This window comes from Haliotis rubra, unplaced genomic scaffold (genome assembly GCF_003918875.1).
Source record: "Haliotis rubra isolate DU_JTF1 unplaced genomic scaffold, ASM391887v1 Scf1979, whole genome shotgun sequence".
NCBI lineage: Eukaryota > Metazoa > Mollusca > Gastropoda > Lepetellida > Haliotidae > Haliotis > Haliotis rubra.
In genome coordinates this window covers 1,795-73,883 of record NW_025765979.1, presented here as the reverse complement: position 1 = coordinate 73,883, position 72,089 = coordinate 1,795, and the positions used below count along the sequence as shown (strand labels likewise).

The 72,089-nt window shown below is 40.3% G+C and overlaps 6 protein-coding genes and 1 long non-coding RNA gene across 7 annotated transcripts; 5 read left to right on the top strand and 2 right to left on the bottom strand.

The window, feature by feature from the left end:
- Positions 1–16,019: 16,019 nt before the first annotated feature.
- LOC124275051 lies at positions 16,020–20,258 on the top strand. The gene is made up of 3 exons (XM_046710525.1): positions 16,020–16,592; positions 16,793–17,038; positions 18,036–20,258. The coding sequence occupies exons 1-3, from the start codon at positions 16,020–16,022 to the stop codon at positions 20,256–20,258; spliced, it is 3,042 nt and encodes a 1,013-aa protein (XP_046566481.1).
- Positions 20,259–35,416: 15,158 nt separating this feature from the next.
- Positions 35,417–39,949, top strand: LOC124275050 (heparanase-like). The gene is made up of 5 exons (XM_046710524.1): positions 35,417–35,652; positions 37,536–37,666; positions 38,072–38,123; positions 39,180–39,230; positions 39,748–39,949. Exons 1-5 carry the CDS (start codon positions 35,468–35,470, stop codon positions 39,947–39,949), a joined length of 621 nt encoding a protein of 206 aa, XP_046566480.1. The 5' UTR covers positions 35,417–35,467.
- A 1,269-nt stretch (positions 39,950–41,218) lies between these two features.
- Positions 41,219–42,561, top strand: LOC124275046. The gene is made up of 3 exons (XR_006898196.1): positions 41,219–41,229; positions 41,742–41,885; positions 42,345–42,561. It is a non-coding gene; the product is annotated as an uncharacterized LOC124275046 (long non-coding RNA).
- A 2,286-nt stretch (positions 42,562–44,847) lies between these two features.
- Positions 44,848–50,446, top strand: LOC124275049 (heparanase-like). The gene is made up of 10 exons (XM_046710523.1): positions 44,848–44,912; positions 45,389–45,519; positions 45,925–46,098; positions 46,406–46,607; positions 46,768–46,818; positions 47,018–47,215; positions 47,544–47,655; positions 47,906–48,015; positions 49,743–49,886; positions 50,215–50,446. The coding sequence occupies exons 1-10, from the start codon at positions 44,848–44,850 to the stop codon at positions 50,393–50,395; spliced, it is 1,368 nt and encodes a 455-aa protein (XP_046566479.1). The 3' UTR covers positions 50,396–50,446.
- A 5,383-nt stretch (positions 50,447–55,829) lies between these two features.
- Positions 55,830–56,732, bottom strand: LOC124275048 (toll-like receptor 4; the record flags this gene model as incomplete). The annotated part of the gene is made up of 1 exon (XM_046710522.1): positions 55,830–56,732. A coding segment is annotated over one exon (561 nt), but the record flags the coding sequence as incomplete, so codon positions are not given.
- A 17-nt stretch (positions 56,733–56,749) lies between these two features.
- On the bottom strand, positions 56,750–60,993 carry LOC124275047 (slit homolog 3 protein-like; the record flags this gene model as incomplete). The annotated part of the gene is given in 4 exon segments (XM_046710521.1): positions 56,750–57,706; positions 57,988–58,408; positions 58,411–58,810; positions 60,919–60,993. Coding segments are annotated over 3 exon segments (1,773 nt in total), but the record flags the coding sequence as incomplete, so codon positions are not given.
- A 5,123-nt stretch (positions 60,994–66,116) lies between these two features.
- LOC124275045 lies at positions 66,117–66,995 on the top strand. Its single transcript, XM_046710520.1, has 2 exons — positions 66,117–66,198; positions 66,403–66,995. Exon 2 carries the CDS (start codon positions 66,570–66,572, stop codon positions 66,993–66,995), a length of 426 nt encoding a protein of 141 aa, XP_046566476.1. The 5' UTR covers positions 66,117–66,198; positions 66,403–66,569.
- Positions 66,996–72,089: the final 5,094 nt, after the last annotated feature.

Sequence of the window (72,089 nt, the reverse complement as noted above, 5' to 3'; positions counted from 1 at the left end):
GCGAATTTGAACTTTCAATAAAGTTCGTTGAAGCCGGCTCAACTTCAGTTAGAGCCCGTGCCAATACAGCCATCATTGAAGGCATCCAACCAAACCGACCACCTTCCCATCCATACCAACAGCCGGAAAGCCGATGCAAATTTCGATGGGGAGTTGAATCTTTCACGATCCGGTGAATTCCAGCCCATAGCCCCGTGTCAACAGAATATCAGTCAGTTCAGTTATCGCCTTCTAGTCCCCGAGTAACGACGATTTGGTTAGCAGAGCTAGAAGTCTTCGCTCGTGATACGATGTATCTTCCTCCTTCCTCATTGTTCGGCGACAAGTAAAATCTTCTTCAGCTCTTCATCAATAGCCTACCTGGCACCTGAATACCGGTATAAAGCCTGCATGTATATCCAATATCTGGGTAATGGGTACGTACCGCTCTTTCAACAATCATTCTGAGTTAAGAAGCTTCAGCACTCTTCCTTCGACCGTCTCGATTCTTCGGTCATCTGTAGATCATTAATTCGCGTCATCAGGGAATATGGTGAACTACGCTTCGTTTCGTCAGCCTTCAGAAATTGGCAGGCATAGACAGAACCATAAAACATCGGGTCGAGCATTACCTTCAATAGCGATGCCATCAGGTTCGAAATAATTGAGAACGATAATAACGTATAACGCATTTCAGCACTATTACATGAAACAACATTTGTAATGAACTACAGCAATGCTCAATACATGACACTGCCCATGCACGACGCCAGTTCACGAAACTTAAAGTCGTTAAATACAGATATGGGCCCATTAATTAACATCGACATGCCGATTCTAAAACTGCCACCCCGACAGTAACATTATAATCCACCATAGCAGAATACTGGTGGCAGCTTCCAGTTCTTTCAGCAACATTATTGAGTTCGAACAATAAACCATGAAGTTTGTAGTTACAGCTATTATGGTTAACATCTGATGCCGAGTAGCGTCTTCGCGTCAAGATTATCTGACACGTAGTCAATTCTGACATAAAACATGCCTTTTGCGTCGTCAGATTTAGCCTCGTTCACATTGTATACAAGGCAAACATTCAAAAATGGCTATAACCGAACATACGTTTCAAACAAGTTCGGTCGGTGGTTATAGAAATGTCAAAATACACGGAAGCTGATGGAATGGTTGAATAAAATATGTTGAAACAATTAGTTATATCAGAAATGAAAAATAAACAGTTTTAGTTGATTACATTAATGCATATATTGAAATAAGAATCGGCCATAAATATAACCACTCGATCATTTATAAATAATATTGAATATTCATCAACCAATAGCGCAATGTCGATATTAACCGTTGAAAAATGTTGTTAGATTTGAAGATCGATTTAGTTCGCAAAATAAAGTGTCGTCTGCAGCATGGAAGTTCGTTTATCACCGTGCTTTCTGCACCCGGCACCAATAAAGGATAATGAAAGCTCTGATGCATGTAGCTCACTGGCGGATGAAATCGTCGGCAGTTTCGATATTCGTCCGGCAAATGAGCGTGGAAATATTTCCCGAACTGGTACTAACGATCAGAATGCCGCGAACAGAGGATTATTTATCCGTTGAATTTCCGTCAAAGCCGTCTCAGCCTTCTTTCAGTTCACGACGGTCATTTCCAGACATGCCATTGTCGTTGCCTCTAAACAAATTTATCGATCGTCATCTTTGACGGTCCCGTTGACAAGTTAACGGAGGTCAGCAGAATCACTCTTCAGGAAACCGTGACGCCTCTGAGATAGTCTCCTTCAAAAGATATCGTCATCTGGGCGTTAGCGAACATCAAAGAAATTGGTTTTCAGTGTGATATTGGTTTCGTCCTTCATAAATGCTGGCGATTTTGTTAAAGAAAAACAGCGGAACTCGCCTCGTCATCAACCGTCCGTTTGCCGTAGGCAACCATTGTTCGAAATGTCCCGTTATTCAAACCGTCGTCAGTAGTTTGGTGCAACTGTAGTCGCCCGCACCGTATTGCCAGCGAGCATACCTTTCCTCAAACCTTAAGCGTAGTTCGTGAACACGCACGAGCCGTGGGAACCGAAAACAAACGCGAAATTTATAGGCATGAAAGTTGCATTTTTCCTGAAATAGCTGCCACCGACATATTTTGCTGCAGTCCAACATATCGCCGATAATTTAGAAAGGCGATATTGTTCAGTCAATATGACATATCCAGATACCAACTCTTCATCGCGTTCGTAGATCCAATATCGGAGTAGGGAATTGCTCAGCTTCGTTCCCGCTGGTCTGAGCTTCAGATGCGGAAAGTGATAGTCATGATGTAACCAAAACAAGTTCGGTGAAAGATCTCTGTTTTGTCACTGGCACGGCCGAAATAAGACCGACCTTCAGAGTCGTTAGAATGGCTCGTTAAATATAACCAGACTCAGTTGGTCACGAAACTGCCGGCTGGCAATTAAAGATGTATGACTACTTGAAGAACGAAGCCATGTAAACAACCGTTTCGTCGAGTCATGCCCTCAGTCACCATTTCAGCCCGATGGAACAGTTCACTCTGCGAAGTACAAACCCGGTTTTCTCCACGTCGCCAGAGGCAGTGTTTTTCCTCGCCGTTCGTCAGCAAAGCCGGAACGAATGTTTTCCGAGGTTGCCGCGCAACATGATCACCAGACGCACACCGCAATACGTTAAAGTTCGCCCAAATGAATCGTTCATGTTCTGATTGGGGAAAGTTAATACCGTCATAGATCCTTCATGAACGGTATCGCGAAAGCTCTTTCGAGCATTGCGTTTTCGGCGTCGCAAGATCGAACTTTTCGCCGTGTATCACGATCAACGTCATCAAAGTTCGAGATGCGAAAGATAAGGTAACAGAAAGCACCTTCGCACGATTATTGCCGTCACAAAACATCAGAGGTTTGTTACTGGCAAGTTGTCGTCGCCATGCGGAGAAATCCCGCGAAGGTGACTTCGCTACCCAAAGAAGCATGCAGTCAACAGTATGCCAGATCACATGTCAAGTCGGGAAAACATTTCGACAGTTTCGGCGTCTTTAACGACGATATCAGACTACGCCCATCATCTGCTAACTTCCAGCACGCAATTCCAGTGGTATAACACGCCTGTCCCAAATAGGAGCACAACACAGTAACGCGCAGTATTAAATATTGCGTGAGTGTGGAGAGATGACGATGACGATTGCCATGTGGAGACATGCGTCTGTCACTTCACGTTTGTTTATATCTTCGCATAAACATATGTCAAAATTGATGACACCAATATCAATTCTCCTTAGCCTGCGACGGTTCAACCTTCAGTAATCACGTAAGAGGTTATCAGGTCAGGTTGCCGATAACGTCCATTTGCGCATGCCGTTGATCATTGACAGATTAGATCGTCGCCGAAGTAAGCCGAAGACATGCGCGTAAAACAACCGCGAATCACTCCCCAGAACAAAATGGCATCCTCCACAATCATCATGAACGTGGTTGCACGAAAGCACTTTAGATCGTTTGACCAGATTCTGGATCGCATTTATCGCAATATTATGAATACGAGCAACAACACGTAACCTTTACGTCACCGTCATCGTTTTCCGCGATAATCACCAACCTAACCATCCTCTAAATCTGAATTACGATTACGCATGCACGAATATTAAGCGTAATATTTTTTATTAAGATAGAGCGTCGTAATTCTGGCGTATGAAAAGTCGGTTATTATCTTCGTGATATCGAAGTCAACATAGTAGTTGGCGAATGATCAACGTCAGCCGGCGTATGCACTTCGTTCGTTCGACCCTCGAAACTGATATGTTTTACGAACGAGCGAGTGCTCGAGGTACGTCATTAAAAATTTCGTCTTCTTTCGAGGGGAGTTTGAAGTCAGGAAAGCCGAATATGTTCCGTGTTGACAAACCGACGTTCGATAAGAAGATACGATCACCTTCCCGCAAGCACTGAAAGTCATCGTAATTTCGGTAACGCAAATATGATGTGCCGCGGGACGCCGATTTATGAACTGATGACTTCCAGTATCTGAAAATAAAGTCCTCTTCATGCGCATAAAGAAACAGTTTCAGCAAAGAACGCATCGCGCAAAATGGCGTTTCACTGGAATACCATTCAAACGTGACTCCACGAAGAACACGCACCAACTTCACTAACCTTCGACTTCATTTAATGGAGCGGAAAGCAGTTGAATATTTTCCTTCGACGCGTTATTCGTCTATTAAGCCCGTCGCCAGTTGTAAGATATATCGATATAATCAATGCAAACCGTGAACACCTCATTCTAAATAATGCAATAGATAGAAAAAGACAGCGCAGCACATTGGTCACAGGAGGTTCATTTTCAGTGCCAACTCGTCATCAATGTTTCTGATAAGGTAAGAAAAATCGCCTATCATATTTATACACAAAGATTCGGTATTATTATGGTATTCATTCGAATTGTTAGAAATAATCACCGTTTGTTCATTTATTAATATGCCCGTGTCAATGCACTAAACGCATCAACTCAAATCAGTAACATCTCGAATCATCAGTTGTTCATTTACACCGTTAATAATCGAACAAAACGGATTGAAGTTAAACGTTGAATACGGTTAACACGATCTTCATCATTGACAAACAAACACAATGGCATCATTGATAAAGAAAAATGCGCAATCACGATTACAGCACCAAGTTCATTAATTTTAGCCTTCGTACCACCAACAGTAGTTGCCCGTTGGTCATTCAGTTCTTTGAATTCGTCCCAATGAGCGCAGGTTGGTGAATTTGATTATTGGTGTTCGTAGGACGAAAGCGCCGGAACAAACCAAAAGTGGTCTTTGTTAACACCGACGATTCGAAGTTACCGAAATACCGTACCAGACCGCGACACTAGTTCTTCAACACACCACCTTAAGTTTCATCATAACATCGTCATCGACGAACATCGGCTTCATGAAAGCCGGTTTCCATCGCGATAACGCCGATGCCGCCAGTTCATCGAAATATTTCCGGACGGTAGCGGTGAACGTCGTCGGTCGGCATTCGGTATTCACCAGAATTTCGTTGACGTACCTACGTATCAGCCGATCTGCGCATGAAGTTCCGTCTAAAGATCGTCGTCCAGCTGTCGACGGTAAGTCGCCCATTGGTCGTTAATCAGATTCAGCATATGTAGGCAGGTGGAGTTCGCTGATACCGCCCACGAATTTACGTCCGCCAGTTCGCGGAAAGGCGTTGACGATCGATTCTGGCGTTCGCATGGGATTCATCCCAACAAAGTATTAATGTGTATTTACTTAGTGCGCAACTCAACAATAAGGCCAGGAGATCCGTTTTGATTTTCATTTCAGAAATCAACATTACGACGTAGAATGTTGATTGAAGTTATAAGCGACATACGCGTTCAATAAACCAAATCATAAGATTTCTTTATTCATTCATCACGATGGCGGTTACATCAAGATGAACACATGTCGCATGATATTCACGCCAGTCGGCCGGCCGACACCAGAATTCGCCGCATAGACTATAAAGATTTCACTTCTGGCTTCTGAGCGTATATATTTGATAATAGAAGACAGTGAGCGAAATTTCACGTTTATCAATCAATTGTTCTTCATTAAAACAGCGTTAGAATACCAACGACAAAACTGCACATTAAAGCTTTTGAGCAGTGATTCAGTGAGAAAACAGGTCATTAAATACATCATCGCTTTGTCATTATCATAAAGCACCGACTAGTACAGGGCCAGTTTTACGATAAATAATTGCTCAAACAACGATTGCCGTGATCATCAGTGGTAGCAGCCGATCATAGTTGAAATTTCTGCAGACTGTCGATATGATTAGATAAAGCACAACAAAGCTGATGATTTATGTTAACAGTATCGAAGCGCTCGAACGATGATTGCATGATGTGCTAATGAAGATAATATAGCACTAACCAAAACCTCGAATAGAATAGGTGCGAACAAGTTCTCACTATCATATTGACCACTCATAAAGGAGTTAAAGTCGACGAGATGATCGGGAAAACCGTTCGGCTAACTACAATGGTGCCGAATCTTTAGATGTTCTCCGACGCATTAGGGATCACATTACGATAAGTCGATGGTGCCGTCATTTGGCGAAACGCCGCATCGAAAGGAATTCATATTTCGAATTATTTATTCTTAATATTGAACGAATATTGACGAATTCATTACATTTAAGAATTATTATTTGTGTGAATGATGATGTTAATATTATGAGTGGGTGATAGTTATGTCGCTTTTAGCACGGTGGGGATCGTCATCAGTCGCCGATGGGGATCGGTGACGACGAAGCTAACACTGAATTTCAATCGCCTGTTACGCAGATATCGATCAAAATGAATATCGAATACTCATCAAAGTTGATCATTGAACAAATGGTGGTAGATGACATTTTCATTTGATCATGCGACGGAGTCAAAGTTAGGTAATTGTTGACTTCACCATCAGCTCGGTGTTGAATGATCGATTACTGTACGGTTGCTTTTCGATGGAACGAACATGGAATTCACCGGCGCACCGATTTGTTCGAGGTTTGTGCCGATGTCGGTCAACAAAGGGCCAATTCAGTTGTTGTAAACACTGGTTCGACAGTTCAGTGATCAACAAAGGAAAGTTGAATGATCATATTTAACATGACACTGTCAGTGAAGCCCGACCGTCTCGATCCCGTTAACGTCTCACGAAAGCTACGAGCTGACAGCAATTCATTTATAAACTAAACTGTTCCCACTCATGAAAGCCCTTTACTGAATGCCTCAATGAACCTCTACCAAATAGATCCGTGAAGATTCGGGCTGAGGTGATCTTCAGCAACTCATGCTTTTCGTAAGAGGCGATTAACGGGATCGGGTGGTCAGGCTCACTGACTTAGTTGACACATGTCATGGTATCCCAAATGCGTAGATCAGTGCTCATACTGTTGATCACTGGACTGTCTGGTCCAGACTCAATTGTTTACAAACAGCTGCAATGAAGCTGGATTGGTATATTTATTGCAGCCAACATCGACCAAATAGACAAATAGTCAGAACCGACGCTGCCGTTCCATTGACCGTTTCAACTAAGTCATCAAACAATACGCAATCAAATCAGTCGATTCGTGTGACAAGCGCAGGCTGATGGGTATGAAGTCTAAGCGGAACACCTGTAACTGACATGTCGTCTTCAAACGGCCCTTAGAGTTTTGTCAAAATAGATGAAAATGTCATCTGCACGAAGTTACCATTTTGTTCAATGATCAACACTTTGTTGTAGGTGGTGAATTTGTTAATATGTTTGTCGGTACATCATAAACATATTGGGGCGGTGGGGTAGCCTAGTGGTTAAAGCGTTCGCTCGTCACGCCTAAGACCGGGTTTGATTCCCCACATGTGAAGCTCATTTGTGGTGTCCCCGCCGTGATATTGCTGGAATATTGCTAAAGCGGCGTAAACCATACTCACTCACCCGCACTCATAAATATTAACACTCATATTCACACAAAATAAATGATTTCTTTAATGAAATATATGGATTCGTCAATACAACTGCGCCAATGGCTCGTTTGAGTTTGTCATGTAGAATAAATAATTCAAATTATGGAATTCAAACTACATTCTCACCTGCAGCGTTTCTACCCGAGTCAACAGCGGGCATACTCATGTGTCGTTAGGATGGCGAGAGCACTGCATCTACTGGAGACTTATCGTAATGTGACTCCTATTAGGGGGATACGTCAGAGGACATCCACATCCGTTCACGGAACACAGGTCTTGAGGGTCATTCACATTTGAAGCATTGTAGTTGAAACTGAGAACTGGGTTTCCCAGTCATCTCGTCTGAGCTTTTCTCCTTTGTAAATTTGCTAAGCGAGTGAAGATTAATGATGAGTAGGAACAGACAGAAATCACCTCCTATTATATTCAGGTTTTGGCGTCTAGTTTAGTATATATTATCTGTGCACATCACTTGATTGCCACGAATGTGTTCAGGCATATGATACTGTTAACACATGCATCATCAGCTGTTTCATTGTAATCTATCCTCGGTGCTTTATCTAATCATATATCAGACTTGAGTCTACACAGAGAATCCAACGGTAGATGCTATGATCAACATCATCGGGTTACACTACCACAATCATAAATATCATCAATCCGCAGCAATCAGTTTGAACACAGAATAGTATTTATCATCCAAACTGGCTCTCACAGTACTAAAGATATCGCTTGTGTGTGAGATCAGTGCTATGATGTAATAAAGCTGATGATGTAACAATATTATGACCTCACTGAGATCACTGCTCAAAAAGCCTAATGGCAGTTTTGTGTTCAGATAAATTCATTCTTTTACTGATAACTAATGAAGAATGAATTGGGATGATAAACAGAATTTCACTCACGTGTCTTCTGATATCAAATATATACACTCGTAAATTAAATTAAATCTATAAAGTCCTATAGGCTGTTGAGGTTGGATACTTGGCAGATGTGTCCTGGGGTGTATCATTTGGTAACCGGTTTATGCGTAGATATCATACGACATAATGTTATCTGATATAACCACCACCACCGTGATAAATAAATAAGAAATCTTATGAATTTGGATTTATTAGACGCATTACAGTATCCTTATATTCATCTTATTCTACATCACATGAAAGTGTTGATTTTCTGTAAGTGATTCCTCGGTATAACTTATGTCAGAAATGTAAAACGAAATACCAACGAATCGGGTCTCATAACATATGTTATATTTGGGATTGCACTTTCGCCCAGTAAGGTACACATTGTGAGTACTTTTGTTGGGTTGAATCCCATGCGAGATTCGAACCCACCCTCAGTGCCAGGCACCTAATCGCCAGCATACAAAGTCAGTCGTCCAACGCAGCCACCGCGGCTTCCGCGAGATCGGGTCTTGTCCGGGACGTAGTAAATTCAATAAGACGAGTATGTAGAGACTCCACCTCATATACATGTATATAGTCTGGTCTTATTGAATATGATATACTACGACCTAGATCTCGAGCGAAACTGGACGTACATAGATCTTTAGGCAGACTTCATGCACAGATCATACGTCAACTATTCACAGTTCTTGAGCCAACTGTAGGTACACACATCTTGAGCCAGAGGAACCAAGTCTTGGGACGGGGCTCACAACAGACCCATCAGTGCCGATACAGTGCGTAGACGTTTGTCACAGATCATATCGTTGTCGTGTCCTCATCGCTCATACCGTCAAAACCGACTTCAATGGGCAACTCAGCATCGAAATTGGCGTTATTGTGTATTGTGTTTCGACTGTCGATGACAGAGTGTGAGTATGATGAAGGCGTGGGAAACCGTTTTCCAGTGAGTGTATTGTTGAAAGAGACTCGTGGTGTAGTCCAAGCATCATAGTCTGGGGGGCAGTCGGTCTGAACCAGATAACTGGCACCGAGTTGTTCCAGAATCTCGGTCCAGGATGATGAAGTGACGTGACAGCTGCTCGCTATAAGACCCCACTTTGTGCCACAGTTTGGACGTTCCAGCAAGACAACGCTCGTGCCCACACTGCCAGAGTAACCTTGGACTTCCCAAGACACCATGGCATCCAAACCCTCCAATAGCCTGCACTCAGTCCGGATTTGAGCCCAGTAGAACACCATTGGGACGAGATTCAAAGAAGACTGAATGACCTCCACCCAAGGCCGACAACTGCTGCTGGACTCGAGCAGGCATTTCACAGAGTATGGACCCAAGTGCCTATTGCTTTCATCAATCAGCTAATTCACTACCCTTTAATCGTTGCCCATACTGGCCACACATAATACTGAATTTGGGGTATCTTAATGGTACCATTTTTGGTGATTGTGTTTGTGTGAACTCTAAATGTGATTCCCGAAAGTGTGTTAACCCGTAATTTGTCACGTTTGAACTCAATCCTCCGTTTTGATTGTTAATTAGACTGAATTAAAAGTGTGTGTTTTTGAGGAACCGCCATCGGTGCGACATTTCCTTTGTGGTTCAGTATATTTCCCAAAGTGTTGCCACTGTTTGGAGTTGTCTGCATTTTAGTGCATTATTTTGACATAATATGTCGTCTGCAGCCCTAATTATGTACTCATGGACAAACGGTTAGTTAGAGCAACCTATGAATTCAGAATGGAATACCATATGGAATACCAGATCTTTTTTGTATATAAGAAATATATTCAAAATAGTTTTCTTACCTTATTATAGAAACATTATTGGTAGAGTTAGCAAATGTATTTATCTCCTGTGATGTTAATGTACTGCGCTGATAGCTTTATATCTATGTACATTATTTAGAATGAGATTGACAAATATGTAACACTCTGGACACGTGACCCATATGTTATATCTTACAACTGTACCATGGGTCATGTGGCCAGAATTACGAAGTAAACTTAATAGATTGAATAAAACACACGTCGAGAGCGTGAATATTTCTTCTTTCCGGCTACATTAAATAAAGTGAAGAGTTAAAGTAAAGTTGTTACATGTTATTCTTCATTTATGACGTCTAGGTTACATTTTGGGGTAAGCCATTTAGACAAGAAGCCACCCCATTTTGCACCAGTTGAACTCACGTTCTTGCGAAACTGTTTCTTTATGCACATGAAGAAGGATACTTGTGGAAAACACTTCCAAGGTCACAAATTATCGTTCATAAAATCAACGTCAAATACCCACGCGCATCATGAGCATGTGTTTATGAATCATTGCAGAAATTACGATGACACCGAGTGCTTGCGGAGAGTTGTCCGTATCTTTCTTTATCCGTTTGTCAGTTTGTCAAAACCCTAAAGAACTGCTACTCTTCAACTGAGTCAAACATAGTATATTTGGTTCCTACGTTTCCCTGGACCCAAAACTCCCCATCAGAAAGAAGACAAATTTTTGTATAACACGTATTCCTCAAGCCTCGCAACTTCGTTTCGTAAGCATGTTCATGTCAATTTCAGGGTCAGATACAGACAGAGACATACACCAGCTGACATTACCATGCAGTGATCCATTTCCGCCAACTACCTACTACTATGGTGACAGCTTCGATGCTGCTCAAGCATATTTTCCACAAGGTATAGAATAACCGACTCCTTACGCAAATTCACCGACGCTCTATCTCTAATGCAAAAATAATACACTTAAATGATTCATGCATGCATAATCAGTAATTCCAAGATTTAGAAGGGATAGTTTAGGTTGAACCAGTTAAAAGTCGCAGAGAAACTGACACATGACAATTCAGGCTAACAAAGGGACCCCGATGATGACAAAGGCTATCGCTTTGGATGACGTAATGTTGTACATGTCTACATAATGTACCGAAATCGTCACAGTCCAGAAGTCTAAGAATTCAACAGTCTAAAAGTTCTTTATCGCGCCGTGCACAGCCACATCCTTGTTCATGATGATTGTAAGGAGAGGTCACCCATTTTGTTCTAGGGAGTGAGTGCGTGAGTTTAGTTTTTACGCCGCACTTAGCAATATTCCAGCTATATGGCAGCGGTCTATATATAATCGATTCTGGACCAGACAATCCAGTGATCAACAGCATGAGCAACGCACTGCGCAAATGGGACCGATTACATGTGTCAACGAGCCTGACCACCCGATCCCGTTAGTCGCCTCTTACGACAAGCATTGGTTACTGAAGGTTCATTTTAACCCGAACCGTCACGGGTATTGTTCTAGGGAGGGGTGTGTGGTGGGGTGTCATCAATTTTGTACATGACATGCAGGGGGTCTCTTTAAACATAAACTTTAGGGTGGTGGGAGTGGTGGGGTCATTTACATTGTACATGTCTCTCCATAACAATCATCATCATCATCCTCTCCCACACTCCACACCCAGGCCATAAATTATGAACGACCCCTAATGCCACCTTTAGTTCGCGTTATAATTGTTGTCATGCTCTATAACCCCAGGACAAACGTGTTGCAATACCTACACTAGGGTAGTTTATAGAATGACCGTGCTGGAGTTATAGATGATGGAGCGTCGATAGTCTAATCCATATCGACAAATTTAAAGACTCTGTATGGAAACTGTCAAAACAGTATAGCACCTGATAATACTTGACTGACATGTATGTGTCTAATACTGGTAACTGCATACTTCTTTAGGTACTAAAGAAGATCCCGCAATACTACCACTGAAGTTTGTTGGGACTCTCGAGAAGGAACATCCGCATATGGCGACAACCTTAAACTTGCCAAGTAGCAAACCTCCTGATATTTTGCACTGTGACGTAATAATCATTACACGAAGGTGCCTTCCTATTTTTATATCTTTCGCATCTGAGGCATTTGATGGCATTGATCAGTATAATGCTGAAGTGGCTCGCCGCATGAGGGTAATTCTTGGAAAATACACAGCAGAAAAGTTCAATCTTATCTTTTTGGCCACCGAGGAAAAACTATATCTCAAAAAGAAAAACTTTCACAATACCGTTCATAAGAGAAAGTCTATGGTAATTGAATCGTGCTTTCCTAATCAAAAGAACATGAACGATTCGAAATTTGAAAGACTGAAGACTGCTTTAACAGCCGCAGTTGCAAGAACAAGGATCCCAATGTCATCTAAAAAATGGTGAAGTCGGAGCGTTCTGGGTTTTGAAGAAAGAACAGTTGTCAATGTTACTTGACAATATTGATCTGCAATCACAACCTGGGAAAACAGTGTTCATGTTCGAAGCTGCCCAACGACTGGAACGCAGCGGAAAAACACTACTTATCTGTGACAGCATGGAGGAAAAGACTAAAAGAAAGTAGGTTTGTATACTAGAGGTAATTTGCTCCATCAGAGCAAATGAATTATTGTAAAGGGCATGACATATTGAGCTGGTTGTTTTACATATAGCTTCGTTCTTCAAGAATGGGTTGACTGGGGCTAAGCGATCATACATGCTAGGTACTTTGTATATTCAGCAGGTTTATTGACTTAGCCTAGTGTTGGGTCTTATGGCTAACGAACATTCTAACACGCAATCTCTGTGTGATGGGATGGTCAGAGATAAGGAGTGTGAATATGCCTATTTTCAGCCATGCCCACGATGAAGTGACAATCGAGACTATAGAATCTTTCCACCAGTCTCGTCAGGACTTGACACAGTTTAAGCACATCATGGTATCCGCCACACATCACAAACTCGAGACCAATCAGGACAAGCTGAAGGCAATTCCTACTCCGATATTGAGGATCTACGAACGCGATGAAGGTTAGTATCACAGATTATGTCATACCTGTGAAAACAATTGTATCATAACGCGTTTTCTAAATTATCGGCTGATGCCTTTTTCATTTCAGTGTTGTGAGTTTATAGCTAAAATATTATCAATTGCATGTTGCCTTCTTCAAAGGCAAAATGCAGCTCGCTGATGACTACTCACTGTAATAAATGTTCGCATTTGTGTTTCAGTTCCCAAAGAAACCGTGCGTGTTGTGCTCCTGGGCTACGCTAAGACAGGGAAAAGTCTCCTTGCCAATACAATTGCAGGCGAGAACCTGGATTACTTAAACCTACAACAGTATGTCAAGAGAGACGGGCAAGCGTGGATAACAGGACATTTCAGATAATGGACACACCAGGTTTTTCCTTGCACAACAGCCAGAACATTAAGACTACAGTTGAGGAGTTGGTGAGCAGGGCAAGTTCCACTGATGCTTTCTTGCTTGTTGTACAGGCATCGCCAATGACATATGAAGAGGAACTGCTCTTCAAACATGCCAGCGCAATTGCTAGGAAGCCAATATCACACAAAATAGTGCTTGTGTTCATAACACTAGATGACGATATCACTTTGAAGGGATATCTCAAGAACATTCCCAGTTTCCTGAAAGAATTTCTCCAGTTCTGCTACAACCTCCCGTGCTTGTCAACATTGGGACACAATCAAAGATGGCGAATGATCAAATACAAGACCTGTTTAGGGCAACAGCCAAGATACAAAGTACGCATGTGCATGAGCAACAGATGAGCAGAATACCTCACAAACTGACTGCAGCCATCCGTGAACTAGAGAAACGTTACAGGGACAACTTGACACGGCAAATTCAACAGATGCAAATAATCCTCTGATCGCGTTGTGGGCATGAATATACAGTCGTTAGACACCAAGTTCCGGGAAATGAAACTTTACACTCATTTAGGGGACGCACACTTTTCCGGACCCAGGATATCCGGAAACCTCGCCTATTCGACGATTTCTACTTGAAGTGAAATACATACTACATAGAATGCTTCATTTATCAGAAAATTTAGTGAATTGTAATTGCCAAGGTTGCCAAATACACTGTGTCGTGACCCATATACGAGACATCGACTATGCTTGTTTTGCAATTCATCAATCTGCATCTAGCAACATTTTTTCTTTTATGAAAACAGTTCTTCGTATATCTCGACTTTTGTTCTTAACATATTGTATTAGTTTAATTGAAATATTCAATATTGTTTACATAAATGGTCACGTGAACATAATTACATTATGGCCATTCTTATTTCAAATATATACAGTAAATAATCCAACTAAAATAACATTTTCATTTCTGATATAATAATTGTTTCTTTTATATATTATTCCAACCATTCCATCAGCTTTCCGTGTGTAATATTATTTAGTATTTCTATAACCAATTCACCGGTAAACTGAACGAAAACATATGGGCAGTTTATAGCCATTTTCGTTTTTGTTTGCGAGATGACACGCGGTAATCTTAGTCCTTGTATATACAGAAATCCCAGGTAGGACAGGAAATGCAACTAAATCTGATATGACTAAAACTGATGTTTTGTGTCAAGTTGTACATTATTAAGGACCGAGGTCGTTGTCAGCCCGTCGTTCACCTGACTTCGCAGAAGGGACGCTACTCTGAGCATCAGATATTGGCACCATAAGCGTATATGGCCTAGAAAGCCATGAAGACTATTGTTTGGAATAATATTACATATTTTTTTAAGGCTAGGTTGCACCTGAATTATTCTGCTATGGTTAGTTTTATTTGTGTGTCAGTATAAAGAGCTTGTCATTTTTATCATGTACATTGGTATTATGAAATACCATGCAGACAGTCTTATTATGTTGTAACTGTTTTGGTTTTAGAGACTAATAGTGTATATTTAGTGTATTTGTTTGGTTTTCCCTGATGTAATCATAATATTTTGCAGAATTGTTTCTAGTCAGGAAATGTGCAGCAGTATTTTGCATTTTGTGTACTCGTTTGGAATAATATCTTTATTTGACCAGTAGTTAAGTTCTCTGACTGTAGATACATCGTAGTAGTGGCTTAAGTCGTTGACATTTGATACAATAGATGCTCCCTGGCTGTTAAAAGTTTACTGCGAGCGAGCGCATGAGTGACCCGCGATGGTCAAAAAGGAGTTTGTTGAGAGCAAATATAGATTGAATGTTGAAGTTTCAGAGACGGTCGAGATGCACTCTTCAGGTACAAATGTCACTCTTATAATATATCCATGTTGTGGCGGTGTATTATACTATTTTCAGAGTATTTTTGCAATTACAGGAATGTTCAATTATTTGGTCACGTGCAAAACTGTATCCTATTTTCGTGGTAATGGTGCGCTCTGATACATTGTGTTTTGTAACTATATAGCAGATTTCTGTTATAATGTCAGGATTTTAGAGTCAGTTTGTAGTTTTAGAATCAATATTAAGTCAACATGTTCAGTGTTAATTCATGGAATTTACTATCTGTAGTTTTGCTAGACTTTTTCAAAGTTTCGTGAAACTTGGGAGCAGTCATTGCATGACAGTGTCATGTATTGTGAACTTATTGCTGTAGTTTCATTATAATGGGATATTCACAAATGTTGTTTCATGATAATAAGTGCTAAATATAAGTTGCTACATTGTATCATTCTGTTATTTCAGAACCTGGAAGTAAACATCCTTGTTAGAGGAATATCTCGACCAGTGTTTTATGGTTCTGTCTATATGATTCCTGCCAATTTTCTGAAGAGTAAAGTACTGTGTTCAGCTTGGTAGGTAGAGAGAATCATGAGTTCACCATCACCTGATGATACTGGCACGGGTGATGATCTACATACCCAAGATATTGAAGGGAGAATCAAGTTGGTGAAGAATAAGAGAAAGAGTATCCGAGGAAAAATAACTAGAACTATCCACAGAGTGCAAGAAGCTATTGCTCAAGAGAATGTGAGTCGACGAAGACTGTTGAAAGAACTTGAGGAGTTACGTACAGACTATACTAAGGTCTGTGAGATACATGCAGAACTTTATACCTGTGTTGATGAAACTCAGGTTGCCAGGTTAGACCAGTGGGAGGCTGATGTAATAAATGACATCTACACCTTTGAGGAAGAGGCTGAAGATTACTTACTGTCACTTAGTGAAAATGGAGAGGAAGATCTATCACACAGTAAATCACAGAAACAGAAGACTACAAAGTCTAATCATGCTAATAAGTCTCATCATTCTACTCCATCGGGTTCAGGGAGCAATGCTGAACAGAATTCATCAGCTGATGGTCATTCTGGTGACACAGGGCAAATCAACAAAATCTTACAGACACATCCACAGATTCACCGGATCAGTCACAATCTAACACCAGTGAGAAAGATGATATCCCATCAAGTTTGCCCAGTGGCAAAAGCTCACATACTGGACAACAGTCATCGGCAGTTGAGAAGCCAGACCTTTTACAACAGAACCAGCCATTTGATACATGGATAGGAGGTCTAGTTGAGTTTACAGAGACAGAGTTGCCTTCAAATTTGAATAATATGTCTATTGCTGAGGCTCTATTTAAGTTGGAAGCCAGCAAAGACATTCCAACTGTTACCTTAGGGAAGTTTGATGGAAACCCTCTGGAGTATGTGAACTTTATTGAGAAGTTCAAAATTCATATTCATAATAAACCTCATCTGTCAGATGATAGGATGATGCAGCTGAGAATGCATGTATCAGGTGATGCAGAGAGGGCTATATCTGGACTTGGTTCAAGTGGAACAATGTGTGCCACAGCCGTGAAGATTCTACAAGATCAGTTTGGTCAGGCAAGCATTATTGCACGTGCACTTATTAACAAGCTGACAAAGGGGCCAAAGATTCCTGGAAATAATAGAGAAGCCTTGCGTGACTTTTCACTGGACCTAATTAACTGCATTGCAACCCTCCAACGCATAAATTACTATGCAGATGTGAATGCCAATGATAATCTACGGAAGATTGTGACCCGGCTGCCATCACACCTCATAGAGAAGTGGAAATTTATTGCTACAGATCTTAGAGAGAAGGGTGAAGTACCTTCAGTGACTCATATTAGTGCCTTGTGAGAAAAAGGGTCAAAGTTGAGTTTGATCCTGATTTTGGTGACATTGAAAAGGGCAAGACAGATTGGAAAGCAAATTTTCCAAACCCTAGGGATAGGAAAAGGGGTGTATATTCACAGCAGCAAATAAAGAGAACACCAAAGTGTTACATGTGTGAAGAGGAACACCGAGTTTCTGAGTGTCCCACACTTGTTGATTCATCTGTATCAGAACGTGTGCAGAAGGTCAAGGATCTCAGACTATGTTTCAGTTGTCTGGTGAGAGGACACTTAGCTAGAGAGTGCAAGTCAAGGAAACAGTGTGCTACAAATGGCTGCAAAAGGACTCACCATAAACTGCTCCACATGGATCCACCAATAGCAAGCTCAGTCACGACACCTCTGGATTGTGATAGCATATTGCCAGTAGTGAGAGTACTGTTCAAAGCTCAGAATGGCAGAACACGGGAAGGGAATGTCTTAGTGGATGGTGGTGCAGGGACCACAGTCATAAGAAAGGATTTTGCAAAGGCTCTTGGACTCCAAGGCAAACAAGAGAGACTTCATTTGTCATTAGTAGGATGTGAAAGGTTGGAAAATATCAATAGCCGACGAGTAAAGTTTTGGGGTTCAATCTAGAGAGCGGGGAAGAATCCCAGATAGATGCCTATGAGATTGACAAGACAGTCTTGAGTATGGAGCCCTTGGATAGGCCATGATTACATTCATTTCCTCACTTGCAGGATATTGACTTCCCACACAAAGCTGGACCGATTGACCTGATATTGGGAGTACACTACAGTCACCTGCATGCGGAAGAAGAGGTACGCCAAGGACTGCCATTTGAACCAATTGGGAAGCGGACGAAACTAGGATGGTATGCGATGGGACCAGACAAAACACAACGTCTATCATCCATCTGTTCAGTTAACTTTGTTGACAAAGTTAATCTTGAGAAGTTTTATGACTTTGAGACCCTTGGGATTCAGGCTCCCAATTGTGACTGCCCAACTGAAGTTATGTCAGGCGAAGATCGTAAGGCACTTGAATTGATGCAATCATCTTGTGTCAAGCAGGGAGATAGATATGAGATTGGTCTTCCATGGGAAAGGGATCCATCATCATTGCCAAACAACTACTTTCTTGCCGAGAAGCGCCTCTGTTCTCTGGAACGCAGTCTCCAGAAAGACGACGCAAAGGCGAAGATGTACAATGACGCCATTCATGAATATGAACAGAATGCCTGGGCTGAGAAAGTTGATATGAGTAAATCACATTGTGATCAGGGACCAGTGTATTATCTTCCTCATCACGGAGTCTACCGGCCTGATAAACCAAGCACACCCCTTCGTGTGGTGCTTGACCCAGCGTGTCAGTACCAAGGTGTGTCACTGAACTCCTACTTGTACAAAGGTCCAGGGTTGATAGGAAAGCTACTTGGCGTTCTTCTTAGGTTTCGTGAAGAACCTGTAGCCATAGTTGGAGACATTTCCAAGATGTATTTACAGATAAAACTCAAAGATAGTGATACACATGTTCATAGATTCCTCTGGAGAGACATAGAAACAGCCACATGCCCTACTGTTTACAGACTTCTCCGAGTCACATTTGGTGACAAACCATCACCTGACATGGCGAGTTATGTTGTCCTCCTTATGGCAGATCAACATAAGGAAGATTATCCTGATGCATCAAATGTGTTGAAAAGAGACAGATACATGGATGACTTAATACATTCTTGTGAAACTTCTGATGAAGCTTTAAAGAGAATGCATGATCTTGACAGAATCCTAGCCACAGGACAGTTCCAGATAAAGGAATGGTATTGTTCACTGGAGGAGGTTCGCAAACAGCTTGCACTGGAGAAGCGCGGAAAGCTGAATGAAACAGATATTAGTCTTGATGGTGAGGAGGTCAAAACCTTAGGTTTAGGATGGAATCCTGTGATGGATACTATGAGCTTTGTTGTCAGAGATGTGAGCACAGAGAAGTATACCAAGAGGATAGTGCTGTCAAAGATGTCAATGTTATATGACCCCCTAGGTCTGGCAGCAGCAGTCACTATAAAAGCCAAGATGGCAATGCAAGATGTCTGGAGACACAAGTCCTTGGACTGGGATGACCCCCTACCTGACGAGATGTGTGAACTATGGCAAGGATTATTTGCAGAGATGAAAAGGCTTGAACATGTTGAATTTGTAAGATGCCTGAAGCCATGTGACTCTGTCGGTTCTTCCGAGCTACATGTGTTTGGTGATGCAAGTATGGGAGCCTATGGAGCGGCAGCATACCTACTGTGGCCAACTGTGAGAGGTACAGAAGTACAATTGGTGTTTGCCAAGGCAAGAGTGGCTCCACTGCATCAAACAACCATACCAAGGTGGGAACTTATGGCTGCCTTAGTTGCCACAAGGCTTGCCAAGACAATCTGTATTGAATTTAAAGAGAAGCCATCAGATGTAACATTGTGGACTGACTCTCGGATTGTACTCCACTGGATACACTCTGATTCAATATCATTCAAGGCCTTTGTAGGTGTTCGTATTGCGGAGATTCAATCTGTTTGGGATGCAAGTCACTGGAAGTATGTACCAACAGCCTTGAACCCAGCTGATGACTTGAGTCGTGGCATATCTGTCGAGGAGATAAATGGAAGATGGGTTCATGGTCCATCTTTCCTGAAACTGCCAACTGAGCAATGGCCTATACAACCAACAGATGAAGTAGTTGTTAAAGACAGTTCAGAGATGAGGAAATCTAAACTTGTTGCTTCATGTATCCCAGTGTTACCAGTCATTGAAGCAGAGAATGTGTCAAGCTGGCAGCATCTTTTTGAGGGTTACAGCCCTTACTGTCTTCGATTCATCCAAAGACTTCGAGACAAAGTAAGAAAGAGTAACAGCAGACTGAGTTTGAAATATCTCTGCAGTGTCATGAAGCATCTGCAGCTGAATTGTTCTGGGTGAAATATGTACAAGCAGGGATGCTTGACTGGGAAACGGATTTCATTGACCTTGTTCCATTTGTTGCGAATGGTGTCATCCGAGTGGGAGGCAGATTGCGGCATTCCCTTTGCAGTATGATCAGATCCATCCTATATTGTTACCTGCAGGTCACCACATTTGCAGACTGATAATGCAGGATGTACATGTGAAAATGGGTCATGCAGGACCAGAGAGACATTATGCGAATGTCGGAGAACATACTGGATTGTTCGAGGAAGGAGTCTTGCAAAGGCTGTAGTGAGAAATTGTGTTATTTGTCGAAAGCTTCGACAACCTGGTCATACAACCTTGATGTCAGACCTCCCCCAGAAAGACTGATGCCATTTTCCCTCCATTCACTGTAACGGGTGTTGATCTGTTTGGACCGTTTTGTTGAAATATGGAAGGAACAAGACAACAAAGGCTTGGGGCTCAATATTTGCATGTGCAAATGTGAGAACAATTCACTTAGAAATTGTTGATGGACTGTCAACACAAGCATTTCTCCAAGTTCTTCGGCGCTTTGCTGCAAATCATGGATGGCCACAGAAAATTATCTCTGATAATGGTACCTCATTTGTAGGGGCAGAGAGAGACTCAGGGCATTGGTTGAGGAAGGGAAAAAAGCAAATCCAGGATTTTGCAGTGCTTCATAGAGTCAAGTGGCAGTTTATAACTCCTTTAAGCCCACATCAAGGAGGACTGTATGAGAGTTTAATTAAACAAGTAAAGCAAGCCTTGAAAGTTGCCATTGGACATCAGGTACTTACCTGGAATGAAATGTCAACAGCATTTGCTGAAGTTAAATGTTTGATCAACAGCAGACCACTGGGTTATTCAAGGTGTGACCCAAATGACCTTCAACCTCTCACCCCAAATCATTTTCTTCTTGGAAGAGCTTCAGCTGAGGTCCCTCAGGGTCCATTTCAGGAAACTAGGAACCTTCATAAGAGATTTGAATATGTTCAAATGCTTGTTCAGCAAGTGTGGAAGCGTTCCTGAGAGAATACCTACCGACATTAATGAGGAGAAGTAAGTGGCAAGTAAAAGGCCGACAGTTACAAGAAGGAGACATTGTGTTACTTGTTGACTATGGTGCACCCAGAGGTAAATGGGACCTTGCTCCTATTACTGATGTGTATCCGGGTAAGGATGGAATCATCAGAAATGTCAAAGTTCGCACCAAGAATGGGGTATACAAGCGTTCTGTGCAGAGATGTTATCTTATCTTGGAAGCATAAGACCAGTTTGTTATCATGCTCATTTTGTTGCCCCCCGAGGATTGTTTGGAATAATATTACATGTTGTTTTAAGGCTAGGTTGCACCTGAATTATTCTGCTATGGTTAGTTTTATTTGTGTGTCAGTATAAAGAGCTTGTCATTTTATCATGTACATTGGTATTATGAAATACCATGCAGACAGTCTTATTATGTTGTAACTGTTTTGGTTTTAGAGACTAATAGTGTATATTTAGTGTGGTCATGACTACAATTTGTTTGGTTTTCCCTGATGTAATCATAATATTTTGCAGAATTGTTTCTAGTCAGGAAATGTGCAGCAGTATTTTGCATTTTGTGTACTCGTTTGGAATAATATCTTTATTTGACCAGTAGTTAAGTTCTCTGACTGTAGATACATCGTAGTAGTGGCTTAAGTCGTTGACATTTGATACAATAGATGCTCCCTGGCTGTTAAAAGTTTACTGCGAGCGAGCGCATGAGTGACCCGCGATGGTCAAAAAGGAGTTTGTTGAGAGCAAATATAGATTGAATGTTGAAGTTTCAGAGACGGTCGAGATGCACTCTTCAGGTACAAATGTCACTCTTATAATATATCCATGTTTTGTGGCTTTGTATTATACTATTTTCAGAGTATTTTTAAATTACAGGAATGTTCAATTATTTGGTAACGTGCAAAACTGTATCCTATTTTCGTGGTAATGGTGCGATCTGATACATTGTGTTTTGTAACTATATAGCAGATTTCTGTTATAATGTCAGGATTTTAGAGTCAGTTTGTAGTTTTAGAATCAATATTAAGTCAACATGTTCAGTGTTAATTCATAGAATTTACTATCTGTAGTTTTGCTAGACTTTTTCAAAGTTTCGTGAAACTTGGGAGCAGTCATTGCATGACAGTGTCATGTATTGTGAACTTATTGCTGTAGTTTCATTATAATGGGATATTCACAAATGTTGTTTCATGATAATAAGTGCTAAATATAAGTTGCTACATTGTATCATTCTGTTATTTCAGAACCTGGAAGTAAACATCCTTGTTAGAGGAATATCTCGACCAGTGTTTTATGGTTCTGTCTATATGATTCCTACCAACTATCTTATTGAGGTTTGGGAAAGGGGCGAGTGGTGACGATTGCAACGACCAGTGTTAAATGTTTCTATTTTGTTCACTTTGTCACATCAGTATTATTGTGCCTCGACGATGCAATAATCTGGAGTTTATGACCGCTTCATGATACGACTCATACGATCAATATTGAAGTTCACCCGTTTTTTACAATCGTGCATGGCTGAATAAATGAAACGATAAAGTCACTTATGTCGAACGATTAATAGTTCACTATATATTAGCCTTGTTTCTGTTACGTTTAATGAGATTAACACGCTTGTATTGAGCTTCCATGAAAAATGATATTGTTGAAAGAGGTATATTTGGGCACAACCATTCGTCACCATTCGCCCTTTCCGTAAACTCCAGGAATACTCGTGCCCTCTTGATGCTGTGTTGTGTGCGAAAATATGACAAACCAATCAGAACGCGATGATGATTGCATGTACTTTGATATAAGTAATCTCAAGTACTTAAATCGTTTTTGGCATTGTATGATTGTTTAAAAATCTATCAAAAATTATGTATTGTCATGTTTAAAGTACACAGGATATACCTAACAGAAATTGTCTTGCCTCATGTGGTTACTTTTATTTATAAGGATAATGCTGTGGACGGTGAGGTATACAAAAACACGCACGTGCGTTTGTTTACATAACGGCTTTCTAATTGTGTGTATTTCTTGACGATCTTGCGGGTATGTTTTGAAGATTTTACGTGCGCTTTTCAAACATTTTTTTAGAAAATAATAATTATAATTCACTTCAAGTTTCAAAGCAATAATATTACATCTGTTAATAACAAATCAACTTTAATCTTTATCATTGGGCTCTAACGTCCATGGTCCCCAGTACGATGATCTACCTTCAGTTGGTGGCGATCTATAGCCAGTGTTTTCATACTGTATTGTCAAAAAAATGCTATTTGTTTTAGCTTAACATGCTAGTTTTTATTTACCTGTGATTGTTTAGGTGTTTTATTGTACTTTGGCGACATGTTTTATCATATACACATATTCTTTATCAATGTCAAAATTGTTTCTTCACGATATGGATGAAACTCTGCCGATGTGACATTAAATCTTAATTCCCTCACTCTTGTTTAACGTAGTTCTGATGTTCATGTGCCAGTATGAAGTCCTTCCAGAGGGGCACGCGTCGATATTCGGCTTGTGCCGGAATAATACGAGTTGGTCACGGTTTGGGCACAACTAAGGTTTTGGCTGAAGGCTGATATATGTACACGTCGAGTTTCACCCACAGAGTTCATTCTACTTAAATAAAGAAATATGCATTGATACCATATCTGTGATGCTTTAAAGAGTGGGATGTTTCTGGATTGGGAATAAATTGTCACTACAGTTATACTTGGACCACAGAACAAGGAAGAGAAAAAGGAATCAGCCATGTATTGTCTAGCATTAATGTAGTAAAGTTGCTTTAACTGACACCAGGTAATGGAAAATCTCGTGAGCGGTTGTACGTGTACAAAGAAGACAATGATCACCATCGTTTCATCAGCAAAATACCGTGAAGATCCGGGTTAGAATTGATCTTCAGCAAGATCCGGGTTAGAATTGATCTTCAGCAACAATGTTGATTAGTTTCAAGACGTGTAAAAGGTGACCCAGTCATCTCAGGAACTACAAGTTCCTGTACAGAGTTGTTTCCCTTAGGTTTGTATGTTTGATGTTTGATATTCAAACTATGTGTCTCTAGTCTGTAAACAGACGATCTAGTGATCGACACCCGTGAATGTCCGGGTTAGAATGAACCTTCAGTAACCTATGCTGGTCGTAAGAGGCGACTAACGGGGTCGGGTGGTCAGACTCGCTGACTTGGTTAACACATGTCATCGGTTCCCAATTGCGCAGATCGGTGCTCATGCTGTTGATCACTGGATTGTCTGGTCCAGACTCGATTATTTACAGACCACCCCCATATCGCTGGAATAGTGCTGAGTGCGGCGTAAAACTAAACTCACTCACTCACTCCAGTGATCGACATCATGAGCATCGATCTAAAAATAATTGGAAACGATGACGTGTCAAGAAAGACGATGACCAATCAATCTCATGACACGTATGAGTGGCTAAAGACCAATTCTAACCCGGATCTTCAAGGGTGTTATGATCAGGCGTGCGAAAACTATTATCGTTGGTTCGAGTCCCGGTTGTCCTGACCCCTGGGTTTCACTGTAAAGACCTGCATTATCTGCTATCTCCTCCCACGTCAAGCTGACACGGCGTAATACAACTGGACAAATATTTTAAAAGGTTTTAAAAGATAAAAGACAGGCAGACATGAGTCTGATAAACAGTCGTTTTGGCGGTCCTCATACGTCATTATTATTTGTATTACTAATACAAACACTGACCTCAAATGAGCATTGTATTTCAATATCAGCATACAGCGACGTACAAATTAACATGGGGAACGGCGATTAAGTTTTATTCGTAGCTATTATGGCAGCTATTAATCACTGAAAACAGACCAAATATGTGGAGTGGAGAGACTGGCACACATATACGGTACACTGGTAGTATACACAAAGGGTTATTTTCCTGTGACAAATATTAGATTTGTGCTCACATTGATCATAACTGTAATAATGTAAACTTTTGAACTTACGTTGTCAGTTCACTTAAGATAGTGTGTAATGCGTGGGGCTCTGGGTTCCGATCTACAAAGCGTTCGTAGCGTTAATTATTAATTATTTCATTCAAGCCAACCACCTACTGCAGTACAATGGAAATAAACATACTGTGCATTCAGTTTCTCTTTGGAGCCGATGGCGACCAGTTGTATGGTTAAGGAAGGATAACAATGTATGGATGTTCAACTTCTTTAATACAGCGACTTTTCTGTTCTAACGCCGTTATCAAGCAAGTGATGATCAGAATAAGGATGGAAAGGCATATGTACAAGTGTTAAGCATCAACTCATCAACATTCAGTCTCAATCCATTGTCTATACTACAGGCTTCACGGATTATAATCTGATCTTAAACATAGTGTAGTTAACTCAGCTTCTCCACGCTATTGTAGCCCTAGTTCCCACTGTAACATGACTCCCTCACTCTATGTACGACGTATATATTGTTGTCCTTCGTTAGTGCTGCAGCTTCTTAAAGCCTTTGTTCTCTGGCTGGAAGCAGCTTCCCTTGAAAACAAATCCGTCTGGAATCTCTTCTCCTCAACAGTTCACACAACCAATTCAACAATCGGCCAAATCCAAAACAAAGCTAGGGGAATTCTGCAATATCAACAAGAACAGGCCATCAAACACATTTCTGTAAATATGTTTACTGTATTTTAGTGAGTATTAATTGATCATATGAAGAATGTTGGTATTATTTGATGCCCTGTCTGATGTCCCTGTATTTATGACATTAGGATGAAAACAGCTCATACAGAATTAGTATGATGTTTTTGATTACGATAATATTCTTACAGTAAGGAATGGCACCTAATACTAAAACTACGAAACCGGGAAGAATGTGCATACACATATACGCACACCGCTGTATGAAATCAGGATGAACGTGCATACACGTATACACACACCTCTGTATGAAACCAATATGAATGTGCATGCACGTATGACACACGCTCCTGTATGAAACCAATATGAATGTGGATGCACATGACACACACTCCTGTATGAAACCAGGATGAATGTGAATGCACGTATACACACACCGCTGTATGAAACCAGGAAGAATGTGCATGAGTGTACGTTCACCGCTGTATGAAATCAAATATGAATGTGCATGCAAGTATATACACACCGCTGTATGAAACCAATATAAATGTGCATGCACGTATACACACACTACTGTATGAAACCAATATGAATGTGCATGCACGTATACACACACACTACTATGTACGAAACCATTATGAATGTGCATTCACGTATACACACACCTGCATGAAACCAATATGAATGTGCATGCACGTATATACACACACTCCTGTATGAAACCAGGATGAATGTGCATGCATTCACATATATGAAACCACAGACTCCTGTATGAAACCACAATGAATGTGCATGCACATATACACACACTCCTGTATGAACCAGGATGAATGTGCATGCACGTATACACAAACTTCTGTATGAAACCAAGGATGAATGTGCATGCACATATACACACACTCCTGTATGAAACCAATATGAATGTGCATGCACATATACGCACACCTTGCATGAAACCAGGATGAATGTGCATGCACGTATACACACACATCTTGTATGAAACCAATATAAATGTGCATGCATGCATACACACCCCTGTATGAAACCAGGATGAATGTGCATGCACATATACACACACTACTGTATGAAACCAATATGAATGTGCATGCACGAAAACACACACTCCTGTATGAAACCAGGATGAATGTGCATGCACGTATACACACACTCCTGTATGAAACCAATATGAATGTGCATGCACGTATACACACACCTCCTGTATGAAACCAGGATGAATGTGCATGCACGTATACACACACACTCCTGTATGAAATAAATATGAATGTGCATGCACGTATACACACACTCATGTATGAAACCAGGATGAATGTGCATGCACATATACACACACAGCTGTATGAAATCCATGAATGTGCATGCACTTATACACACACACCTGTATGAAACCAGGATGAATGTGCATGCACGTATACACACACTCCTGTATGAAACCAATATGAATGTGCATGCACGTATACACACACATCTCTGTATATGAAACCAATATGAATGTGCATGCACGTATACACACACCTGTATGAAACCAGGATGAATGTGCATGCACGTATACACACACCTATGTATGAAACCAATATGAATGTGCATGCACCTATACTCACACATCCGTATGAAACCAGGATGAATGTGCATGCACGTATACACACATATAAGAACACATATTCACATATACACATACTGGTGTGTACGAAACCAGGATGAATGTGCATGCATATGAATACATATACTCACCCCTGTATGAAACCAGGATGAATGTGCATGCACGCATACACACACTGCTGTATGAAACAAGGATGAATGTGCATGCACGTATACACACACACCCTGCATGAAACCAATATGAATGTGCATGCACGTATACACACACCGCTGTATGAAACCAGGATGAATGTGCATGCATCGTATACACACACATCCGTCTGAAACTAGGGATGAAGTGAGGTGAGGTGAAATTGGGATTAACGTCGTGCACGTAAAAATATGCCGCTCATATGACGATGTGCATGCATGTGTGTGTGTGAAACCAGGATGAATGTGGCTGCTTGTACTAGTCCAGACTTAAACTGGTTTTGTATAGTGCACGTATACTCACTGTAGATACCATGCCGCAGTGAAGCACGAATACACAACTCCTGTAGACACATTATAGTGACTCCGAGCCGACTTTCAGTCCTTTGTTGTACCCATTAATGCCGAGCGCCAGGCAGGACCAACAAGTACCATATTTTAACAGCTTTTGAATGACGCATACACATATACACACACCGCCAGGATGAATGATGAACGTGAAAACCAGGAGGAATGAATGTGCATGAGGAATGTGCATGCATCGGATACACACAAACCAGGAGGTATGAAACCAGGATGAATGTGCATGCACGTATACGCACCACCCTTTATGAAACCAGGATGAATGTGCATGCACGTATACGTGCACGTATACGTGCACCCCTTTATGAAACCAGGATATGAAACCAGGAGGAATGTGCATGCACGTATACACACACACACTTGTGTATGAAACCAGGATGAATGTGCATGCACATACACAGAACCCTGTATGAAACCAGGATGAATGTGCATGCACGTATATACACACTCCTGTATGAACTCCAGGATACACACTTGCAATGAATGTGCATGCACGTATACACACATCCGTCCTGTATGAAAACCAGGATGAATGTGCATGCAAGTATACACACACCCCTGTATGAAACCAGGATGAATGTGCGTGCACGTATATGCACACACTGCTGTATGAAACCAGGAGGAATGTGCATGCACGTATACGCACACCGATGTATGAAACCAATATGAATGTGCATGCATGTATACACACACTCCTGTATGAAACCAATATGAATGTGCATGCACGTATACACACACCGCTGTATGAAACCAGGATGAATGTGCATGCACGTGTACGCATATTGAAACCAGTGTGAAACCAGGAGGAATCTGGATGCACGCATACACACTCTCCTGTATGAAACCAGGATGAATGTGCATGCACGTATACACACTCTGTATGAAACCAGGATGAATGTGCATGCACGTATACGCACACCACTGTATGAAACCAGGATGAATGTGCATGCACGTATACGTACACCACTGTATGAAACCAGGATGAATGTGCATGCACACGTATACGTACCTGCTATATGATACCTTAGGATCATATAGCAGTGTATATATATATATATATATATATATAGTATATATAGTATGGCCTGAAATTATTGAAAATTTAAGGAATATGTTTAATTGGATTTCTAGTATAAAACAACCTTGACCAGCTATCAAGTGCTTGGTTTCATTCAAGAGAGACAACTCCGTCACTTCTTTTCATTAGTTTGTGAAGCGTTTTCCACCTTTGTTTACTTGCTAGCAGACGACATTTTCAGTGATCCTCAGTATGGATGATTTAGAGAAGAGGAAGTTGATTTTAGAGTATTATAAGAAGGACATCAGATCAGCTAAAGTGATTTCAAGTAGAACAGGCTTTCCTTTGTCCAAAGTTTATCGTGTTTTGAAAAGTATTGCAAATGGATATGGCATTGATATGGCACCAGGGAGGCGCAGGTAGGCCGAGAAAATTGACTGTCGGTGACAGGAGGCGGCTTGGTATTCTTGTTTCTAAAAACAAACGAAGGAGTTTAGAAAACTTAAGGCTGGATATGATTGATTGAGGAACCGTGGCTGTCTGTAAGGAGACAATTAGAACTGAGCTGCATGCAAAAAGTGGGTTGGCAGAAAAGTCGAGGCTGAACAAAAGGAGCTAAGGTTGAACTGGTGCTTACAGCATAGAAATTTTAACTGGGACAATTTGATTTTCTCAGATGAAAGTTCTGTGTGGCTGTTTCCTAATACACTGAAATTCTAGGCCAAAACAAACTGAAAAACCTTTGTGTCAGCGCCCAAAGTACAGTCCTAAATTTGAAGTGTGGGGTGGCATATCTGTGTTAGGGGCAACGCCCTCTCTGTGTATTTGAAGGGAATATAAACAGTGAGCGGTACAGAGATATTCTCGAGGGACCTTTACTTTCATCTGCTCATGTGTTCTATGGAAAGTTTTCGGATTTTCGAACAGAACAACGACCCAAACCATCGTTCAAAGCATTCACAGGTCTGGTTTCGGACCCAAAATATGACATTATTAGATTGGCCAAGCTATATCCCTGACCTAAATCCAATAGAAAATGTTTGGGGACTTATGAAGGAAAGTGTCAATAGGAAAAATCTGACAAATATTGCTGAAACGAAAGAAGAGGTGGTCCGATATTGGGACAGCATGGACCACGACTTTCTAACTTCTTTGATCAGTAGTATGCCCCGCCGCATTGAAGCCTGCATTGCTGCCCATGGTGACTTGACAATATACTAACTGTTCACCTGTCTTTGAATCTGGAGTTATGTTCTGCTAATATTCACATTTAGTAGTAAAATAAAATACAATCTATAAATTCTCAATAATTTCTGGTTGTACTATATATATATATATATATATAGTACAACCAGAAATATTGAGAATATATATATATGTATATGCGTGTGTGTGTATATATATATATATATTGCGGAAAATTCCTCAAGAATGGCAAAAGAACTTGCCTTACAAGAAATGTTTCAAAATTGTTTAAAATGGTGTAGGTTCAGCCTTGATAATTTGCAAGCAAGCGTAGTTAAACTTAATTATAACATGTTAAAAATAATATTACAAAGGAATGCACGTGCTAAGTAAAAATATGCTGAAGTTGCAAATGACAAGATGGTTTTCGATGGTCTTGAGTGAGTGAGTTTAGTTTTACACCGCTTTTAGCAATGTTTTAGCAATATTACAGTGGGCGACACCAGTAATGGGCTTCACACATTGTACCCATGCGGTGAATGGAACCAGGACCTTCGGCGTGTCGAGCGAACGCTTTAACCGGTAGGCCACCCAAAGGCCTCCCGAAGTGCTTGAACCGTGTTGTAAATCTTCTAAGTTGTTGGATGTGGCACATCCGAACATTGTAACAGTAAATAAGCATATATGACGTCTTTGTTTAAACGTGCTATGATTATGTAAGGAATGGACAGTTGGTTGTGATATATTCATTGTCGTTTTACCAGGATATCGATCGACTTTACACATCCATTAGATGAGACTATTTTCTGTTCTGATACTCGACTGAAATGACTTAAATGTTAATGTGTCGCCAGTAGGACCAATATCGTGTCATTTGAAGGCGTGTACTTGCTTATCAGGGATAAGAATTACGAATCACCATACTTGTTGTATTTGGTTGTGTGGCACAATAAACGAGCTCTAAAGTTTCACTAAACCAAAGAGCACTTGCATCCTATGCCAGTTTCTTCGGCTATATGCCGTGCTTAGTAGTAATAGCCCACAAGGTACATGTACATATACAACTGCATCATTCTTGAGAAATACATATTATGATCGATATATAAAATATTGCAATAAGGCTTATCCCAAATATTTGAAATGGCTATAAGATTAACCATAATTATTAGAACAGATGAATGAAAGTAGTTATTAAGTTCGCTTACCTTTTATTTCTCTTTATTGCTGTAAATAATGGACGCCGTCCCCTTGGCACGTGACGGAATCTCCACACATGTGATCACTGCAATGCAACACAGAACCACCACACAGTTGACAGGATTCATACTGAAGGTAAGTTTTCGATCAGTCTGCCCCTCAGCGACGTCGGGTACTACTTTTAATACCAGACATGCAAACATGTGTAAATATCCATTGAGAGTTTCCAAAGCAGAGAGTTTTAATATATACAGCTACACAAAAAGCCCGATGGCGTGGACGTTTCGAGACACCTTGGTATTGTCAGTGCTCAATGAGTTTTGAATATATTGAATTTGTCCCCACTGGGTGTGGATTATTCGGCTGTTCGACCATGAGTAATACGGGCGTTTTGACATGCGTAGAAGTAAAAAAGGAACGAAGCTGGTTCGTTCATATAACGAGACTGTACATGTCTTTAACCGCTAGAGACTGATTTTGTAAAATGTTCCTTCAGCTCTTTTTATGAACCGGCTCTCAGGTTACTTTGATATCACGCTTTCTCTCACACTGGGGATACCATGCACCTCCACGTCATAGAGATAAACTGTGTGTCAGAGGTAGTTGTGTTCATATGTGTCTGAGCGTAAAGCTGCATCTATAGGAATAATACACCAAGTCTATATTGTTCCAAACCGGAAACGTTTACAGCATATCTATGTGATACGGATAAGTATGTTCGAGGTAGCTGTGTATACATTTGTACGTGTGTACACATGTACCACCGTTATACTTCTGTAGTGAGTGAGTGAGTGAGTTAATTACTTTATGCCACACAGCAATATTCCAGCTATATGATGGCCGCCTGTTAATAATTGAGTCGGAATCAGACAATCCAGTGATCAACAGCATGAGCATCGATCTACGCAACTGGGATATGGTGACAAGTGTCAACCAAGCCAGCGAGTCTGACCACCCGATCCCGTTAGTCGCCCCTTACTCTACAACTGTATATGTTAAGCATTAAGGCCAGTGTACCAGCTATTTCAACGTAACCAAGCAATGACGTTCTCTACAGCAATGCCTATCTTCCACTGTAAACTTTTACCAACCTTCTTTATGGCTCCGAGATATGGGGAACATTATACAATGAAGCAATTGAAAAGGTCCATACCGCATTCCTTAAACGATTCATATCTGTTGGGAAATTTGCATCAAACAAAGCAATATTGGGTGAAACAGGTCGCTGCAGTGTGTTTGTGTATACCAGAATGAGAGTAGTCAAATACTGGTTGAAACTACTACGAATGGACTCCTTTAGATATCCAAGATTAGATTCTTATCAAATCTTTAGACGATAATGGAAGACATAACTGGGTGATCGGAGGTTAGATTTCTGCTCTTTTCAGCAGGTTTCACGTGGACTTGGTTATCACAACAAGTTGGTGACGAGAAGCTATTTATCAGCACTTTCAAACAAAGGTTAGAGGATATCTTTATCCAGGATTGGCATTTGTCTGTTTCTACCTCAAGTTATCTGTCATTATACTCTGGATTTAACACTGATTTTAACACAGAAACATATATTACCTGTCTCCAAGACAAGTCTTTGGTACGTGCATTCTGTGAATTCAGAATAGCATTGAACAATCTGAAGGTAAATGCATACAGGAAGGATAAACAACAGTACGACTATAACATCTGCTGTGAACATTGCATGGATCCCGACCTCGAAGATGAAGTTCACATATTATTTTCCTGTCCAAAATATTCTGCACTCCGAATGAAATATTTACGTTGGTTAAAAAACTTATTTCTTCACAAAATCTACAACACAATCAAATTACTATCACATATATTTGACGAAAAGGCGTGTGATTATAACTCCTTCGTTCGGAACGCATGCATAACTGTTTGCATGGATCTTTCGTCTCGACATAGCTTAGTGGCAGGAAGGTTGTTATTCATCTCTATGAATGTTATTTATAACGCCAGCGTGATATATGCGTCAGTATTAAACCAGGAAGTTCGACAACGCCGGGTAATGCATTGACCAATCTGAATAGAGATTATGGGACATCTAAGTTTGTATGTGTGAGTGAACGATAGGATACCTTAATACTGTCACAGTAATCTTCGGGCGTATATTCTGGGGTGAACGTGTGTGTAACATTACCTACAGTACAGGCCCTTTAAGAATAGGTTGACGTTCATTTAGCAGTTTGGAATACACACAGCTTTCAGCAAAAGAACATTATTCTGGCATAATACATCACACACAATTCATTTACACATCAACTAGCATGATGGATTCCTCAGCTCATGAGCATGGACTTACATACGCCTACATTGCAGTTTCCAGCAATGTACTAACAAAACCTTCAAACAAATACTAGGTCTAATCAGTTTTGGGGAACATAAAGACAAGATCGAATTACACATGCTGATATTGACAAATTCCATGGATGTAAATGACAGTAAAGTAATGTCCAGGCAAAAGTTAAAGCAGAAAGTAAAATCTCTAATCTGTGGGACCTTTGTTTATTTTACCATGTTATGTAATTGGTGTGTTGATAACATTAATATCTCAATATTCCGATACCTTGATGGGTAATTGCTGGATGTCTTGTTCAAAGCTGGGAGTAGAATACCTAGACAAGTAGGCAGTATCCCCATGGGTACTATTTGTGTCCTGTTTCGCATATGAATATGATTAAATTGTTTACTCCGTTTTGTTAATCAAAGAAAAGACACGTTGCCAAAAGGTTAAAAACTGAGATGTCCATATGACCTCATTTATTTTGATAAACAATGTCAATATTAAGAAAACCCTTCGATTAATCCGTCAGGTTGGACATCTGAGAAACAACAAGAAAAACATATCAAGTGTCAAATCCTCATTTAATTTATGCATAGACATAGTTATTCCAATCATGGCGTTCCCTCATATCGAACAACACGCCGTCCATAATTCTCAGTTGCTCTGAAACTTAAAGAACATTACATGTTGTTGAAATTGCATGAAATGCAAACAATGGCATTGTCATCGGACGGCGTGGATCAGTCTTCATTACATCAGTCACTGGCTTTTTGCACTGGGTTTTAAATCCACCATCTACGGATAGCGGAGTACGCTTTATGGTCTGCACACATGTAGGATAATGGTCCTTTATTTTATAGACACATATACATTGATATCTCACACATAGGTACAATATGTACAGCTGGACAGGGTCTCATAATAAATTACACCATGCACTCATTCACAGATACCTCAAAAGTGTCTGGATAGGTACATTTCTAATAGACTGTCATATCCCATATATCGTCAAGGTGCGGAACACATATGATATTATTCTGCAGATCCATGTGTAATAGTTTGTCATGTTACACAGAGGAAAACAGTCACTTCAGGGACATGGACAGGAAACATATCTACGTGAACACTGTCTCTTTTTGAAACATACCATCTTTCCATGTGTCTTTATTGCCAACCCTTAAGACAGATCTGACCATGTCCAGGACAGTTATTTTGCAGGTGCCATTTTCACTAACCGACCATTGTATTACCTCCCAACTTATTACCTGTATAGGAATTGAAAGGGTCTTGTAGCTTTCATTTCTATTATTCACAAATTTGTCTTGATCTTATCTGTTTAAAGTGCTTGTTTATTCCAATATACAACATGCTATCAGGCTGTATTTTGAAATAAAATCCAAAGGTGCATGGCATGTGTTTAGAAAATAGGTTTCCATTTTAAAGATGACATGGTAATACAAGCAGGAAGTCAAACTTAGCATTAATAAAGCCGATCCTTGAAACTAAGAAACATGATATCTAGGTGGTAGTTAGATAGCAAATAAAAACACTAGAAGGCATTGAAATACATATATGCATTAGAATTCATGGAAGTTGTGAAACACGCGTCTGGACTGCCTTATCTATTGCCAAGGCTTGGTAGCACCTGCTATCTTTCGGCACCACAGAAGAAGGGCACTTTACCCTCCTACAACAGGGAAACAGTTAACATGACCATGGATATGTTCTTGTGTTTATTTGGACTGGCTTGGATACAGCCGTTTACTGTGTCCCTGCACACCGAACATATCAGAGTAAAAACTAACCACGTGTTGCATGTGATAGATGACATGTTTGTCGGGGTTAACATTGACAGCGGACGGCTGAGGTACAATCTGAAGTTTCACAATGTAAGGTAGGCATAACATCTGTGCAAACATGTCTGTTCATTCTGTTACATAGATTACGTTACTTGATAGATGGGGTTGTGGGCAGGTCCTGTTGATGGGTGGAAATGATTGAACATATATTTTAGGGTCAATAGAATCCATATTAACAAAATGCGACAAAATGCGATGACTAACATAATTTTGTCAGTTATATGTGAACTTTAATGACCTTCTCTACACGCCTACCCTAAAACTTTTGGCGGTCTTTGAAAGAGACTGCTCTACTGAACACTAAAGTTGTGAAATTTAGACACCAAAGGTTAGACCTGTTAAAATGTTGCTAGACAAAAAGGGAAAACCCGAAGTCATCATTCTGGTTATAGATCCACATGAATAGGTTATGGATCCACATCGATAGGTTATGGATCCACATTGATAGGTTATGGATCCACATAGATAGGTTATGGATCTATATAGATACGTTATGGATCAAATAGATAGGTTATGGATCCATATAGATAGGTTATAGATCCAAATAGATAGGTTATGGATCCCATAGATAGGTTATGGATCCACATACATAGGTTATAGATCCACGTAGAGAGGCTATGGATACACAAGGATCGGTTATAGATTCATATAGATAGGTTATTGTTCCACATAGATAGGTTATGGATTCATGTAGATAGGTTTATGGATCTATATAGATGGGTTATGGATCACATAGATAGGTTATAGATCCATATAGATAGGTTATAGATCCACATAGATAGGTTATGGATCCACATAGATAGGTTATGGATCCATATGAGATAGATTATGGATCCATATAGATAGGTTATGGATCCACATATATAGGTTACTGATCCACATAGATAGGCTATGGGTCCACATAGATAAGTTATGGTCCACCCCACATAAATATGTTATGGATCCACATAGATAGGTTATGGATCCACATAGATAGAGTTATAGATCCACATAGATAGGTTATGGATCTACATCGATAGGTTATGGATCCACATGGATAGGTTATGGATCCATATAGATAGGTTATGGATCCAGATAAATAGCTTATAGGTCGAAATAGATAGGTTATGAATCACATAGATAGGTTATAGATCCAGGTAATCAGGTTATAGATCCAAATAGATCGGTTACATATCCACAACAACACAAATACACAAGAATCACTTTCTTTACACACCTTGAGTCTTCTTTAGAGTGTTTTGTCACAAAGAATCTTATGCAAAGATCTAAAAGTGAAAGAGATGAGGATGTCCAACTGGTCTCCTCGATTTCTAGTTCACTTTGGTAAATCAGTGGTAAATCCGTGGGAGCCGTGCCAATTAACACTTATCAGAGGGGTACACAAAGGCCGCAGCCTAGACTACCAGTTGTCCAACTTCCATTTTTGTGGAAGTCGCGTTAGCTGAGCGGGTTAGGCGGTTGATTTACGTGGTAAATTACGTGGTAAATTACGAGGAGAATTTCGATTCATGTGTATAATGAAACAGATCAGCCAGAAGGGAAAAACACTAAGTACACTGCTTACTAACGAATTCCACTTCCAAATTCAATATAGATATTATGAACAAGGGAACCAGTCATTTCAAATATTGGGTTTTAATTCATGACGTTTGCTTTCATTTTTGGGTCTAGGTTTCCTGAATAGCTAAAACAAATGAAATGTACACAATATTTAAGTGAAGTCATGCTTTTTCTCATTGATTGCCTTTCTGTCCAGCTTTATCATTGACCGCTCAATGATCAAATAGCAAGTTTCACCCCTCGTTGCTCCAAAACGCTGCAAGTAATTGCTATGTGGGTGTAAACTCCAAATCACTTGAGGACTGTAATTTGACTACCAGTGCATTTTGTTGAGCCTAAAAATATGTTTTATCAACAGCTCTCCCAAACTGCAGGCCCTTGGAAAGGCTTTAGCACCCGGGTATCTGAGAGTCGGGGGCACATCAGGGGACTACATGGTGTTCGACCCGACTCACGACATTGCTACTGGACAGCAGTTCCAGCTCCGAGGTGATAGCTGGATAGGATAGTTATATCTTCCAAAATGAACAACAATATACAAATATAAACAACTTTACTTCAAACCACTACCGACTACTGTGCTGATACAAACGAGTCCAGATCGGACAATAGTTTGGAATACATGTAGTATCATTCCATAAAACTGTCAATGCTGTTGCATTAACTGGGCCAACGTCTGGAAACCCCGTCTTCCGACCATTGCTAGTGAGGACTGTCATATGTCTAGATAGGAACATGGCTACGTTCCCAAAATTCAATAATCCTGATATTTGTCGACGGATTTCTTTATTCAAATCTGCATCAAAATGCAGTGTTTGGTTGGCCTTATTGTTTTAACATATATGAAACCATATAGGTTTTAGACAGATGCAAATCCGAAACATATATTTTCAGCAACGACCTGGGATGATCTCAACATGTTTGTTCAAAGATTGGACTCAAACTGGTGATTGGTCTTAACCTAATGCTCCGTGACGGAACAAAGTGGAACCCATCAAATGCTAAGCTGTTGCTCAAATATTCCTCTGACAAAGGGTATCCTTTTGCCGGGATTGAACTGGGAAATGGTAGGTTTGAAGCCATATATATGTCACATCTATCACAGATAATTTAAAAATTGAAATATAGTTGTTTGGAATCCGCACAGAACAGGTCCTAAACAAGAAAAGATACGTAATCAGGCTGGATAATTTCGTTCATACGTGCCACGTATCCTATTTGGGCGTTAAACAATAGACGGTCACATCGTATTATTACTGAATTATCTGCGTCTTTTCACACTAACATTGAATGCAACACCCTTAAAACATTAAGAATGATATGAATATAATTTGTATATTAATTCCCTTCTCCTTGATGTACCATACTGTGTGTGTAGACAGGATCCCTTGTTATTCGTAATGCATAATTACCTTCGTATGTTTTGTCCATGAAGCACCAAACTTTTATTACCGACAATGGAATACAACTGTCAGTGAAGCGCAACTGGCAAGTGACTTCAAAGAGTTGAAACAAGTCCTCCAAGGAACGGCCTATAAGTCTAGTCTAATCCTCGGACCTGACGTGGCCAGTTATGAAGACAAGTTTTTAAACAAGTATGCATTAAATACACATTTCATACGCTACACTTGGGAATATGGTGCTTAGAGACCCAGTGCTAGAATGTTGTTTTACAAACTGAACCACCTCTGTGCTTACTTTGGTATGTTAGTCTCACCCTTTGTGTCAAATCTAAAGCATTCATTCAATAACTGACATGGGAGCACGAGTGTGTCAATCCCTTTAGTTGCATCCTTGAGGTTTGGATTTACCTTGCCCGAGCTCAAACGCCTGAAACCTGTGTCCCATCTGTCGTTCCTCATTATTCCAAGCGGCGTTAAACCATTCGGTAGCTTTTATCTTTTCACACATCAGATAAACGGTTTCCACAAACACGAATGTGGTAAATGCAAGTGATACCTTCCTCGATACCCTCTTGTCAAATGTGATCATGCAATTCCAGCTTCCTGACCGATGGCGGAGCCAGTGCCATAGACGTCCTGACCGTCCATCAGTGAGTATCGTCCTTGGGTATCAGGGCATCAGGGACGTGGACGTCAATGAATCATTCATGTCATTATGGATGATCCAGTAGCATCGGGTCTTGGGGTAGCCAAATTAAAGCATCCGTTCGTCCCGCTGAAGACCCTGGTTTGATTCCCTACATGATGCAATGTGTGAAGCCCATTTCTAGTGTCCCTCGCCGCGATATTGCTGGAATATTGGTAAAAGCGGCGCAAAACCATACTCACTCCAGCAGCAACCGTGGATTACAGCGAAGACATATTTGCCGAATAATGGATATATAGTAGCAGCGGGATGGTAACTGATGCTTATAGTGGACGCCGAGTGGGAGGATGACTTTAACGAAATGAGTAGATCACCAATCACTTTGTGTAACACACTTCAATAACAGGAATATATACAAAATAATAAGAGGAACAAAAATAGAAAGGAACGTTTGTTTGGCTGATTGTTGCGTGTACCTTAATACGGTTAGGACTTTTTGTGTTAGATTTTATTCTTTTCAGTTACTACTTTAATGGAAACACAGCGAAACTCGAAGACTTTTCATACCACTCTATAATGGACCGTCTTATATCCGAAGTTCAAACAGTGGTGGGTATGGTGCGAAGCTATCATGGCCTGGTGGCGTGGCTAGGGGAAACTTCTTCTGGCTATGGGGGCGGCACTCCTGGCATTGGCAATAGATATGTGGCAGGCAATCTGTGAGTATTTTAGCTATTCAAAGGGTGTTTGCTTAACGTTTTCTTTTCAAACAGTTTCATGCTCAGAGTAGATTTCTTTATATGAAGAGCCTGTAATCAGAAAAGTAGAAAGCAATGTAGGAACGTCAAGCAGAACGCCTTGAATGAAGGGCCAGCATATGTTGATTTAGAATTCGATTGCTAATAAATATTTCTTAGATGGTGATTACTGATGCGTTTAGTTCTGCAGAAACACCAGGACTATTTTGAAAATATTGGGATTCAACTGTAAGACATTGTTCTGTAAAGTTTACACGGGTAGGATATACCATTGATGATGACGTCTTCGGTGTCTGTGGCACAATTATCGTCCAACTGTTTTCTTCTTTTCTATACATGGTTTGTTAAGAAAGGATTATTAATCTAATACTGTGATTTTGTTCAAAATCTTAGGTGGCTTGATAAACTGGGAGTGTCAGCAAAATATGGTATAAAAAGGGTCATGCGCCAGTCATTCTTCGGAGGGCATCACTCACTTCTTGATGACAACAGCGACCCTACTCCTGTGCGTGAACGCATGTTACGTTAATATATTATCATGTCATATTAACAGCTACAAAATGTCATTATGTCGGAGGGGCGGTTAGGTAGCCTAGTGGTTAAAACGTTCGCTCGTCACGCCGAAGACTCGGGTTCGATTCCCAATGTACAATGTGTGAATCCCATTTCTGGTGTTCCCCACCGTGATATTGCTGGAATATTGCTAAAAGCGGCGTAAAACGATACTCACTCACTCACTTACTCATTATGTCGGAATTCCATATCATGATAGGTGAACAGTACCTTGTGCTTATAGGCCGTATGTAGTGACCAAGGCCTTCGAGGTAGTCTCTCATGGATCATCCTGTTTCGACCATCGCGACATCAACCACATTCGTTTTGTTTGTTTGTGCTGTATGTTGTTGCTACACCCAGCGATATACCAGCTGTATGAAATGTAGTAAATTACCGAATCTGGACCAGACTATCCAGTGACTGACATGATGAACATCGATCAGCACTATTGGAATACGATTACATGTGTCAGCCAAGTCAGCGAGGCTGACCACAACCGATCTAATCATTTGCCTCTTACGACAAGCATGGGTTGCACTAAACAATAGCGTGTAATGACACCATGATTTCATTTACCAGGACTATTGGTTGACGCTTCTTTACAAGAGACTTGTTGGCAACAAAGTATTTGATGTTCCATCCTCATCGGACAACATCCGACTGTATGCCCATTGTACGAAAGCTTAACAAGTGAGTTCACAATATAAACTGTATTCACAACTTGGTCAACATTTCCCAACAATGCACACTACACAACAGTTTGGTCATAGATTACCATTAATCACCTTGAAAAAGCATTTTATCAAAGTCCAAAATATACACACAGTCATTGCAATTTGAATCAGTTTAGAGCTATGCCAGGTACTGGCAGAACAACAGCTGAGTGTCCGTGATTTTCAGGAAGGAATGTTTTGTTCTTATTGGTACGTATCATGAATATATCGAATTCGACTTAAGACGTTACAGAGATGTAATGCCTATATGTGAGATTCCCGTGGGTGGCATCTGCATCTTTGCATAGCTAGCAACTGTGTGACGTCATCAAAACAAATGACGTCACTCAAATCATTATGACGTCATGCCCTTACAAGTCATTCATATGATATTTTCAAAAAATGAATGAATTGACTAGGTTTCAAGGAAAGTAATACTAATAATCCTACATATTGACATATGTTATGACATCACTTTTCATGGTTCAGCGTATACAACTACAAGCCTGGAAGCATCACAGTGTATGCCCTCAACTTGAATAAAGACCCCGTACTCCTGACTATATCGGATCTGAACATCAATAGCATGGACAGATTCTGGCTGACTCCGGACGGAGGAAACCTTACGTCAACGTTTGTATATCATATGTTTTCTTTCAACTCTAGAGCTTATGGACTGTGTCCGTGTTGCAAAATCCATCAACAAACAATCGGTTTAAATAATGAGGATAAAGTTGAGAGGCATTTGCCTCAAAAGCAGCTCTTGACGCAGGAATCTGTAAAATGACCTACGACAAACTTTCTTCTTTGATGGACATTTTAGAAGTTGAGTTGATGAAGAATGATGACAATTTTTATGGATATACAACTTTTTATTCTGTGAAGGGTGAAGTTTCGACATAGATGCCGTTGTCAAGCAAGTGATGACAACGACAACGCCTTTCACAGAATAAAAGAAGTTGTATATCCATAACAATTAATCATCATTCTACGACAAACTTGTTCACACATGCTATAGTTGCAGGACATCTGTTGGATCCACAGATGATCAAGAAGAATAAACAGACCAACCAGGTTTTATATTCTTTCCAGAAAAGTCCAACTCAATGGCAACACTCTGGAACTTGTCAATAACCAAATACCACACGTGATGCCAAGATCTTTGGGAAGTGGGACGATGAAAGTACCCGGAAACTCATTCGGCTTCATCGTCATCCCTGACGCCAACATCGCGGCATGTCAATCACAAGGCCACGGTACCATTGTCGGATAGCCATCTGAAAATTTTAATAAAATGTTTACAAACCGCCATGATGGTTGTCTTTTGGAATGTAGACGTGTTAGGTGGCCTTTGAAATATCTTAATTGTGATAACATCCTCTATTACTAACTTCTATTTACAAGTTTCAGTTAATCTACATGTTTCTCAGAGTGAAATATGACAGGAAACACAACACAGGGTTATTTAATTATACAGTTATATTCATCCCTGAAACGACTTCACACTGTGCAAATACAACAGTATGTGTTTGAATAAATGGTTGGAAGGTTTAGAAGGTTCTTAAGTTCATATAATATGGAATAAACTGCTCCAAAAGGAGGGTTTTCCCATGCTCTCACACTGTAGTATGGTACGAACCGATCTTAGGGTTACACGTTTTAATTTTAAAATCACCTCTTTACAAGATATATGGAATATGGTTACTTTTGCATCCTTAGACCAGGAAGATCATGGCTTTGCGACAGTTAAGCTGTTGCCTAAATGATTCTTCAACTCAACTCCCTGCACCAACGCGTCTTATCACCAGTAAAGCTCCACATCGTCAACACATATTTAATATTTGTTCATACATTGAACGCCTTGTTCGCATTCACTCCCAACGAAGGCAAGGGCTGACGTTTGAATGTATATTACCACGTACTTTTACTTCGCTACTGTGTGTTCGGTGCTCATTGAATACATGGCTAAAGTGTGGTGATTAAGTGATCTTCAGGTAACATTTGTAGATCATTAAGTTGGACAAAAACAACAACAAAAACAAAAATAGCCCTGACTGATGGACAGCGTTGCAACACGAACATATTTAGATCTCCAGATTTGTTACAGACTGCCATCTCATGACGGTACTGCTGGGATGGGTCAGGCAAGAAAGACTTTCATTCGACGCAGATGGTCTGAGTGAGGGACAGAAACTACATGCTTCCTTTTGGGACGAACACCTGGTGTCATTACGGATTTTCAGTGATCCGTTCTTATATGTTCACCTTGATTTTGCATTATAGGCAAACTTGTTTCGGAGAATAATCGAGACTTTGCATGTTGTAATCATCAATTTAGGTCAGCTAGACTGACATGAAGACAGGAGAGACGGTTATACATATCATTAGTGAATTGTCGCTTCTCCAAACATCTTTGGAAATGTGTGTTATTTATTGATGTACAATGAACAAATCTTAATACATCAATCCCGTCCTGAGAAACAGCACACGCAATAACAAATCAGTTTGAAATGCTTGGATAAGTTGCATGCTTACTGCACTCACAGAATGAGAATGTGGTACTACAGTGTGTACAATATTGACGATACATCCCATACATCCGATACATCACCTTTGGTGTCATGTAGGGTTACTTTGACTAAAAGTAGAAGTACGATTTACTGCATGTTGGAAGCCCGCAGGTTTCTGAATAATACTTGTCTGGCGTTTGCATGTGTCGTCAGTATGTAGTCAAATTAATTACAAACTAGCCTGCAAACAGCATGTAGCTATGGAAGAGGGAGCAATATGGTTCTTACAGCATTTCCAGTCTACTGTTGTAGCAAGGACTGGCATCTAGAACACACAAGCTTATTAATGTTACTTTTACAAAATTAAAGTGAGACAACAGAACACAAACACGCAAAAGCAATGTGCAAACTAACTGGTTAAAAGCTGTGACGAAATATTTGGTAGGCGTTTAAATAGTGCTAAAGGAGAATCCACTTGTGGTCGATTGTGACCCAGTGCAAGCTGAGTTCATGTGTTCTGTATATTCGACAATGGGCTTTGTCGACTCGACACAAGCTTGCATGGGAGAATATTTTCGATCGTCCAGGAAAGTTTTATTTGCAGATTTTGCACTGTTAGACTCAGCGTCATCACTTTTCAAAGTGTTTAAACTCACCTACAACAGAAATGTAAAGTGTATCTTCGTCATATTAAGGATAGGTCGTGTGTCTACATATTTCCAAATGTTATCGGGACTTGATTTTTCTCAGTTTCACATTTACGTAATAAAACTAAGATAAGATACCAAAACAGATACACACAAGCCCAGTTCTTGACCAAAAGTCTAGGCATAATCTTAATCATCTCAATCATACATGTGGCTCCATCTTCTTATCAATTGTCAGGTCTTGGTGGCACCTGCTGTTTGCCCAAACCGAAGTGAACATAGGAGGTATATATCTCAAAATGAAGTAACGGTGAAAATGTTCCCGGATATCATGATCTTGTGTTTATTTGGACTGGCTTGGATCCTGCCGTTTACTGTGTCCCTACACACCGAACATATCAGGGTAAAACTAACCACGTGTTGCAGGTGATAGATGACATGTTTGTTGGCGTCACCATCGCCGGCAGTCAACTGAGGTCTAATCTGAAGTATCACAATGTCAGGTAATAAAACATCGGGGCAAATATGTCTGATTGGTTTGTTACTTGGTTGACGGATTTGTTTGCAAATCGAGGTTCCGGATGAAAATATACATTTATATCCACAAATAAATGCCATGAACACTTTCCACAGTAGAAGTCTGGATTGTATCATGAACATTATGAAATAGAGATGATACCAGGTCGGGTGCATTCTGGTCCATCAGCGGCACTTGTCAAAAACCGGTGCGAAGTAAAGTCAGTTATTCGTCTGTGAACATATGGTGCAAGTATAAATAGGGAATACCATAAGACGTTTTGACAGTTTTACCGGGGCCTTATAACCTGGACAAAACACATTGTGAATAAAGAGTCTTTTGACGTTCTTTGTAATCTTGGTAAAAATAGCCTGTTCGATTGTAGGACTACATTTATTCAGGGAATATAGGTTGATTATTACCATGGTTCAAGAAGCACACAAAACGTGTTTGTTTTAACAGTTCTCCCAAACTGCTGACTCTGGGAAAAGCTTTAGCTCCAGGGTATCTGAGAATCGGTGGCTCGTCACTGGACTACATGGTGTTTGACCCGACCCACAACATTGCTACTGGAGACCAGTTCCAGCTCCCAGGTGAAAGCTATAAAACATTGTTCCATCCTTCTAGCAAACACCTTCACCGAAAGGTCTCCCTATGAGTCTCCCTTTTGACTGACAGATTTCTTGTTTCTGTGTTCACATAATCTTGTTTAAACTGTTATATATTCAAGATATACAACTGAAAGAATGTATTATTTGATGTCAGATCGTGACAGCAAAATAACATTGTTGCATCTTTCTAGAACAAACCTTCCCCAGAAAGACCTTGAATCTACATGTACGTTTTGATTGAAGAATTTCCATATTTCTGAGCTCACGAAATCTTATGCAAACTGTCATGATTGAAGATGCTTCCAAGTGTGATTTGACTCTATATTCAAGATATACAACTGAAAGAATGTATTATTTGATGCCTGATCTAGAAACACTTATTTTCAGCAAACACCTGGGATGATCTTAACATGTTTGTTCACAAGATTGGCTTCAAACTGGTGATTGGTCTCAACCTGGTGCTCCGCAACGGAACGAGGTGGAATCCATCAAATGCAAAGCTGCTGCTCAAATATTCCTCTGACAAAGGATATCCTTTTGCAGGGATTGAACTAGGAAATGGTAGGTTTCAGGGGCATTTACCACACATAATAGTTATTCTTGCTGGGGATGTCTTGAGGAGGAGGTCCCGAACAACCTGTACTTGTATGAGGTGACTGAATGGATCGGTAGTCAGGTTGGTTAATTTGTGTTTTTACCGGACCACTGGATTCCAACCGCCTGGAGATTGTGAATACTCTCATCCCGCATGCACACAGGGTGATCTTTTCACATTATCGTGAAGAACGAGAGCAGATTTTCATCACTAATATTACATTTTGAACTTCGCATTGTTATTTATTCCATGATAAATTGATACCGTTGCCAGATTTTTATATCGTGCTTGCTGAATTTATTTTAATTGTACCTATTTTTCATATTTATTTCCGACATCGGAACATTACAATCAGTGATGCTCAGGTGGCAAGTGACTTCAAGGACCTAAAACAAGTCCTCCAAAGAACGGCCTATAAGTCTAGTCTCATCCTTGGACCTGACATAGCCGGTTATAAAGACAAGTTCATTAAAAAGTATGTACAAAATAGAAATTGCATCAATTCACATCAAAAGTGTGAAAAGTACAAAACCGTATTAAAACCACTTAAAAGCGTAAAAGTTTCACACACAAGAGAATCCATTTCCACAAACGTTTCGTCCCTACTACCTGTGAAAAGTGACCGTTCCTTCCAGCTTCCTGTCCTTGGGTGGAGCCAGTGTCATAGACGTCTTGACCATCCATCAGTGAGTACCTTCCTTCAGGGTGGGGAAGTATCAGGGCCTACAATGAGTATGTCAGTAGCAATACTCCAGTAATATCACGGAGGGGAACACCAGATATTGGTTTAAAACATCGTATCCGTGTGGTGAATTGAACTCGGTTCTCCATTTGTTTAAGTGATTGTTGTGTATACAGTAACACAGTTACAAATTCCTGTTTCAGTTACTACTTTGATGGACACACCGCCAAACTCGAAGACTTTTCTGACTATACAATAATGGACCGTCTTATACCTGAACTACAGTCAGTGATGAATACAGTCCGAAGCTATCATGGTCTGGTGGCGTGGCTAGGGGAGACTTCTTCTGGCTATGGGGGCGGCACTCCTGGTATAGGCGATAGATATGTGGCAGGCAATCTGTGAGTATTTTAGTTATCAAAGAATTTTGGTTTGAAGTTTTCTGTAAGACGGGTCAGTAAGAAACATTGAATACAGCAGAATAATGTCAACCAGAGCACTTCCGATGGAGCGCCAGTATACGTTGATGATGCCAATTGATAAAACATGCTTGCTAGATGGAGATTGGGGAGTTGGTACATTTGGGAAAATTGGAATCAATTGTATGTTCAAGCATACGTGTTTATGGTGTACCATTGCTGATGTCTTAGCATAATATTCCAGTTTCCTATGTGTCTTAAGAAAGGATGTGTACATGTACGGATATATGATGGTTATTCTTATTTTTAGGTGGCTTGATAAACTAGGTGTATCAGCAAAATATGGTTTTAAAAGGGTCCTCCGCCAGTCACTCTTTGGAGGGCATTACTCGCTTACTGACAGCAATAACGACCCTACTCCTGTGTGTATTCTTAAGTAATGTCAAAATGTACTATGTCATATTAACGATTAACAATGTAGTTTTGGCCGACTGCAATATGAAGTCTCTTGACAAAGATCGTTGAAGACCTTTAAAACCTTATTATTATGGAATAATCACTACTTTAACAGATATTTTCAATGTCCTGTTGGGACAGCTTGAATAGGCACAGAACAACACAGAAGTCAATACTGTTTTTCTTATAGAGGAACACCATAATTTCTTTTCACAGGACTATTGGTTGACGCTTCTTTACAAGAGACTTGTTGGCAACAAAGTATTTGATGTTCCATCTTCATCTACCAGCATCCGACTGTATGCACACTGTACGAAGCTTAACAAGTGGGATGTTAAACCATATACTTTTACAAAACTTGTAAAGCGTATACTCGAAAACCTTCACATTTATCATACTTAAACATATCTTTTAGAATGAAAAGAACGACGTCCACAATGGGCATGAATGGAACGTTGTTTGGCTGCTCGAAAAAAACTCAACTCACAAAAAATTTAATATAAATCCAAATGCAATTCGGTTTTCGAGCAAGAAACGATGAAACAATGAATAGGATTATCATTCTCTATCGTATCCATACATGTTTCGAACGAAGACACCCAACATTCCAAAATATTGCAGGTAGCGTTCTGGTCATCTAGACATTTCATCTAATTGTGTGAATGTTGCATATGCTATACATATATGACTGACTGACTGACTGAGTTTAGTTTTACGCCGCTTTTAGCAATATTCCAGCAATATCACGGCGGGGGACACCAGAAATGGGCTTAACACATTGTGCCCATGTGGGGAATCGAACCCGGGTCTTCGGCGTGACGAGCCAACGCTTTAACCACTAGGCTACCCCACCGCCCCTATACATATATGAATTACCAATATTGTAAGAACATTATATCAAAGTCATAATATGCAAACACTGAATTTGAAAAATAATGTTTGCCATAATTACGCCCAATACTGTAGCCGAAGTACAGAACATCATCTCAGGGTGCAGGATGTTTGCTGAGCCGAATGCTCTGCTCTGTACGTTTCACAGCGGTTTTTCCCTTTACACCAAACGGAATTTGTTGCTGAGGATAGTTAGACTGCATTTTTCTTCCGCACTGACGTCCTATATTTAATTCAACTGAAGTTCCGAGAATATTGGGGATAAATAGCATATTTTAGTATGCAGAGTCAACTACAAAACATTAACGTGCCCCCTTAATGTGTTGCAAAGCAAATCTATTCCGAAACACTTTTCGTTACTTACACGCTTTCGAATCTCTGTACTTATTATTATCTAACTGTATTTGCGTTCCATCAACAACTTGATTATCTGGTCTGTTTACACGCCTCTGTTGCATGGCTGGAGTACTGTTGTGCAGAACATATAGGCAGAACATATATATACTAGACAAAAATAGTTAGGGATACATTTAAATTTTGAAATTATAAATAATGATCCATTTATTCATTGACACACCGATAAAATATCAATCATAAAATACCAATATCCCTAACTTATTTTGTCCAGTATACTTCCATTTTCAGGCGAACACCCGGTGTCTTTACTGTTTTTCATTGATCCATTCATATTATTTTTACAGCTATCTTTCCATTTACACATGAATATGTTGATTAGTTTTTTATTGTACACTAATCTTCTGTAGTTGCCGTATCGGCATATGTCATGAATATATCACGGTTCAAAGGTCACAAAAATGTATTACAATGTAATGTTTCATGTGGCCGCCCCGTGGCCGCCATCTGAATTTCAACATAGTAACTATACGCACGTGACATTAATCAAACATCATGACGCCATTGTGTCCTCACAGGTCGGCCAAGGCAATTCGAGGATATTTTCACATTCATTGAATTTTCACGACATCTGTTTTGACATCACTGGTTCATTTTGGTTTGTTTTACTGAAAACAAATGATATCACTTGACATCATGTCCTCACAAGTCAATCGTATGATATTTAAAAAAAATGAAATGACTCTAGTAGGTTTAGTAATAATCCTACATATTGACATATGTTATGACATCACTTTTGATGTTTCAGCGTATATAACTACAAGCCTGGAAGCATCACAGTGTATGCCCTCAACTTGAATAAAGACCCCATACTCCTAACTATATCGGATCTGAACATCAATAGCATGGACAGATTCTGGCTGACTCCGGAGGGAGGAGACCTAACGTCAACGTTTGTATAACATGATATGTTTTCTGTCAACTCTTGAGTGAGTGAGTATCGTTTTACGACGCATTTAGCAATATTCCAGCAATACCACAGCGGGATACACCAGAAATGGGCTTCACACATTGTGCCCATGTGGGGATTCGAACCCGGGTCTTCGGCGTGACGAGTGGACGCCTTAACCACTAGGCTACCCCACTGCCCTCAACTCTTGAGCTTAAGGACTGTGTCCGTGTTTCAGTTATCACTGTGTCGTAAGTCGGTTCATAAATAATTGGTTCAAATTATGAAGATAACTTTGAGAGACATTTGCCAGTTTTCATTTTCTTTCCAGAAAAGTCCAACTCAATGGCAAAACTCTGGAACTTGTCAATAACCAAATACCACACATGATGCCAAGATCTTTGGGAAGTGGGACGATGAAAGTACCCGGAAACTCCTTCGGCTTCATCGTCATCCCTGACGCCAACATCGCGGCATGCCAATCACAAGGCCACGGTACCATTATCGGATAACTGAACCAGCATTATTTTCCTATTACGTTTAAATAAATTATTTACAAAGGCTCTTTAACGTTTGTGTTTTGGGACTTAGTCTTGTTACTCATCCTTGATATGAAGTTCCCACAAGCAAGTCACCCAGAGGGTTTGTACAAGTAATGATGGTTAGATCTTCAGGAAGAGTAATGATTAGAGTGTTTCCTGGGTGAACAGTATCAAACGTTATGGACATTGCTGTTTCATGTCATTGTCGAACTGATTTTACGTCTCAGGCTGTGGGATCCGTATTTATTAAGATACGTCTGGTGGCCGCACACTAACATGACACTCGGAATTGATTGTTTGTTTTGTGTATTGTGCTTGCCCTCCCCCTTACTAACGTCGGTTTGATGATAACAGCCCAGCCAGATACCAGGTCGCAGTTTAACGTGAATACTCCACTCAGATATATACTGAGTCAAAAAGAAACTTCACATTCTTTCTTCAGGGCACTATAAAAGAACAAGAGATAGTAAGATGGTTAAATTGTTATTATTTCATTGCTGAGATCTGTGTGATGTACTCGATACACTGACAGTGCCATAATCAGTTCCATTAGGCTACACCGCCGTTCCAAAACATGGGTATACAGAATGTCAAGTCACAAGAATAAAAATGCGAAATTTCTCAGTTCAATATCGTGTATGGCTGCCCGCGCATTCACCACTGCCAAACACCGTCTACTCATCGACGGCCTGATGCTTGTGAACACGTGGTTGGGGATTCTGCGCCATTGCTCTTGCAAGGCAGCGCCAAGTTCCTGCAAATTCTGAGGTTGGTTCCTAAGACCACGAAGCCTTGTCCCAAGTGCATCCCAAACGTGCTCTATTGGATTAAGGTCAGGGGACCTCGATGGCCAGTCCATGACGTTGATTCCAGCGTTTTGAAGGAAATTTCGTGTCAACATCGCGGTATGCGGCCGAGCATTATCATGCTGGAACTGTAGACCTGGGCCATGAGCCGCCATGAAAGGAACGAGTTCAGGGGTGAGCACCTGGTCGCGGTAAACAGCAGCTGTGAGGTTTCCACGGATGACCAGAAGTCGGGAACGGTTGTTCCCACAGAAAGCACCCCACACCATGCAACTTCCGCCCCCGAATCTGTCGACTTCCTGTACACAACATTGGGCATACCGTTCAAGACGTCGTCTCCGTCCGCGAATTTGAGGGTAAACCTGGATTCAGCGCTAAAGACGACTCGATTCCAGTCTCTCTGGGTCCATCGGAGGTGACGTTGGGCCCACAGCAGACGTTGACGTTGATGAAACGTCGTCAATATTGGCCCACGATATGGACGTCGAGAATGGAGATTGGCAGTGCGCAACCCATTTCGAATGGTCTGTTAGGACAGTCAACCTCTAAACATCTCAGCCCTGGTTCGTGTAGCCGGCAGAAATCTACCACGTAGGTGACGTAGGACGATTTGACGGTCTTCTGCTCGTGACGTCACACGTGGACGACCCGACCTTGGGCGATCAGAAGTGGTGCCAATTTGTTGTAGACGGCCTCGCAAGTCATTTACAGTACGACGGCTGCATCCCATTGCTCTTGCGACGTCAATAACTGATCTTCCCGCTTGCAACATGCCAACGGCACGTTCACGTTGCACATTTGACAATCGTGGCATTTCAAGTACCGTAAGAACTGTGGTTTAAAAGTGTTTTTTTCAGTTCTTGAGGCCAATGCAAACACGTGCATATCAAGAAAACTTCGATGCGAAGATCACGTGATCGACTGCATGTGCAAAACCTGATTTGACACTTACATCATTTGCACGACGAATGGATGGGTTTGAGCGGGTTTTGCTAACGTTTTTTCTAGAGTCGAAAGATAGGGATCCCATTTCGGATAGATAGATGTATCATCGGAAAAAAATTATTCATTATTTTTCAAATTACATTTTGTGAAGTTTCTTTTTTGACTCAGTATAGTATGGTCTCCTAGCCAACAGGTCCTCATCCCGTCATGCCGAATGCTAGGCAGGGAACCAACAAGTAACATTTGTGAACGTCATTGATGTTGAGTGGCGAGGAACGGAACCGCCCACATTCTAGTTTGCAGCTGAAGTACAACTTGGTTTAACGTCGCCTCCATAAGTAAGCATGTTTGATTGTGATTGTGTGCGTGCGTGCGTGCGTGCGCGTGCGTGCGTGTGTGCCCGCGTGAGTGCGTGCGTGCTCGATCAGTAAATATTTCTATTTTTCTTATAGCCGAGCACCCGGAAGAATAGCAACAAGTACCATCAGTATCTATTATAATAATTGGTGTCCTTTTAACATGATACATATTTTTGTGGATCAAATTATTTACTTACATGATGTAGATATTATTAGGTATTTAGTTCTTAGGGATTGCCCATGTAAATAACAACATGAACGTTGATTTTAGAGGTCAGTCCGGTTACTACAAACACATCACAATATATTGTCACCTACTTTGAGAGTCTACTTCCTGACTCAGACAATGGAAGTGTACATTGATGCAACGCATCAAAAGGTCCTTGCCCAGTAAATCTCATATACAAAATTGTCAAGCAAAGCAATGCAACCATGAGTTGAAAAGTTTATTAAATAAAAACGCCCGTACAAACCGTATATACGGTGAACTACAGAAGAAAGAGTCAAACACTGAATAGTGACAGTATAAGAGCATACTATGCACTGTTGATGATAACAGTAAGCTACAGAAATATATGGAAGGTAATATGAAACTACAAAACTAAATCTTTGCATAAAGTGGTTATAACTGTGGCGGTATTATCAGAATGTTTGCAGTTAGTGATATTATCATTCTAAATGCATGAACACAGGAGACTGGGTGAGCAATAGTGATGGAGGTGATGTTTAAAGAAGTGGACATTTCTTTCCTTTTGGAAGAGTTGATGAAAGAAAGGGAGATGGTTATGAGTAAAAAGGTTCATAAATGTGTCACAGTGTAATATACAAAAGATCAAATTTTGAAACAGACATGTTGAAACAGAAGCAATGACTTGCATCATGAAGCGAAATGTGAGTTTGAATGTAACTATGCAGCATTAGGTAATATGTACAAAAAGGCCTAAAGTTTAAAGAGGTTCACTGTTAAAGGATAACCACTTCTTGCTTATTATCTACAGTGCACTCTGTCAAACTCGGACCCTGTCTTTCTCGGATTGCTGTATAAACAGGACTAAACTCACGGTCCCGACGTAATCCTTCTTTGTTGTCATAATAAAATGTTTTGTATCTCGGACTCTCATTATGTCGGATTTCGGACCAAAGTGTCGGCCCGATAAGGTAGTTACACGTAAAAACATTGCTATATAATTTGGACTGAGCAGGAAGTCCGCTTGGCCAATAAACCAAGCGTAGTATGGTTTCGCCATACTCATTTCCGGGTTGCTTTAGCTGGCGTGAATACAACCAGCCAACAATATCAACGTAGTGATAGAAGTAAGAGACTGGAAAATTCCTTCTATATCAACTGAACTGTATGAAAGCATTTAACATACAGGACATGATTCAGCATCATTGATCATCAGAAATTCATAAAAAACTAATCCAACAAAATAATAGGCAAGTTTGCAAAAGGAATTGCTTTTTGTATTAACTCCGACTGTGTCCGTTCATTGATTCATACGGTTGTTTATAAAGGTAATCGAGAACTGATGCATTTTGCTCACATAATACAAGCCACACATGATTAGTTACAGGTTTCACATAATATTGAATGTCCTTTTAATAGATAGATTTTGATGATTTTGTTTCATCTTCTGCAAATGATGGCCAAATAAAGGATATAAATCATTCGTCAAAACCCATATGTACACAATCAATGTAACCGAATACTGTTCGTAGAAGCTTATCTTAACTGTATGTATATTCCCATGGTGATGATCTGGAAACTCTTATCAGTGATAAATGGGTATTTCACTGCAGCTAAAAATATGACAATATTACCAACAGCTTTTAAAATCTTTCAATGCAAGTTTTCGACAAACCAAAATGGTACTATCTATTAGTGATACTTAAAGGAACCAAATACTTCCCCGCCATCAGTCACGTGGTAGGGTTGATCAGGTGATACCACATAAACAGGAAACATAACAAACAGTCACGAAACACGAGTGTCGAACATTTGACTGATATGCAGCCGTTGTCCTTCCCGGTATTACTTTCGAATGCTTCCTTTCATTGATTCCTACGGTTATTTACAACGTTAATCAAGAATGGATTATTTCATTACTTAGTTACATTCATTGACACAAAATTACTCACATAATACAAGTAATACATAATCAGTTACCAGTTTCTCATAATATTGAATGTCCTTGTTGTAGATAGATTTACACAAAATTTTGTTGCATCTTGTGCAAAGGGATGGCCATATAATGGATATAAATCATTCGTTAGAAAACCCATATATACAAATCAATTTAGACGGATACTGTTTGTAGAAGCTTAATGTAACTGAATATTATTCCTATTGCTATAATATGGACAGCATTATGAATGAAAAAGGATAATTCACACTTCTGAAAATATTACCACAAAGTCACAACTTTTAAAAGCTTCAAATACTTAAGTAACTTGAATTTGCACATTATCCTCAGTGCAATGAATTATTCCGAAATAAAAACTTGTAGCTGATCATGACCAGTTACTTACATATGTGTTCATTTGATAGATTTAACTAAAATACAAATACACAATACATGAGTGTTTCTGTTTTACATACAATTGTTAATTAACACAATAATATAAAGCATGCAGTGACATTACAATTCGAACTATATGACATGTTACATGGGAGAGGTGTTGACATTAACTGTAACAACTTGTTTCCCTATCCCTGTTCATTCACTGAAGTCACGATATGGCTGAAATATTGCCAAAGTGACTTTATATTTTAACTCACTCACTCACTCATTCACTGAAAACAACGTGCATGAAAAGAGATTATCTAAAGAGCGTATCTGGGATATATTTCCATTCGTGAAAAGCATATATGTACAAAAGTGTGCTAGATTGACAGTAACGTGCGGATGCTGTTGAAATACCTATTGAACAATTTGGTCAGTTTTGTAAGAAATCCAGTCAGGTAGATGGGCTGAACTAGCTAACTAAACATTTGAGTCTCAAACTTTCTTATGTTACAGTGTCACGTGTGCTGGTTAAACGTCGCCGCTTGTTAATCCACGGAGATGAAATTAGTCATTTGTAGACGGCTGAAGCCGGCAATAATCCTGTTTGGCCCAACATGTCATTCCTGCTATCATAAGCAAGCACTCTGCATCAACACAATCACAACCTGACCCTCACCAAGCAGCTCGCCAAGCTGTATGCAATCGTGACGATTATTTCAAATTTGTATTCATACGCACTTCCCTCCTTTGAGGACACTTGGGTATGGATGTAACTTTGTTGGATAATTCTTTAACAACCTTCGATTATTATACATAGTTTAAAACAGGTTCCCATTCCCCACAGACAAGTTGTGTCTCGTAATAAGTGTTTCCACTTTTATAATTTAGCATGTTACGCATTTTGATCCTCGATGTCTCCTACACTTCCAATCACCATTCGTGGGAAGTATGAGTGAATCATGTTCAAGTTCAATGAGTAGAACTGTATATATGTCATGTGAGCTGCACATGTTTGCCTGTATTGCTGACAATCCGATCAAGTCTTTTAATATCCAAGAAACTGATGCCAGCTGGACTGATCACACTTAATCTCATCATACAAAAGCATTTAACGTCAGATGCATCAGTCTTAAAAGCTGATTGCAGCTTTGATTTTCGTCCAAAACTCTTCTTTGTCATTTTCTTGTGTAGGATACTTAATATACGTATCATACTCAATCATGTCCCGAATATCTCTACTGAGGATTCTAGTGTCCGGTACATCGGTATACCACAACACACACAGGACATCTCTTCCAGTGTGGATGCTCTCCAACTTGGCCATGTGAACTTCATAGTCACACCAGGAGCTCTTTGCAAAGCTAGGTGACAAAACAGCAATGGTCTTCCTGCTTGACTGAATAGCATTGATGATGTTGGCGGTGATGGCTTCACCAACCATGAAGTCACGGTCATGGATGCACAACCTCAAGCCGTAGGTTCTCTCTAGAACAGCCCGCATTTCTTCAACGACGAAACCTCTGTCTGCCTCAGCATAGGAAACAAAGGCATCATAAGTAAAATGGTCTTCTTCTTGTCCAAGTCTTTGATACCCCCTGTACTTCCGTCTTGTGGTGTAGTACAGATAGCGTAGCTTCCATCGATATCGGTACACCATACCAGCTCCAAATATCAACATGGAAAGCAGTATTCTACTACTGCTGAAGACAGGAGGGGAATAACTATTTTGCAACGTACTTGGAGCTTGGCTTTAACATTTTCTATATCTATAAATGAAATGGTTTCCCCATCTGATAAGGTGCATTTTGTGCTGCCAGGATCTTCAATGGAAATAAACGGCCTTGTAATCCATTCTAATGACTCCAGTGTCGAACAATCACATTTCAAGATGTTACCCTTGATGCTGAGATGAAAAGTGTCGTTTCTATTACTCATGATATAGTCAATTTGATTTGTCAGGTGTGTTGGAATGCCTTCATACCTGTTTCCGGAGATGTCTAAGGTATGGAGGTGCGGCATGTGCCTAATTTCAATGTTCCAGGAGGCCATCATGTTCCAGCTTAAATCAATAACCTCAAGTCTGGTAAGTCTTCTAAATATTAATGACGGCAGTTCCCGAATAAGATTGTGTGAGATTCGTATGACTTCCAAGTTTGTTTGGTTGCCAAATATCTGCCCATTTGTGTCCGCTAGAAGGGACACTGATAGGTAATTTCGACTTATATTTAAGACTTTTAGTCCATCAGCATACATAAAAAATCTGTGAGATACATATTTACAGTAATTGTCTGAGAGATCTAAATATTCAAATGTTTGACTTTCATTTATTGGACCTATCCAGTTTGGAAAGACATTGTGTGAAATGTCAATAGTTTTAAATTGGTTTGTTAGAAAGTTGAGCTCAACAATATCATAGTTCAATTTGCTGTTGCTAACATTTACATAGGTTGCATTTGGAGGTAGTGGTATATGAAAAACAAGACCTAAGATACTGGTTTGGTCATTTTTTGCATCATTATAGGGACTATTATGATGGTTACGGTACGAAAGGCCATTACTGCAATGTGCCTCACATTGTTCACAGGCATGGATGCTGTTATGTGAATATTGAACCATTGGCTGTGGTTCAGATGAGGGCAGCGGTTTGGGGAGAGGATTGTGCCTCTAATTGCATCAACTTGATTGAAGGGGATATTAGATGAATACTGGTTATAAGCATACATTTTCCGCAGATTTGTCAGTGTATTGAGACTCAGGAGAAAGGATCCGAATGTCACTCTATTGTGATTCATGGATATTATTTCCACTGTTTTCATGTGACCAATGCATTCCTGGTCTATGAGTTCCAATCTATTTGCACCAATATGAATCTCTTTTAAATTAAGATCACTGAAATATATCGTATTGTGTTTCTTTAGGTGAACCCCAATGGCAAATGTTTTCACTATTCTGTTGATCTTTAAAACTCTTAGAGAAGAATTTCCTTGAAGTCCATATATAGCTTCACCCATGCGATCAAACCCTAGATATTGATTGTCAGATACATCGAGTGTATCAATCTGCCTTAATGGCCAGAATGCACTTGCTTCAATATAGTTGATTCTACATTTGCTTATGTCCAGGTTCCTGACAGATGGAGTGTAGAGAAATGATGTATTCAACAGGGTTTGAACGGAGCAGTGGCCCCTTTTGCCTGATAACGACAGCGTAGTAAGATTCTTCAGTTTCAAAAATCCAGTCCCAAACGAGGCATTCCGAACACCGTCAATGAAAAGTCTCTGAAGAGCAGTAAGATCACCAAGCGCTTTATCTGGGTATACTGAATCTGCGATCTTGTTGTTGTTTGCGATGTTCAGCGTAAGCAATTTTTCTGCTCTCTAAATATGCCCTCTGGATATGCTGATTCGTTAAGTTGGAGATGGTTTCCATTGAGGTTCAAATGTAGCAGATTTGTAGCTCCTGCAAAAGTGTGTACATCCAATCTTTTCAGTTGATTGAAAGACAGATCAAGACGTTCCAAAGCAGAGAACCGTTGAAACGAGCCACCTGGCAGATGCTTAATACTGTTGTGAGACAAACACAGGTATGATACTGAATTTGGAATCTGTTTGGGGATGTTAGATAGATGTTTGCCCTTACAATTGGCGATCAACTTTCCATTGGGTGTGACCCTACATACACAAGGCTTACAGGAGATGTACAATTGTTTCCCTTGAGTCAGAGAAAGGCAGGCAAGGAGCAAGCACAGGACGCACAGCAACATCTTATCTGAAATCATGAAACAAATGCTGAAATTAGCACAATAGTCCTATGATTGTTTCGTTTGTAACCTGCGAAGCTTTTATTGAAGGTGTATACTTATATGTCATTTATCAAGGTACCCTCCAGAATGAAGTTCACAGCGTGGAGAACATTTCGACTAAGGTCTTCAGTAAGGGTTCTGGCCTCCTGTAGGGTATCTTACAGCCACACAACGTCTCCTCATGGATCTTAGGACTCTGTCACACTTCTGCGTATCCTAATTCCTTATGACTTGCGCATTGACATTTCTTTCATACGCAGTCTTACGCACAATACCCACCGCATATTCATCTCAATCGTTTTGTGTAAGTTTGTTCATTCCATACACGGCAATACGCTGATCTCCAGGCACGAGCTATGAACCGCGTATATTGGACGTATACATGCGTACTTGCAGCGCGGATACAACGAATCAGTACCGTTTGTCCTGTGATCGGGCAGCTTATGTACTTATTTATAAAGTATGACAAACGCACAAATAGCGAACTTGCCCGAACATCCATGGTATACTCGAGATTTGGTATAAATATGATGGCTTTGGCGGGCCATGATGACAAAAGGTTGATTTTCACGCTATAGAATCTATACTGGTAGCGAATACAAAAATACATGTCTTTGAGAAGCACTGATTGCCCCTTAATACATTGATTTACAAGCAGAAGGAGTGAGTGAGTTTAGTTTGCGCCGCTGTTAGCAATATTCCAGCAGTGTCACGGCGGGGACACTCAGGAATGGATTTCACATTATTGTACCAAACATACAGAAGGAAGAGTGTATGTTTCATAAGTACACAAAGGAAGACTTCAACTGACTTATTCGTGACATTTAACAGTTGACCTTCCTCCTCAAGCCAGCTTTGCTTGGCCGGTTAGCCCTAAATATAGATAAACTCGGGAATTATCTCTTCGAACAACTTCAAGTGTCGCTTGAAGTGTTGTAGTGTCTGAAGCGTTGCTCTTGTCACGTTACAACGACACAATTCGTTCTGTTATCGTAAAACATGTCCGACCAGAGTGGAGTCGATTCCCCACTATATGTTGAGTATGTGTTTGTGAATGATCAAGTTATGACACCCAGTGTTCCCGAAACATGTTCGCATTTCCTGTTGCACAGTTAACACCTACCAGAAACGCATGCAATGCATATCCGAAGAATATTATTATTAACATTAACATATGGTGCATGTCAAAATAATGGTTTCCATCGGACATCTTACATGTCACTCTTTGTGTCGAAAGTGGAAACGTCCCCTACATATGCATACAACTTTTTGAAAGCTTTCCCAAAAAGATTCATGCAACTGATTGTACGCTGTTGAAGTAATTCATTTATAAACTAAACTGTTCCCACTCATGAAAGCCCTTTACTGAATGCCTCAATGAACCTCTACCAAATAGATCCGTGAAGATTCGGACTAGAATTGACCTTCAGCAACCCATAAGAGGCAACTAACGGGATCGGGTGGTCAGGCTCGCTGACGTGGTTGACACATGTCATCGTATCCCAAATGCGAAGATCAGTGCTCATGCTGTTGATCACTGGACTGTCTGGTCCAGACTCGATTATCTACAAACAGCTGCAATGAAGCTGGATTAATTCTGTTATTGCGGCGTTAAAGAAACACAACAACCAACCAACATCGACCAAGTAGACAAATAGACAAATAGACAAATAGTCCAGAACCGACGCTGCCATTCCATGACTGTTTCAACTAAGTCATCAAGCAAAACATGCAATCAAATCAGTCGATTCGTGTGACAAGCGCAGGCTGATGGGGATGAAGTCTAAAGCGGAACACCTGTAACTGACATGTCGTCTTCAAACGGCCCTTAGAGTTTTGTCAAAATAGATGAAAATGTCATCTGCACGAAGTTACCATTTTGTTGAATGATCAACTTTGTTGTAGGTGTTGAATTTGTTAATATTTTTGTCAGTACCTCATAAACATATTAACACTCACATTCACACAAAATAAATGATTTCTTAATAGAAATACAACTGCGCCAGTGGCTCTGTTTGAGTTTATAATGTAGAATAAATGAATTCAAATTGTGGAATTCAAACTACATTCTCACCTGCAGCGTTTCTACACCTAGTCAACAGCGGGCATACTCATGTGTCGTTAGGATAGCGAGAGCACTGCATCTAATGTTGACTTATCGCAATGTGACTCCTATTAGAGGATACGTCAGAGGAAATCCCACATCCGTTCACGGAACACAGGTCTTTCGTGGGTTATTCACATTTGGAGCATTGAAGTTGAAACTGGGAGACCTGGGTTTTCCTAGTCATGTCGTCTGAGCTTTTCTCCTGTGTAAATTTGCCAAGAAGATTAATGATGAGTAGGAATAGACAGAAATCACTTCTATTATATTCAGGTTTTGGCGTCTAGTTTAATATATATTACCTGTGCAAATCTCTTGATTGCCACGAATCTTTCTACAGGGTATATGATACACTGTTAACACATGCATAATCAGCTGGTTCATTGTAATCTATCCTCGGTGCTTTATCTAATCATCTATCAGACTTGAGTCAACACAGAGAATCCAACGGTAGATGCTATGATCAACATCATCGGGTTACACTAGCACAATCAGAAATATCATCGATCCGCAGCAATCAGTTTGAACACAGAATGAAGTGTAGTTATCATAGGACATAATGTTATCTCATATAACCACCACCACCACCACCGTGATAAATAAATAAGAAATCTTATGAATTTAGATTTATTAGACGCATTACAGTATCCTTATATTCATCTTATTCGACATCACATGAAAGTGTTGATTTTCTGTAAGTGATTCCTCGGTATAACTTTATGTCAGAAATGTAAAACGAAATACTGAACGAATCGGGTCTCATAACATATGTTATATTTGGGATTGCACTTTCGCGGTAAAGTACACATTGTAGTACTTTTGTTGGGTTGAATCCCCATGCGGGATTCGAAACCCACACCCTCAGTGCCGGCACCTAATCGCCAGCATACAAAAAAAGTCAGTCGTCCAACGCAGCCACCGCGGCTTCCGCGAGAATCGGGTCTTGGTCCGGGACGTGGTAAATTCAATAAGACGAGAGTATGTAGAGACTCCACCTCATATACATGTATATATAGTCTGGTCTTATTGAATATGATATACTACGACCTAGATCTCGAGCGAAACTTGACGATACATAGATCTTTAAGGCGAAGACTTCGTGCACGTCATACGTCAACTGTTCACAGTTCCTGAGCCAACTGTAGGTACACACATCTTGAGCCAGAGGAACCAAGTCTTGGGACAGGGCTCACAACAGACTACATCAGTGCCGATACAGTGCGTAGACGTTTTGCTCAGCTGTTGTGCAGATCATATCGTAGTCGTGTCCTCACCGCTCCACACCATCAAACCCAGATTTCAATGGAGCAGCTCAGCATCGAAATTGGCGTTATCGACAATGGGGAACTGTGCTTTTCTCTCATGAAAGCCGGTATTGTGTTTCGACTGTCGATGACAGAGTGAGGACTGGATGAAGGCGTGGGGAACCGTTTTCAATGAGTGTATTGTTGAAAGAGACTCGTGGTGTGGTCCAAGAGCATCATAGTGTAGGGTGCAGTCGGTCTGAACCCGATAACTGGCACCGAGTTGTTCCAGAATCTCGGTCAGGATGATGAAGTGACGTGACAGCTACTCGCTATAAAGATCCCACTTTGTACCACATTTTGGACGTTCCAGCAAGACAACGCTCGTGCCCACACTGCCAGAGTGACATTGGACTTCCCAAGACGACATGGCATCCAAGCCCTACACTAAAGGCTGCACTCAGTCCGGATTTGAGCCCAGTAGAACACCATTGGGACGAGATTCAAAGAAGACTGAATGACCTCCAACCAAGGCCGACAACTGCTGCTGGATTCGAGCAGGCATTTCACAGAGTATGGACCCAAAAGTTGCCTATTGCTTTCATCAATCAGCTAATTCACTACCCTTTCATCGTTGCCCATACCGGCCACACATAATACTGACTTTGGGGGTATCTTAATGGTACCATTTTTGGTGATTTTGTTTGTGTGAACTCTAAATGTGATTCCCGAAAGAGATTAGTGTTAACCCGTAATTTGTCACGTTTGAACTCAATCCTCCGTTTTGATTGTTTATTAGACTGAATGAAAGTGTGTGTTTTTAAGGAACCGCCATCGGTGCGACATTTTCTTTGTGGTTCAGTATATTTCCCAAAGTGCTGCCACTGTTTGGAGTTGTCTGCATTTTAGTGCATTATTTTGACATAACATGTCTGCATCCCGAATTATGTACTCATGGACAAGCAGTTAGTTAAGAGCAACCTATGAATTCAGAATGGAATACCATATGGAATACCAGATCTTTTTTGTATATAAGAAATATATTCAAAATAGTTTTCTTACCTTATTATAGAAACATTATTGGTAGAGTTAGCAAATGTATTTATCTCCTGTGATGTTAATGTACTGCGCTGATAGCTTTATATCTATGTACATTATTTAGAGATGAGATTGACAAATATGTAACACTCTTAGTAAAGTTGTTACATGTTATTCTTCATTTATGACGTCTAGGTTACATTTTGGGGTAAGCCATTTAGACAAGAAGCCACCCCATTTGGCACCAGTTGAACTCCAGTTCTTGCAAAACTGTTTCTTTATGCACATGAAAAAGGTTACTTGTGGAAAACACTTCCAAGGTCACAAATTATCGTTCATAAAATCAACGTCGAATACCCACGCGCATCATGAGCATGTGTTTATGAATCATTGCAGAAATTACGATGATACCGAGTGCTTTCGGAGAATTGTACGTATCTTTCTTTATCCGTTTGTCAGTTTGTCAAAACCCTAAAGAACTGCTACTCTTCATTTGGAGTCAAACATAGGATATTTGGATCCTACGTTTCCCTGGACCCAAAACTCCCCATCAGAAAGAAAGACAAATTGTTGTATAACACGTATACTCAAGCCTCGCAACTTCGTTTCATAAGCATGTTCATATCAACTTCAGGGTCAGATACAGACAGAGACATACACCGGCTGACATTACCATGCAGTGATCCATTTCCGCCAACTACCTACTACTATGGTGACAGCTTCGATGCTGCTCATGCATATTTTTCACAAGGTATAGAATAACCGACTCCTTACGCATATTCACCGACGCTCTATCTCTAATGAAAACATAATACACTTAAATGATTCATGCATGCATAATCAGTAATTCCAAGATTTAGAAGGGATAGTTTAGGTTTAACCAGTTAAAAGTCGCAGAGAAACTGACACATGACAATTCAGGCTAACAAAGGGACCCCTGATGACAAAGGCTATCGCTTTGTTGTACATGTCTACATAATGTACCGAAATCGTCACAGTCCAGAAGTCTAAGAATTCAACAGTCTAAAAGTTCTTTATCGTGCCGTGCACAGCCGCATCCTTGTTCATGATGATTGTAAGGAGAGGTCACCCATTTTGTTCTAGGGGTGAGTGAGTGAGTGAGTGCGTGAGTTTAGTTTTACGCCGCACTCAGCAATATTCCAGCTATATGGAATTGGTCTATATATAATCGAGTATGGACCAGACAATCCAGTGATCAACAGCATGAGCATCGCACTGCGCAAATGGGACCGATTTCATGTGTCAACGAGCCTGACCACCCGATCCCGTTAGTCGCCTCTTACGACAAGCATGGGTTACTGAAGGTTCATTTTAACCCGAACCTTCACGGGTATTGTTCTAGGGAGGTGTGTGGTGGGGTGTCATCAATTTTGTACATGACATGCAGGGGTCTCTTTGTTCATAAATTTTAGGGTGGTGGGGATGGTGGGGTCACTCACATTGTACATGCCTCTCCATAATAATCATCATCATCAACACACCCCACACTCCACACCCAAACCATAAGTTATGAACGACCCCTAATGCCACCTTTAGTTCGCGTTATAATTGTTGTCATGCTCTATATACCCCAGGGCTAACGTGTTGGAATACCTACACAAGGGGTCTTTCACAAAATGATCGTGCTGGAGTTATAGAGGATGGAGTGTTGATAGTCAAATCCATATCGACAAATTTAAAGACTCTGTATGGACACTGTCAAGACAGTATAGCACCTGATAATACTTGACTGACATGTATGTGTCTAATACTCTTAACTGCATACTTCTTTACTAACGCAGATCAGGCAATGCTACCACTGAACTTTGTTGGGACTCTCAAGAAGGAACGTCCGCATGTGGTGAAACGAGTTGCTGAACTGTTGACATACAATGGAGGGGATTTGCTGTATTTGGTCCGTCGCTTGCAACAACCTTAAACTTGCCAAGTAGCAAACCTCCTGATATTTTGCACTGTGACGTAATAATCATTACACGAAGGTGCCTTCCCATTTTATATATCTTTCGCATCTGAGGCATTTGATGGCATTGAACAGTATAATGCTGAATTGGCTCGCCGCATGAGGGTAATTCTTGGAAAATACACAGCAGAAAAGTTCAATCTTATCTTTTTGGCCACCGAGGAAAAACTATATCTCAAAAAGAAAAACTTTCACAATACCGTTCATAAGAGAAAGTCTATGGTAATTGAATCGTGCTTTCCTAATCAAAAGTACATGAACGATTCGAAATTTGAAAGACTGAAGACTGCTTTAACAGCCGCAGTTGCAAGAACAAGGATCCCAATGTCATCTAAAGGAAGTGAAGTCGGAGCGTTCTGGGTTTTGAAGAAAGAACAGTTGTCAATGTTACTTGACAATATTGATCTGCACCAACCATTAGACGTGCCTGAATCACAACCTGGGAAAACTGTGTTCACGTTCGAAGCTGCCCAAAGACTGGAACGCAGGGGAAGACACTACTCATCTGTGACAGCATGGAGGAAAAGACCAAAAGAAAGTAGGTTTGTATACTAGAGGTAATTTGCTCCATCAGAGCAAATGAATTATTGTAAAGGGCATGAAATATTGAGCTGGTTGTTTTGCATATAGCTTCGTTCTTCAAGAATGTGTTGACTGGGGCTAAGTGATCATACATGCTAGGTACTTTGTATATTCAGCAGGTTTAGTGGCTTAGCCTAGTGTTGGGTCTTATTGCTAACGAACATTCTAACACGCAATCTCTGTGTGATGGGATGGTCAGAGATAAGGAGTGTGAATATGCCTACTTTCAGCCATGCCCCAGATGAAGTGACAATCGAGACTATAGAATCTTTCCGCCAGTCTCGTCAGGACTTGACACAGTTTAAGCACATCATGGTATCCGCCACACCTCACAAACTGAGACAATTCAGGACAAGCTGAAGGCAATTCCGACTCCGATATGGAGGATCTACGAACGCGATGAAGGTTAGTATCACAGATTATGTCATACCTGTGAAAACAAGAATTGTATCATAACGCGTATTGTAAATTATCGGCTGATGCCTTTTCATTTCAGTGTTGTGAGTTTATAGCTAAAATATTATTAATTTGCATGTTGCCTTCTTCAAAGGCAAAATGCAGCTCGCTGATGACTACTCACTGAAATAAATGTTCGCATTTGTGTTTCAGTTCCCACAGAAACCGTGCGTGTTGTGCTCCTGGGCTACGCTAAGACAGGGAAAAGTCTCCTTGCCAATACAATTGCAGGCGAGAAACTGTTCGAAGCTGGATTACTCAAACCTACAACAGTATGTCAAAAGAAACGGGCAAGCGTGGATAACAGGACATTTCAGATAATGGACACACCAGGTTTTTCCTTGCACAACAGACAGAACATTCAGACTACTGTTGAGGAGTTGGTGAGCAGGGCAAGTTCCACTGATGCTTTCTTGCTTGTTGTCAAGGCATCGCCAATGACATATGAAGAGGAACTGCTCTTCAAACATGCCAGCGCAATTGCTAGGAAGCCAATATCACACAAAATAGTGCTTGTGTTCACAACACTAGATGACGATATCACTTTGAAGGGATATCTCAAGAACATTCCCAGTTTCCTGAAAGAATTTCTCCAGTTCTGCTACAACCCTCCCGTGCTTGTCAACATTTGGACACAATCAAAGATGGCGAATGATCAAATACAAGACCTGTTTAGGGCAATAGGCAAGATACAAAGTACGCATGTGCAAGAGCAACAGATGAGCAGAATACCTCTCACAAACTGACTGCAGCCATCCGTGAACTAGAGAAACGTTACAGGGACAACTTGACACGGCAAATTCAACAGATGCAAATAATCCTCTGATCGCGTTGTGGGCGTGAATATACAGTCGTTAGACACCAACTTCCGGGAAATGGAACTTTACACACATTTAGGGGACGCACACTTTTCCGGACCAAGGATATCCGGAAACCTCGCCTATCCGACGATTTCTACTTGAAGTGAAATACATACTACATAGAATGCTTCTTTTATCAGAAAATTTAGTGAATTGTAATTGCCAAGGTTGCCAAATACACAGTGTCGTGACTATGCTTGTTTTTTTGCAATCAATCTGCATCTAGCAACATTTTTAATTTTTATGAAAACAGTTCATCGTTTATCTCAACTTTTGTTCTTAACATATTGTATTAGTTAAATTGAAATGTTCAATATTGTTTACATAAATGGTTACGTGAACATAATTACATTATGGTCATTCTTATTTCAAATATATACAGTAAATAATCCAACTAAAATAACATTTTCATTTCTGATATAATAATTGTTTCTTTTATATTTTATTCCGACCATTCCATCAGCTTTCCGTGTGTTATATTATTTAGTATTTGTATAACCAATTCACCGGTAGACTGAACGAAAACATATGGGCAGTTTATAGCCATTTTCGTTTTTGTTTGCGAGATGACACGCGGTAACCTTAGCCCTTGTATATACAGAAATCCCAGGTAGGACAGGAAATGCAACTAAACCTGATATGTCATCACGGTTGCTGATGTTTTGTGTCAAGTTGTACATTATTTTGGACCGAGGTCGTTGTCAGCCGGTCGTTCACCTGACTTCGCAGAAGGGACGCTACTCTGAGCATCAGATATTATCGTCTTAAGCGTATATATGGCCTAGAAAGCCATGAAAGCTATCTTTACCAACTCTTATTGAGGTTTGGGAAAGGGGCGAGTGGTGACGATTGCAACGACCAGTATTAAATGTTTCTATTTTGTTCACTTTGTCACATCAGTATTATTGTGCCTCGACGATGCAATAATCTGGATTTTATGACCGCTTCATGATACGACTCATACGATCAATATTGAAGTTCACCCGTTGTTTGACAATCATGTATGGCTGAATAAATGAAACGATAAAGTCACTTATGTCGAACGATTAATAGTTCACTATATATTAGCCTTGTTTCTGTTACGTTTAATGAGATTAACACGCTTGGAATGAGCTTCCATGGAAAATGATATTGTTGAAAGAGGTATATTTGGGCACAACCATTCGTCACCATTCGCCCCTTTCCGTAAACTCCAGGAATACTCGTGCCCTCTCGACGCTGTGTTGTGTGCGAAAATATGACAAACCAATCAGAACGCGCGTGATGATTGCATGTACTTTGATATAAGTAATCGCAAGTACTTAAGTCGTTTTGGGGCATTGTATGATTGTTTAAATATCTATCAAAATTATGTATCGTCATGTCTAAAGTACACAGGATATACCTAACAGAATTGTCTTGCCTCATGTGGTTACTTTTATTTATAAGGATAATGCCATGGACGGTCAGGTATACAAAAACACGCACGTGCGTTTGTTTTATAACGGATTTCTAATTGTGTGTATTTCTGACGATCTTGCGGGCATGCTTTGGAGATTGTACGTGCGCTTTTCAAACATTTTTTAGAAAATAATAATTATAATTCACTTCAAGTTTCAAAGCAATAATATTACATCTGTTAATAACAAATCAACATTGGGCTCTAACGTCCATGGTCCCCAGTTGGCGATCTATAGCCAGTGTTTTCATACTGTATTGTCCAAAATGCTATTTGTTTTAGCTTAACATGCTAGTTTTTATTTACCTGTGATTGTTTAGGTGTTTTATTGTACTTTGGCGACATGTTTTATCATATACACATATTCTTTATCAATGTCAAAATTGTTTCTTCACGATATGGATGAAACTCTGCCGATGTGACATTAAATCTTAATTCAATCACTCTTGTTTAACGTAGTTCTGATGTTCATGGCATGTTGATGGCTTGTGCCGGAATAATACGAGATGGTCACGGTTGGGGCACAACTAATGTTTTGGCTGAAGGCTGATATATGTACACGCCGAGTTTCACCCACAGAGTTCATTCTACTTAAATAAAGAAATATGCATTGATACCATATCTGTGATGCTTTAAAGAGTGGGATGTTTCTGGATTGGGAATAAATTGTCACTACAGTTATACTTGGACCACAGAACAAGGAAGAGAAAAGGAATCAGCCATGTATTGTCTAGCATTAATGTAGTAAAGTTGCTTTAACTGACACCAGGTAATGGAAAATCTCGTGAGCGGTTGTACGTGTACAAAGAAGACAATGATCACCATCGTTTCATCAGTAAAAATCAAGTTCCTGTACAGAGTTGTTTCCCTTAGGTTTGTATGTTTGATGTTTGATATTCAAACTATGTGTCTCTAGTCTGTAAACAGACGATCCAGTGATCGACACCCGTGAAGGTCCGGGTTAGAATGAACCTTCAGTAACCTATGCTGGTCGTAAGAGGCGACTAACGGGGTCGGGTGGTCAGACTCGCTGACTTGGTTAACACATGTCATCGGTTCCCAATTGCGCAGATCGGTGCTCATGCTGTTGATCACTGGATTGTCTCGTCCAGACTCGATTATTTACAGACCACTCCCCATATTGCTGGAATAGTGCTCAGTGCGGCGTAAAACTAAACTCACTCACTCCACTCCAGTGATCGACATCATGAGCATCGATCTAAAAAAATAATTGGAAACGATGACGTGTCAAGAACGATAGCGAGTCTGACCAATCAATCTCATGACATGTATGAGTGGCTAAAGACCAATTCTAACCCAGATTTTCAAGGATGTTATGATCAGGCGTGCGAGAAAACTATTATCGTTGGTTCGAGTCCCGGTTGTCCTGACCCTGGGTTTCACTGTAAGACCTGCATTATCTGCTATCTCCTTATAATGGTACACTGGTATACACAAAGGGTTATTTTCCCTGTGACAAATATTAGATTTGTGCTCACATTGATCATAACTGTAATAATGTAAACTTTTGAACTTACGTTGTCAGTTCCCTTAAGATATTGTAATGCGTGGGACTCTGGGTTCCGTTCGTAGCGTTAATTTTTTATTATTTCATTCAAAGCCAACCACCTACTGCAGTACAATGAAATAAACATACTGTACATTCAGTTTCTCTTTGGAGCCGATGGCGACCAGTTGTATGGTTAAGGAAGGATAACAATGTATGGATGTTCAACTTCTTTAATACAGCGACGTTTCTGTTGTAACCCCGTTATCAAGCAAGTGATGATCAGAATAAGGATGGAAAGGCATATGTACAAGTGTTAAGCATCAACTCATCAACATTCAGTCTCAATCCATTGTATCTATACTACAGGCTTCACGGATTATAATCTGATCTTAAACATAGTGTAGTTAACTAAAGCTTCCCCACGCTATTGTAGCCCTAGTTCCCGCTATAACATGACTCCCTCACTCTATGTACGACGTATATATTGTTGTCCTTCGTTAGTGCTGCAGCTTCTTAAAGCCTTTGTTCTCTGGCTGGAAGCAGCTTCCCTTGAAAACAAATCCGTCTGGAATCTCTTCTCCTCAACAGTTCACACAACCAATTCAACAATCGGCCAAATCCAAAACAAAGCTAGGGAATTCTGAAATATCAACAAGAACAGGCTATCAAACACATTTCTGTAAATATGTTTATTTTAGTGAGTGTTAATTGATCATATGAAGAATGTTGGTATTATTTGTTGCCCTGTCTGATGTCCTGTATTTATGACATTAGGATGAAAACAGCTCGCACAGAATTAGTATGATGTTTTTGATTACGATAATATTCTTACAGTAAGGACTGACTGATTGAGTTTGGTTTTACGCCGCTTTTGGCAATATTCCAGCAACATTACGGCGGGGACACCGGAAATGGGCTTAACACATTGTACCCATGTGGAGATTCGAACCCGGTCTTCGGCGTGACGAGCCAACGCTTTAACCATTAGGCTACCCCTCCGCCCCTTACAGTAAGGAATGGCACCTAATACTAAAACTAAGAAACCGGGAAGAATGTGCATACACGTATACGCACACCGCTGTATGAAATCAGGATGAACATGCATACACGTATACACACACCTCTGTATGAAACCAATATGAATGTGCATGCACGTATACACACGATCCTGTATAAAACCAATATGAATGTGGATGCTCGTGCAGACACACTCCTATATATGAAACCAGGATGAATGTCAATGCACGTATACGCACACCGCTGTATGAAACCAGGAAGAATGTGCATACATGTATACGGGCACCGCTGTATGAAATCATATGAATGTGCATGCACGTATTTGTACACCGCTGTATGAAACCAGGAAGAATGTGCATGAGTGTATACGTTCACCGCTGTATGAAATCAATATGAATGTGCATGCAAGTATACACACACCGATGTATGAAACCAATATCAATGTGTGCATGCATACACACACTACTGTATGAAACCAATATGAATGTGCATGCACGTATACACACACTACTATTTGAGCCATTATGAAAGTGCATTCACGTATACACACACTTCTGTATGAAACCAAAATGAATGTGCATGCACATATACACACACTCCTGTACGAAACCAGGATGAATGTGCATGCAGGTATAGGCACACTCCTGTATGAAATCAGGATGAATGAGCATGCACGCATACACACACTCCTGCATAAAACCAGGATGAATATGCATGCACGTATACACACACTCCTGTATGAAACCAATATGAATGTGCATTCACATATACGCACACATCCGTATTAAACCAGGATGAATGTGCATGAACGTATAAACACATTCCTATATGAAACCAGGATGAATTGGGATGCTCGTATACTCACACCTAAGTATGAAAACCAGGATAAATGTGCATGCACATATACACAAACAGCTGTATGAAACCAATATGAATGTGCATGCACGAAAACACACACATTCCCGTTTGAAACCAGGATGAATGTGCATGCACGTGTTCACACTCCTGAATGAAA

Bases quoted from the DNA above. Each gene is read 5' to 3' on its own strand.
- LOC124275051 (XM_046710525.1), top strand. From the start codon at position 16,020: ATGAGTTCACCATCACCTGATGATACTGGCACGGGTGATGATCTACAT. The intron at 16,593-16,792 runs GTGAGAAAGATG...GCTCTATTTAAG, and splicing joins TCAGTCACAATCTAACACCA to TTGGAAGCCAGCAAAGACAT. The intron at 17,039-18,035 runs GCAAGCATTATT...CCTCACTTGCAG, and splicing joins TACAAGATCAGTTTGGTCAG to GATATTGACTTCCCACACAA.
- LOC124275050 (XM_046710524.1), top strand. From the start codon at position 35,468: ATGACCATGGATATGTTCTTGTGTTTATTTGGACTGGCTTGGATACAG. The intron at 35,653-37,535 runs GTAGGCATAACA...TTTTATCAACAG, and splicing joins CTGAAGTTTCACAATGTAAG to CTCTCCCAAACTGCAGGCCC. The intron at 38,124-39,179 runs GTGATTGGTCTT...ATGCAATTCCAG, and splicing joins CAAAGATTGGACTCAAACTG to CTTCCTGACCGATGGCGGAG.
- LOC124275049 (XM_046710523.1), top strand. From the start codon at position 44,848: ATGTTTGTTGGCGTCACCATCGCCGGCAGTCAACTGAGGTCTAATCTG. The intron at 44,913-45,388 runs GTAATAAAACAT...TTGTTTTAACAG, and splicing joins CTGAAGTATCACAATGTCAG to TTCTCCCAAACTGCTGACTC. The intron at 46,099-46,405 runs GTAGGTTTCAGG...TACCGTTGCCAG, and splicing joins AGGGATTGAACTAGGAAATG to ATTTTTATATCGTGCTTGCT.
- LOC124275045 (XM_046710520.1), top strand. From the start codon at position 66,570: ATGGACACACCAGGTTTTTCCTTGCACAACAGACAGAACATTCAGACT.